Source organism: Lonchura striata, chromosome 5, assembly GCF_050655825.1.
Source record: "Lonchura striata isolate lonStrDom1 chromosome 5, ASM5065582v1, whole genome shotgun sequence".
Lineage (NCBI taxonomy): Eukaryota > Metazoa > Chordata > Aves > Passeriformes > Estrildidae > Lonchura > Lonchura striata.
Window position 1 is genome coordinate 45,080,149 of NC_140707.1, and position 72,089 is coordinate 45,152,237.

The window sequence follows — 72,089 nt, forward strand, 5'->3', positions numbered from 1 at the left end:
ATTTCATATTGTTTGAGCTTGTTTAATATATAGAAGTATTCTTATGTTGCTTTAATGAGCTATTCAGTTCTGGCAGGTAAAATGCAAATGGAAATACATGAATATGCATATTTACTTGTTATGATGCTCTTGAGCAATTAATGATGTTCATGAGCTTTAAGTCAAGATTTTACTTAGTACTTGGATAATTAACTTAAGATTGCTTTTAACAAACAATTTCTACTGTTCCATTCATTACTACTTAGAAAGATGAATTCAAATTCTTGTTTCCTTGTTGAACAGGATGCCGCTGCAATATATAGAATGTCTACACAAGCAGAAAAATGGAGATCTAATTTAATAGATCTAATCTAATTTATAGCCAAACTACATGCTTAGAACTAGAAACTTTCTTCACTACAGAAAGTTCTGCTGGTTCTCCTATAACATGTAGTCTAGTTTGGGAAAATAAAATGGAGAAAGTATAATTTTCCTGAAGCTGACACTCCGGAATCTCCTGTCTATGGTACTCTCAGAATGAACATATAGGATACATATATTTGTTTATAATATAGCATTTTCCAAATGTTTCAGATAAGTCTTTCTAAAACAATGGATTGTTACATATCTCGGTAATTGCACAATTCAAATATCTTAGAAATTAAGATCCCTGAGTCTCATTTCCAGGCATGATTAACAGCTGGGGCTTAAAGAATTATATTATTATTTTATTGAAAGATGCAGACACACGGCTGAGATATGGTACTGATCGTTAGGGATTTTAAGTAGAACCATTAGCAAAGGACTACATGTTCTGTTGACTACACCTGAGGGGCTTTTGGTAAGTGACTAAAACAGTAAATGAGTTCTCATTAAACATAACAAGTAGCAAGTACTGGGAATGAATCAGGTAAAAATAGGTTGGCTATTCTATTTCAGCTAATTGCTCTCCTGACAAACTGTTTATCTGGGCAAAGTCTTGAAAGCTATTGCTGTAGCTCTAGCAAAAAGGTATCAAAGGAATATTCAGTCCTTGATTGCTATACATCAATCCCACTGTGAATTTTAGCATGTAAATTGTCTTCCTTTGTAACCTGTATAGACTGCACATATAATTTCTTCTAAAAATACTTCTGAGAGTAGTGGGATGAAGAGTCACTCTTGCCAGTATGCACTTGCTGGAAAAGTGGGTATGTACCCTATTGGGGTTTCCTTTGTCCTGGGACTTCTCCATCTAATCTAAACAATTTAATTAATGATGTATCTCAATTGTGCTTTTTTCTTAGAATGCTTTCAGTCTACTAAGATATTCTATTATTTCCTACTTTTTTTTATTTCTCTGCAGTAAACATTTTAGGAAAAGAAATAAATAACTTGCTTTAATGCCTTTCTCCACTCTCTCTGGGAATGAAGCAGACTACAATAATGCTGTTGCATTTGTTTATGTTTTATCAGGTTTTTATTGGCAATTACTTATAGCAGTTTGAAGAACTGTAGGATTTTCTTACTATGTCTCATTTACAATTTTAGTTATTTACATGTTTACGAGTCAGTTAATAATAGACTATTTAATATTTATATTTATTCATGGTGGTGTAATGCATACAGAAGATTCACAAATCAATTTTAGCTTCTTCTGATTATAATTCTTAAAAAAAAGGCAAAAAGATATCTTCATTCAATCTGACATATCCAAGTTAAAAATAATTTATCTTGGTTTGAAATAGGTAAATATGGCAAATGAAAAGGAGTGTTGGAAAACATGGCTTTAGAACTTGGTTATGATACACTTTCATAAAGTGTACAAGATGCAAATTTCTTGATTTGAAATCTTTGGAGCTACATAATTCCTTATACATCAATAAGCTGATAAGAGTAGCTAAAGCTTCTTTTTATTTAGTATTGTGTTCTGCTTCTTCTTTTACTCTTTTCATTCTTTGTCTTTCATCTTTAATGGAGTCTGCTGTCGATTATAATCATTACTTTTCATAAAGTTAAAGTAACTAATATAATAGTTTTGGAGTTTTTATGAAATCACAGATTATAAAGTGTGATGGGAAATTCCTGATAATTTGCTCCCATCTTTTGTTCTAGCTTGGTCACAGACATCCCACAGGTAAATTCACATTTGAAAGAAAGCATATGTACAAACACAAACACACACTCATAATAAAAATGTAAATTTTTTTGTTGTAAGAGCTACCTTATCTGACACTTTGTATCATGTCCAAATAATTTATAATATTTATTTGTAATCTGAATTTATCTGGTCTCAACTTCCAGTCTCTTAATAATTAAGTCATGAGCCCTCTATAATCTAGTAAATATTATTTAGTGTTTTAAACTGAGGTAAACTGAAAAAATAAAAAAGAAGTCATTCACAGAAATGTAAAATATATACCATACATAGTTTAATAATTCTCTAAATTAAGTTACTATGGAATGACAAATTTTACAGTAAAAAAAGGGAAACGACAGGAGGAAAATTCTAACTTAAGTATCTCAAGTCAAAGAATTGCATTCATTTAATATTATAAAATATGACCCTGGCATGAAAACATAGTGCTGTCGTCATGTAGGTTTCTGATGACTGAGAGATGGGAATAATTTTATTTTTAAAGTATTAGCAAATTATCATAAACAAGAAAATAATGACAGATATATAGAAAAATTAGGCTTTGCAGGATGAAGTGTTGAGTCATATAGTTAGAGATTAAAAATTATAGAGGTCTTTTTAGAAAGAGAAAGTTCATTAGAGGAGATTAAATTTCCATGTGGTATCTCTTTCTCTGCTAATGGTAATGTGGACATGAAATAAAGAAATGAAATCAATCAATGATCATTCCAGCTGACATAGACAAATATTTTTGTTAGTGTACAAACACTTACAAGACTTCATTAAGAATACCATTCATAATTTTAAACTTCAGTGGTCAAGAAAAGTGGACACAAATGAGTAGAGTTTCAAAGAAAATTTGCAGGATGATATATATACACTAAAGGACCTGTGAAATAAGATATCTAAATGGCTTTGAATTATTTATCTTAGCAAAGTGAACATATTTTTTCCATAAACATACAACTAATATGATTAAAATCCCTGAAGATCTAAAAGTTGGAATTAATAAGCTTGTTCATATATATAGACTGAAAAATGGAAGTTACCTTCTTACCATTAAGACATAAAGTTTTTGAATGACATCAAATTAAAAAAAAATATGCTCTACTAGTTCTGTGACAGAACCAGGTAAATTTATGAAAGTTAACAGGATTGACTATAATAAGGTTGTATGTGTAATAACCCAATCTTTTAATTGCAATAATAATATTTATTTTAAATAGTGTGAAATATCTTCTTGATAAACTTCACTCAGGATTGAGTAGCTACTCCTAGCAAAAACAATATTTTATTTGTGTGGGAGTACACTGATGTGGGAGCACAATGTTTTTGTGACACAATAGTAAAAGTTACTTTTTTAACATTCATATTTAATTTCTCTTACAGTTGATGTGACCCTTTAAAATGCCTAGTATGCCCTGTCTTCTGGTACAATATGGACACAGGAAGCCAATACTACATCACGTTATACTTGATTCTCTTGAATGTGATGTCAGAGACACTTGAAGTCAGTGAATTTGGAAGGACTAATTAAGGTTGCCTGATGTAGACAGCCAGGGGAAATACTTGTCTATAAATCACTTTAGGCCTACTGGCCATGGAAACTGCTTTTGAATAGTGAGACCTTCCCTCTGCACGTGATCTCTTCCGGCCTCAAAATCTCTCCTAATTAGGTTATAATCAGCAATTTGAACATCAGCCAAACCAGCTTTCAGATTCTAACAATACTGGACAGATGAAATGTTTATTCATGAATTAGTAATTTATAATTGCTATACTTTATTACTCAGGCTCCTGGAAATGAGCTCTTATTTGAATATGGTTCTTCTAACTGGTATCTCGTACTTTTAGAAATAAAGTAGCAATATTTAACTCTTCTTCCGTACATGGAGAAATTCATTACTGTTGAACTTCAAGCTCCTGAGCGATCAAGGGCCCAAGATGCCTATGCGTATAGATACACAAATAAAATTGAATTTCAAAAAACAAAGGCCATAGTGTGATTTTTATTAACGGCTTTTAGGTTTCCATTTCCTCTCAGCTCTTCTAGAGCTCATCTTTAGGAAGATTTCAGCACAGTGGGGGCTCAGGGAACCTGGTCACACCTTCCATCAAGACTATAGAATTGATATTGTTGGAAGACACAAATCAGTTAGAAAGACCAGAAAGTACTTTTACACACATCCAGTGAAGAGAAAAGTGTTGTCAAAGTAGTTTTTCATCAAATTCCACAAGACTTCTTTCATACTTTCACAAACTTTCCTTTTATTTAGGATGTCTTCAGAACTGAACAGTGAAGTACCACTAATGTTGAATGTTTTGGTTCTCCTTTACTTTCTCAATAGTGATACACATGAGCAGCTTTTTAAAGTCAAAGCATATGCACCCTGTGCTTTTCCACACTCACTAACTTTCCATACATTTAAAATTCTCATGCTGTATTTAATTTTAACATTCAAATTTACAGTTAATCTGAGTTTCTGGACCTTAGGGTTTACAATTAATTTATATTACAAAACGTTGTCAAAAATGCTTTCTGGAAATTGCTTTTCCATTAGAAAACCTGAAATTGTATTTGGCATGATGTTTTCATTCAATCTTCAAGGTTACATTACCTTCAAAATTAATCAATAGGCACTTCATTCCTCGATGAAGGTTGAAAAGATTTTCTGGCAGCCCTGGCAGAAAATGTTTGGCAATTCAGTTACCTAAAATTGCACTGGATTTTTAAAAGTAATTAGTCAACAGCTAGATCTCTAGGAGTAGATCATTCTTTAGTAAGGGAGCTGGGAATTTCAGTATTTGAAATGGATTTGAACAAGGATATTAGGGGATCTAGATTTTCTATGATTATTTCCTTTAAACCTAAAACTATGTACCTAAATAACTTTTGCAAAAGAAATGGCCCAATTCCTCATGACATTAATAGTTGCATCTCCTGAAGATCTGGCTCACTTCAGTAAGTGATAGTATGCTAGTTGAGAGTTGAAATCAACTAGACATGAATGAAAATGAAATCTTAAAAAATGTTTATTATTTAATATTGTATTATTTTAATAAAAATTGGTAGGAATAGAGGACAGGTTTCAGTATCTTCTAGCTACTTTGAAGGGCAAACAAGGACATATGTCTCAAGAAACATTATTGACATGTGTTTGAAATCATCTGTTAAATTGTGAGAAAATAAGATACCTTAGGGTATAGAAACTGTACATATCTCCACTCATTCAAAATCTTAAAGAAAAATATGTGAAGCTGTTGAAGACCACAGTTTCTTTCCAACTATCAAGATTTTTCACACAGAATAATTGAGATGGGGTTTGTAGTCTCACCACTAAAACAAATTACCAAGAAGAATATGTAAAGAAGACAATTTATATTCTAAAAGTAAAACTCTGAAAACTTGCTAGAGCTTAAAAGTTAGTTGAAAATATTACCATTCACATTTCTTTGAACATGGGAAATGGAAATTTTAATATGAATCACATATCATGGGAAGTAAAGCTGAATATTTGTGATAATCAACTGCATTTTTGCAATCTTGTTTATTTTACAGGTGCTACAAAAACCCTGACCCTTTAAAGACATAAAGAATGTAACTACAAGTGCTCCTTTAAGATACAGGAAGTACCAGATGATTATAAATCAAAATGTAGCAAATCATACTAAATAATGATTAGTAACTAGCAAAATTATTTGTTTAATGAAAGGTAATAACTGTATGGCAAATAATCTGAGAGGATCTGTGGTGATTTAGAAAAAACATAGTCTTGAGAGACTATAGTTTCTCAAGTTTGCAGGTATTGGGGCAGAAAGTCAATAATGAACTTGAAGATTTCAATCCCTTCGGTTTAAGGAAGGTATTTCAGATAATCCCCAAATGACATTTCATTAGAGAAATTGTTCATTATGGAAATCTACTAGAAAATCCAGGAACTGTAGGAGGTTGCATGCCAGGTGACTCATAACTGGCATTTGATCAAGTTCCTCAATAGATTTTGTAAAAAGACAAAAGGGACAGGTTACTTGCCTTGAGGTCAGGCTGTAGAAGTTGTATAATTTCCAAAGTCTGTGTATGCTATTTGTTGAAGAGTGATCTGTGTGAGCAGAGTGCTGAAAATCCATATATTTTGTTGCCTGTCTACCCAGCCTGTCAATCACTACATGGAACATAAGACCTTTCTGGATGACAGCACAAGTATAGTTTGCAATATTTCAGTGTCATGACTTCACTTTAAAAATGTATAAAACAGAATTCTGCAGACAAAAACTGAGCATTCATGATCTTATTAATGTCTAAGCATGAATCTGTCCATTTGGATAAGTATCCAAAGGTATATATTTCTAAATATATATATATAGCAATATGGTTGTGATATGCTGAACAAATACTTTCACAGAAGTATCCATAATGAGTTTTAGTTCCTGATGTAGTTCTAGAGTGAGAAATGTATGTAACACATTTCTTTCTAGTTTGTATTATTTTCTCTTTATGAAGCCTTGAGATTCATCTACCATTTGGTATGCACAGATCTTTCTTTCCCTGTTCCAAGTGCCATTATCTCCATCCACAAATATTCCCTCCATCCCTCCGATAAATAAATACATAATAAATAAATAAATAAATAAATAAATAAATATAAAAGAAACAGAAAAATCTGTATTCTTCTTACATGGAATTAAAAGGCAACATTCTCCTTAAAGTCAGACTACTTGCAAGAGGAATAAGGCAAATTATTTCATTAACTTCCCCTTCAGTATATGAAAGTGATTCTATACTTATTATCTCTGCTTTAAATTTAAGGAATACACCAAAATTATATGATTTCTATATGCTGGCAGGTTCTACCATAAGTATAGAAATCTCATGAGATATTTCAGGAAAGTTGCCTGCATAAACAAACTGGTAACATTATCGAATACAGTTTTTGTATCTTTATTTCAGTTTGGTTGGGCCTTTTTTTTTCCTTGGTGAATGTATGAGAGTATATGCCTACAAAAAAAGCAGACTAGAAAGTGAGTTGAATTAAGACAGATAAATGAGTCTTCACAAAATAATTGTTTTGCTTTCAACCCAATGAGTTAGAGTAAAAAGTGTGTGGGACATTGCATGGTGGACGGTACATGCAGAAATAAAATTAAGAACACAGTGGTTTGTTTCAGCCCATTTTGTAGGAGGCAGTACCACAGACAGCTGGCATAGGCTGCTAGTGCAGAAGATTAAAAAGTTTAAAGATGAATGTATTATATGCTGAAAAAACATTCATTTAAACACTACTGCAAAAGTAAAGAATAGATAGTATGGGTTTTGATTTAAAACTTCTCAGAGTATTTGAACAGATGTTTTTCATTGTTTTTGGGAGATTCCATAAAGACTAAGGTAGAAATTAAGACTGCCAGAAAAGAAGAGATGATGTATAATAAGACTATAGATGGATAGAAAAAGTTTAAATATTTTAACAGATGGAACAGTTCAATTAATATAAATATAAAATAATTATGAATTTGATGGGTATTTATCACACAAGGCCATGTTCATCATAAATTATAAGCTATAAAAAGGATTTCTGCAGTCAAAAGACAAGCCTGTTTGTATCATTAATGAATGATGAACAACAGAGACACAAACCCCAAATCTCAGTGTGAAGAACAATGACAACTTTGATAAGTCCATTACACAGGCTTTCCTAAGCTTTGTAAAATATGTAGAATTAAAAATACAAAAATATTTCTTTTAAATCCCACAAGAAAAGCCTTTATATGTTTAAAATGTAGTGGTTTGCTGTAATAATTTTGAAATGAAATAATGAAATCATTTAAAAGTGGGGAACAAGTAGATCACAGGCTTAGTTAAAACAAATCAGAGTGAAAATGATTTAAACATAAATTTATTTTAGAGTGCACTTATTGACACTTAATGAATAATGTATTATTATTTCAGTGCATAGTGTCATATAGTACACATTGTATACATAGAATATCCTCTCATTATGTTAACTTAATACAGGAATCCTCCAAAATGTTCTGCCTCAGTATCCATTTCTACAGACATAAAGAACCATTAGGGGCAACTATCAAAAGACTGCTTTACATTTACTAAAAACTCCCTCCCTAATAAGATTTTTTTCTTTTAATCGGATATTAGCAAGTAACTCAATTTACAAGTGACAGCATATACTGTGATAGCAGTCCATGTCACATCCAAGTGACTCACTAAAGAATGGGATATCTGTCATCAGTTTGTTGGAATGAAACAGAGAAACATCCTCTAAAGAGATAAAGCTGAACCTTGTTTCTAATCTGGACGTGACAGAATAACAGTATGGGATTATGTCAAATTTAGAGGAACGATAACTGTAATTTACAGATGATAATCTAATTTACACAGTGTCTGTTTAATCTGCTAGGAGAAAGTGAGGCTGACACACATGTGGATTCTGCAGACTCACCTTTCCAGTCTGCCCTTGCCTGATGCCGTGTTTGCCTGTACTCCCACAGATTTTCACAATCCTAACAGCTTCAGTGCAGTGTCATTGGACTGCTTACTTTATAGGAGGTCCTTTCCAAACTGCAAAGGAGTAAAATGACATGTTGTCTTATTCTGGTAAAAAAAAAAGGCTGAATTATGTGGTGTCAAATATAGAACCATTGCTCTTTCATGAAACTGCAGAGAGTGAAGTGTTGCATACAGTGAAGATGGTATTCACCAGCACAGATCTTTAAACTTGAATATTTTCTAAGTCTAAGATAGTCAACCCAGGCTCACTCTGTAGCCAAAGGAGAAAAATAAAGGTGGTTTCCCTTACTTTGAAATGCTTATTAATCTCCAGAGAACATAGCTGTGGCACTATGCTTATTGTACCACATGGTAACACTGGTTAAAACTTCTTTTCAATGCAAAACACCTGCTTCACCTGAGAGTAAAATCAGTTTTCAGTGAAATACCATTTTAATAACAATATCATATTAGTATGTGAAAAAAAATTCCATTTTTTCTTGCTAGAAAAAAAAGAAAAAATTTGAAATTGAAATGTGCCACATGCTTTCCAGATGTATAAATCCCTGGGAACTGTCCTAGTTTTACTTACAAAGGTAGTTTTAGATTAATTTTGATTATGGCTTTTGTATTTTAAATATAAGAGTAGTGAGCTAGTCTATTATGGATTATAATTAAAGCATACTTTGTCTAAAGAATTTTTCATTCATTCGTACAGCTTGGCAAAATCCAAAATAATAGCAAGAAGTTACTCTGGGACTAGGATTGGGTAAATTCTTCAAAGTAAATGAGAGAATGAATTGTCCTTCTATCTTGATAACTTTAGGGAGCTGTTTGTGTATCCTCTGGCCCCAGGAGCTGGACAGCAGCCACATCCCTACAACCTTTGGCTCCAAAGATGGATTCTGTTGTGCTGTGCTCCAAGGTATAAGCAGAAAAATAAGAGCCACTGAATCTGGCACATTGAAGTCTTGAAGCTCTGAAAAGAGCTTGGTAAATACTCAGGGACATTCTGGTCCCCAATTAACCTTTGGAGACCAAGAAATTCTTAGGTGTTTCCACTGCACTCTGAGTCCCAAAGACTTCTGCTTTCTGTGATGTCCTGCCTTCCATGTTGCTATTGTAAACATTAAGTGAATTCACAGATTGCTTGAACCCAAATTTGGCTGAAAGAGGATATATCTCAAGTAATAAAACCCATAAATATTACCATTCCTTTTTTGTGCATGATAAAATCAGACATGATATCAGACTTTTTAAGTTTTAATTATAGGAACGTAATTTAAAAAAAAAGATATATTTTCAGGATTGAATTTTTAAAATATATTTGATTCTTTGATATGGAATTAAAAAATTCTTGATTTATGAAAGCAGAAAGCTGTAGCTGATAAAGTATATGAATCAACTGAGTAAAATATGAAAGATAACAAAAAATAAAAAATGCATTAACCAGTGCACATTATAACCACAATATGTTTTAAAATACTATGCAAAGTTTTAGAATATACTTTCTAGTTGCATGCCTAATAAGGAATGTAACATAATGCATCCTATTTTCTAATCTTTCCCCCAAGAGCTCATCTGTAACAGTTAAAGAGAAAAATGAGATTATAAAAAACAACAAAAAAAAAGGTTTTCACAAATCTAATTGAAAATTTTCATTAGGCTGATGTTATTTTTAGACTATCTCAAGGCTTCATAATTGAGCCTTTACAATTGTACAAACAAATACAAGACCAGTAAGAACCTGAAATTCATTAGGTTTACTAACGAAGTCAGCCTGGAAACCTCTTCATTGAATATTGCAATTTGATTGCCATCATATTCTGATTGGACTCTTGATCTACATTTTAATGAGCATATATTATTTCAAAGGCAAACCAGGGTGTTATCAGGGTATTTCTGACAAGATTAAATGAAAAAACATCTTATGTTCTGTTTTATAAAAATATTAAAAGTGTAAATGCAAGGCAGAAACATTTTAATATATTGGAAGGAGTTTATAATAACTGATGTTAATGAATTAATTTTAGATTCCTGTGAAAGAATGTATTTTAAGCTCCTTATTGAGAAATAAATTTTTCAAGATTATTGTTTTTGCAGTGGACACCCAAATAGCTACTTAGACTTCTTCATTCTCAATGAGATATTTATTGCTTATGAAAAAGAAGAAATATTATAGAAATATATTTTAAAATAATTTTGTCTCTAAGTACATACAAACTGTTTACTCCAGATTAATTTTCCATTTATTACATTATTTATTATTTATTTAATTATTATTTATTTTCTGTCTATTTTACTTAGTGCCTTATTATTTTTATTAATGTATTTTAAAAATAATATTTGGATCTTTGCTACAGTTTTACTGAGTGGTAGCAAATTTTAATGCAAAAAATAATATGGCTTCTTCTAAATTCATTCATCAACAAATTGAAACATGGAGGTAATTACTTTTTGTCCCCTTGCATATTCTTAATTTTATCACTGGATAGAGTAGCTGTGAGAAAAGACTGATGCATCAACATGCTGTTGGACTAAATACAAAAAAACTCCTGAATTGATTGAACTATTCCTATAATGAAAGAAAATTTAAAACCCTCTAATAGCCAATGAAGCAAAACCCCCAAAAGACACAAAAACTCAAAGAGCTAGCAGAAGCCAGAGCTCTTTTCAGTACAGCTGTAGGAAGCTGTCCTGGGCTAGGGCCATTAATCCAAACACTCCTCTAAAGGAGCAAGTTGGCTGCTCTTACTAAATGGCTGGAACTCCACTGCAGTTAGTAAAGCTGCACTGCACTGGACTATTTCCAGTTTGTAACAATTATAAAAATTGTCTCCGAAGTGCTTATGTATTTTCCAGTGCTCCTGAAAATGAGAGAGGAGAGGTATATATGACAGGAGGAAAGGTTATTTGCATGCAAAAAAGTTATAGTTCTTCTTGTATTTTGCTATTTCTGTTTCAGGTTTTTATACAGTTTGTTTCAAACACAAAGCCAGGAAGTGAAGGCATAATTTTACAAGCAGTTGTGGAAACATCTGTTTGGCTTTATCTGTCATAATTTTTTTTTTTTGTTTGCATAATTTACATGGGTTTAACTTATTACTTACTGGGCAATATCTCTTTTTCTGCATAAACTACTTCATGTAAACTTTGACAGCTTTTGGATCCAACTGATAAGATAACCACTATAAAAAGAATGAACTAATCAGCATTTTATGGACTATGCCTCAAATTTAAGGTCCTTAGATTTGTTATTAAAGTCAGTCATTCTTTACTGAAAGGCTTTACTGAAAGACTGAAAAGGAAAGGGTGAAGACACGTAAAGAAAACAAGATGGAGACACTGAGGCCAGTGAAGAAAGAGTCAAATCCCAACCAAGAGAAGAATGAGGAAATGCCTTAATCTTGGGCTAAAATTCTCTTGTAATTCTATAGTAAAGATATAATTGGTACATCAGACTCTTTCCCCTGTAATTTGTAGAATGCACTGGGGGAATGTAGCATTCTAACCCAGCTATGAGGAAAGGCACACGTGTTGAAGCAAACAAGTTGAAGTAGCTGTGATCTGATGAGAAGCTTGAACAGAAAGAAATGAGAGGTGAAAAAACTTCTAAAGATAGAAGACGTCTGTTCTCAGAGATGAAGATAATCCCAAAGTAAGATGAAAAGAACTTTTGCTTTTATACTAGGACAGCTCATCCTTAAAATTGTACCCCACAAGCTGAGATGACCCGTGGTAGTAGTTGTGGGAAGACTACCAAACTGTGGGAGGGTCTTCACAACTGAAGATTTATGGCTGCTGCTATTAATGAAAATTAAAACCATGAGAAAACTGTTTGTTGTGGAAAACTCTCCATGGCATGGCAGGAAAGATTCCTCTCCCTAAGTGAAATGAAGGAAGATTATTTTAAAGATTGTAAAGTGACTGAAAATACCAGGTTTTTTCTCTTTACATGGTAAGTAGTAAAGGAAAGAGGAGTTGAGGAAAAGAGAAGTGTTCTGAAAGTTTATTCTAATTCTTATTCTTCTTTTAGTTCTGTTAATAAAGATTTCTTTGTACCCTTTAAAGTTTGAGCCTGCTTTTGCTCTTCTCCTATCTTTATATCACAGCAAAAAATAAAAATAATTTTAATGGGTGCAGTGGCATTTGGCCAGCACTACATTAATTGGTGCTGTAACTTAGATTAGCAAGCCAAAACTACTACATCCTTCTGCTTAGTCTGTCTTGTCTCTCTGCGCCACCCCCAACATGCCCCCTCCCATTTCTTCCTATCTCTCTATATTTACTGTTAAATAAAATCTGTATTATTGACTTCAGCCTGTGGTTGTTCACACCTTAATTTGGACAGAGGCATCGCTATAAATTGATCATAACAACATCCTCCTGCAAGAGATTTTGGGAAGCATTAATGCAGTTGCATTTTGGCTTCGGGATTTTGGTTTTGGGGAGGTGAAGGATAACCACACTGAGTAGATACATCTGCAGCTAATAACCCCCAAAGTGTTTGAATGTAGAGCTCAAATTTGCTGAAAAAATAACATTAAAAAAAATCTTTTGCAATGAAATAAATTTGGCATGCTATAAGTGTCTTTTTAGTCTTCTGTTTCCTTGTACAAGAGACTTTTTTTCTGGTTCAGCACTATTCCAGCAATCTATCACTTTCTTTGTTACAATAGTCTGGCAGAGTCTCCTCTAGATATCAGGAAAATAAAAAAAAGTCTTTGTCATCTCTTTTCCCATCTTTGAAAGGAATTTTTTTTATTTCTCCTGAATTACTCTTAGAACTATTCTAATTTTAAGGGTGCCTGATACATGATGAGATAATCAATATTTTAAATTAATTTCCAGAATGCTGGCTTTTTATCCCTGGAAAAAACACAGCTTTGGTGTATCTTCATTTGTTCAGGTAAGAGGTACATCTTGTTCTCAATTTATTTTGGTGTTTCTGAGAAATACTGCAATCCAACAAATAGAAAGATGAAAACTTGTGAGATATTGTTTCATTAAATTGTAGATTTAATTTGACTCAAAACATGGATCAAAACTTAAAGAATTTTCATTGCTTCACTTTTCAGTACAAAAACCTTACAATAGAGCAAAAATATACCAAAAATAGGGAACTGAAAACATTTGATTATTAAGGCTATGTGCAACCATGATCAGGAGTGCTAATGAAACAAAGGCTGATCACTTAAAAATTTGCTTGCAGTAAATCTGAAATAATCCTTGTAAAGTCACCCCAGATTATTTTGTGTAATTTGTCTATCATTTTCAAGTTAGATTTGATTTCAGCTATAGAAGCTGCTTGCTTAAGGACAATGATATTTTTTTCTTTTGCCTGAAACTGTACCTTAGGCTGCAAGTTCTTTGGAGCCATTACCTACTTTGCAACATATTTGTTGATTAGACTTTTATGAAACACTATGATATGCCAGTCAGAAACCATGACACTACTCACAAGCAGTTTCATAAAAATATAACACAATTTTTCATATTTTTAAAGAAGAAATTTTCATACATACAGCTCTAAATTTTTAAGGATGCTAATTTATTCATGCATTCATCACTGTCAAACAGACAACATTTTTGCAAATGTATTATCTTTTCTTCAGTTACAGAATTTTCCATGAAAATTGCCATATATTTTACCATTTTTCTGTTATCTGCAAATAATTTTCAAGTATTTACTTAAAGCTTTTGACTAAATCAAAGAAGAAGAATCAAAGAAGAACAGTGATTCTATTCAGTTTCAGTTTTTTCATTTTAACACCTAAATACTCATGGTTGTTAAGAGTTTAAGTTGTGTGAGACTTTTTCTAATCCTTTACAGGGTGAAGTAAGTGCTTAACATCTATCTGTTGTAGAAAAGGAATGCCAGGAGAAAAAGACAATTCCTGGATGAATAACAACATATGTTTCTATTGTAATTTTATTTTATTGGTATTCATAAAAAGTTTCATAAGTAACCAGCTGTTGTTTCAGTTCTCACAATTAACTCAATCCTCAGAAACACAAGCCAAATGTTTTTACTGAAATAGGGAATTTGTCAATAGGTGTGGTACAATAATAGCATAATCAATAATTATAAAAAGCATATGTATACTAAGCCCTGGCAAAAGGAAAAATCTTGCAAAAGTAGTAAATTTTATCACTATCTTTATATATTCTGATCACAGCCTAAATTCTATGCCTTCAGGAGACACCTTCACTTATGACTTGGCACAGTGTGACTCAACAGATGGACAGAAGTAGCCAAAAGCCAGTGCTCTATGTACATTGAGGGTGTTTGCCAGTGACAGGATTCTCAAACAGTAATTTTTAAATAGCTGTCAATCCTAAAATGATAACCTTATGTTTAAACTGATACAATACTACTAATTCAGCTTTGAGCTATTTCTACTTCAAAAACTAGTAACTGCCAAAGTGTGCAAGGAAAGTTTTCATTTTGGCTTCATTTGGGTTTGTATGTGTTTTTATTCTGTGGGGTGTATGAGCTGCAACATGAAAACACACGACTTGAGTCTTTGGATGCTGTGTCCTGGATATCATCTCCTGTTTGATCCTGTGAAAATATCCCTTAGTAAATGCAGCTGAAAGCTGAAGTGCTGGGACATGTTTGGAAGCCAGGCCAAGTTGAATGGTATCATTTCACCACAGACATATTCATTTAGCAGACAAAGGCAGTTTAAATTTCACCATCCACTGAGGACATCAACCCTTATGAACTGTCATATTTGACAGGATCAGGATAGATAAAATGTTAGGATAATTCCAAATTTCCTGAAGATACTACAAAAAAAATCTAGCTGTTCCTCCCAAATCCTTTTTGTCTTAAGAGTCAAAGGATTGTGTACTGAGCCTGTTTGATTCTGTTAAGAAGACCAGGAGTTTTTTATTCTCTTTTAACACATGTGATAAGTATTTGATCCATGACATTCTGGTTCTGGGGAATAATACCTACAGGGATGCTAAAAAAATATTTTGATTGTAAGCAGAGTGCTGCTTAGCATTTTTAGAAGCAGAGGAAGATGCTTTTCAAAGACGCACAGCTTCCACAGAAGGTAATAAACTAAGATGATCGTAGAATGCTGTGACATTTGTGTCCTGTATTCTCATCTTGTTCCTGCCTCCTGTGCTTAGTGACACTTGTCCTGTCACCTATTCTCTTTCTACTCTGATATAATCACTTATGAAATATTGCAATAATTTTAATTACCCTTTAAAGGAACTTGTTGAGAATTCACTCTCATTTATACATGTTTTGGAGTTCTAGCTGGAAAATGCTAGCAAAATAGTGTATAGTATTTAATAAGAGTGAATTAATAATTCTATTTTCATGGAATGTTTGTCATAACAGTCTTTATCTATGAGGACTACTGAAAAATATGTAGGCCGCCACCTATACTAAGCTTACAACATAGAATATTTCAATAAAAATTATAAACATTTGATAACCTGGAAGTTATTAATACTGAATGTATACTTTTATTATGCATTTTTAGTTCTAAGCAACTATTATTCTTCTAGTTATGCCTTTTTACATTGCTTTAAATTTCTTTGAAAATCTTTGTGAAATGTTAGGTCTCTATGAAACAGCTGAAAGTAAGAAAGTACTTAGAAACAAAAATTGAAATGCTATTTCTTTTGGAGTTTTGGGGATGGTGGTGGCATTATTTGTTTGATTTTTGTTTATTTGGGTTTTTTTCCACAGTAGCTTCTTTTTACTTCATAATGTTTACTGTACAGCGGCCATCTGCAAATACAGACAGCCATGGGATCTAGGTAATTGTACAACAACCAGTATGAGAGAGATTTTGTATATTTTGGGGTCCCTAAACATTTCCAAATTTGCTTGCATAGGGTCTAGACAAGCAGTACTGAAAACAAATTCAAGCAAATTAGTCCACCAATATGCTCTGCTGCTGCTTTGCATTCTGCTTTGCTCTCTGCTACCAGCTGGGGTCTGCTATTCTAAACTTACTACAAATGCTTTGAGCTTGAGCTGTGGCTTGTCTATTAGATGATTATGGCTGAGAGGAAGCTGATCATGGGATCTGGCAAGCATAAGCCTTCTCACAGACATGTCCTTATCTCTGTTGCATGGATCTGCACTGAAGAAAAGGGCAAAACCAGAAAAATGTGCATCTGGCCTTGTGCATAGGCTTTCTTGAGAAAGCTTAATAAGATGGAAATATCCCTAATTCCTACCATCTATAGAAAACAGAGTCTGATAAAAAATGGGGCAGCAAAACCAGTAAATGTGGATGCCTGTTACAAAGAATATCTTAACACAGTTTTAAAAGAGAAATACAAGATTGTTAAAATTTTCATTAGGATAAATAATGCCTTATCTCACTAGGGATCATTTTGAGCACATTATAATAAAAAGTACTTCTTTTTCACTCACTTAAAGTTGTTAGTTTTATACATAGTGATTTAAAGCAGCTTCCTTTTCCAGGATACTCCTGTGCATGGAAAAAAATAGTACAAGATGTTCCATCTTACATTTTTGGCAAGCTATTTAACTGCTTTTGCTGAATCACATTTTAAAACCTTGACAGTGACTTAAATGGCCATGGATTTCAGCTTTGCTCCTAACATACCATAATGTCATAACTCTCCTCAGCAAGGCAGTGATGAGCAATTTTAAGCAGTGCAATGCACTCTCTGTGTGCATGTAGTCCCTCATCCCTCCTTAATAAGCATGCAGAGACATATATTTTACAAGACACAGCAAGCCAGAGGAGAAACACCCCATTAATCTCCAGCAACTGGAGCAATTTGTTTTGTAATGAAATTTTGTTCTGTCCTTCTAATACAAACTGGTGCCTGTTTACTGTTACATTTTAGGTCCAAAAGAAGAGCTCTTTGACAGAAAATTTCACTGCGGGTCATGCATTTTCTCCATAAAAATAATGCTGAAATACTTTTCCTGCAGAAAGATACTCAAGAAGGAAACAGCATGCTCTAAATTCATATATTTTTGTCTACTTTACTTCCCTTGACCAAAAAAGGGCAAAAAAGTTACTTGTGCAATAAATCATGCAATAAATGCATGAAATTATTATTATGGTTTATTATTAACCCTGTTCCATATTCACATTGATAGAGGCAGAACACCTTAAGCCAGCTATTCTGGGTTTCTTTTATTTCTTTCCAACCACAATAACATTACTGATTGATTAACAATAATAACTGTAATTGTGGATCTGCTTTGATTTTCAGCTTTTATACAAGTAAATTTTGTGCACCTTGACACCATGAAGTGGCATTTTTCTCTAGCTATGAATAAATCAAATCATGGATTACTACCATAAAAAACTGTTAAATAAATATTTTACTGCTGGCTTGAATATGATGTGTTGTCAAGTTGGTTCTACAGGCATTTCTACATAAATAAAATATCCTTTAATTCATACAGAAAATCTCTTTAATTCATAAATTAATTACCTCACACCTTTCCTTAGGAAGCTGTCGTCTGCAGATTTTTGTAGTGGAAGGCAGTTCCATATGTACAATTCTACCAGGCCAAGGCTCTGCATCTATTTATAAACATTTAGTTTCCCTTTTCTATAGAAAGCACAAAGATTTTCTATAGGTCTTTACCAGCCAGGACTTTGCAAAAAATTTCTGACAAATATGGTAGTGTTTAATATTTAATAATTGTACAATACTTACTGTATAATTACTGTTCAAGGAGCTGCTATTGTACATATTTTAAAAACAGTTTCTGAGGGAAGGGGTGAAACAGGGAAGTGAAAGCTGCAGCTGATGCAATGTTTTGGATGGCCTTGTGCTAGAGATACATAATATTTAAAAGAAAAACAAAAGCAAAAGTAATACAATACAACCTCTCATGTTAAAAGCAGCAGAATGCTCAAGGATTTTAGGGAGTCATTAAAATGTTAGGCTTTTATACAACACAGCAAAATTCAGTAAATATGTTAGGCCATACAAGACAGCACAATTCAGTAAATAATATAATTAATTCTTAAATACAGCAGAATTTGTTTTGTTTATAATGCTGAACCTGAGTATTTATTGTTTGAGAGAATACTGATGGTACAAAGAATTTTTTCAGAGTATCAGAAATTTACAAACTTCATAAATATTAGTGCAAATGATTGTTTGAATATTTCCTAACACAGGGCATACACTTTTGTTGATTAATTTTCTCCAATCTGAAATTATTTTTATGCTCAAGGTATACAAACACTGTGGTATACCTTGTGGTATACACAAAGTATACCAACACTGAAAATTATTGAGACTATATTATTCATGTTGTGCAGTTCACACAGTTTGTGAACTGTACAACATGAATAATATATTCTGAGTAATTTTCAAATAATCCACGTCCAAAAAGCTTTTCTTCTAGTCAATTCAGCTGTTGAATTTAAAGAAAAATCAAAGGAAATCAGGATCAGTGGCATGCCACTAGCTGGCCGAAACTACAAACATGATTGCAATTATTATTGTTCTTTTAGATAATTAAGCATATAAAAAAATGGACAAAGAGCGCAAGATTAATATACCTCTTAATATATAAGAAGAAACCAAAGCCAGCATATTAATAATTAATAAAATTCTGCATAATTTATAGTATTTATTTCTGTGAAGGTAAAATATGGCTTTTTTCATACTTAGATTGATTTCAAAATTGTCCCTCAATTTTTAAAGCCTTGCACATGGAGGCTTTTGGCATGAAATGTAATAGAATTACATTTATTCCATAGTGATAATTCTGGATTAATGTTTTCATTTTTGCAGTGCATAAATGCATCTAAATTCAAGTTAACTGAAGCTTTGCAGATGATTTACAATGGAACATTAAGAAAGCGGACTCAAGTGTCATTCTGGATTAATTAAACCCTAATATAAAGAGAATTTAGTGAATATCTACCATCCTCATTTTGCTTGGAATCAAAACTGAGGAAAAAACATCATGAATATGAGAATATTTTTTTCTCTCAAGTATTCCTTTCTAATCCTGTTTAGTCTCTTTAGAATCCCATTAATTCCATCAGAGGCACAGAATTCTGCAGCTGTGTAGGCGTTTGAAGAAAAAATAGTGGTCAATCTACATTTTGACATGTTAAAAACAGAATTCATACATCTTCAGAGGTTTGAGCTAATGAGATTAAATCTGTTTTGGAAGCATTTCTGTCACTGTCCAGCAGGTTTTTGAAATTCAAAATGTTTTTTTTTTTTTTTCATGAAGAGTGTAAGACAGTTCTCCTTAAAATATGAAAATCAGTCTTTTATCCAAAACATTTTATCCAAATTCTGTACAAGATGCTGCCCTTTTATCTATGTTGCAATAATGTGTACAGGTCTTGTGGAAATAACTGGTGTGATATAAAATGTTTATTTAGCTCTTACGGTTATTTTACTGCAAGTAGTCGTTATTGAGTAAGAAACAATACAGACTTACAAGAATGCTGGCTTGCACAGCAGCAGTTTAATATGAAAATTCTCTTTTTATAGACTGTTCTGATACATATAGACTAGATTGGTCAATTAATTAATACATTTCACCTGATTAGCTAATTAACAAAAACACTTTTCTTATAAACAATCTCTAAGAAAAACGAGAAAACAGAGAGTAAGAAAAACACTACTTACAGGTTATTTACAATAACAAACTATCATTATTTCTCTACAACTCTCTAGAGTCTCACAAACTGTGAGAAAATTTACCTAGTTTTCTCACTCTGTAACCAAACTATCACATCCACAGTAAGTGAATACCATCACTCCAGAGAAAAGCTTGGTTAAAAATTGTCAGAATGACCAATAGAAAAAGTAGTATCTTATAAAAATATAGGCATAGGAACCAAGTTACCATAATGAAAATAAACTTTGTATTTCCTGAACTCAGTGCTGCCTATTCTGTCAGACCATCATGACAGCTGGGTGTTTGAATCATTGAATTGTTTGGGTTGGAAGGGACCCTAAAAATCACCTAAAGGTCCAAGTCCCCTGTTTCCCTGCTGCCTGCCACCTTGCATCAAACCAGGCTGCTCAGAGCCCCATCCAGACAGTCCTTGAATGCATCCAGAGCTGGGGCATTCACAACTTTTCCAGACAACCTGTTCCAGCACCTCACCACCCTCACAGTAAAGATTTTTTTCCTAACATCTAATCTAAATCTACCCTCCTTCAGCTTAAGGCCTTGCCCCCCTTGTCCTACATTACCCTGGTGAAAAGTCCCCCTCCAACTCTTGTAGCCACTTTAGGTACTGAAAGGCTGCTATAATGTCTCTCTAAAGCTTTCTGCTCTCCAGGCTTATCAGCCCCAATCTCCAAGCCTGGCTCCACAGGAGAGGTGCTCCAGGTCTCCAATCATCTCTTTGGCCCTTCTCTGGAGTTGCTCCCTCAGGTCCACAACCTTTTGTTGGGAACTCCAGAGCTGGATGCAGTTGTCCCAGTGGATCGTCATGAGAGGGGCAGAATCCCTGCTGGCCACACTGCGTTGGATGCAGCCCACAGTATGGTTGACTTTCAGGGGGACAAGTGCAGATTGCCAGCTCATGTGCAGCTTTTCATCCACCAATACCTCCAAGTCTTTCTCTTCAGGGATGCTCTCAAAAGGTATCTCACATCGGGAACTCATTTGTGAAGCTCAAACATATTTAGATACAAAAGACTGTCAAGCTGAAAGATTTTTTGATATATCCAGTTAACTGTAATAAAACTGTCTAAATTAATTTTCGGCTCAAAAGATACAAAACTACACCTTCCCCTAAGCGGGTAAAAACTAATACCTGGCTGCCCTTTCATATAGTCTGCATGAGCTTTTCTGATCCTAGCTGATGATGTAGCATTGCTCACACTGGGATAATTTTGGGTTTATCCATAAATTTTCCAGATTAAATAGGAAGTGTTTACTGCTACTTGGGAGTGCAGGAGTTATTTTTGACTATATTATAGGCATATGTTCCTGAAGTTTACCTGAGTTTAGGCAAGTTTGCCTTTGTCTTGGCTCTGAGTAACTCAATTACATGCACGTAAAAGCCTGATTTTATCAAATGTCTTGCACTGGCTGCCAGTAAACCAGAAATTATACCTGGAGGCACTGCAATTAGGACTGATGATTGCACTTGTGTAAAGACATTGGCACTACATGATTATTCAAGTTTTCATACAGCCATACTGCTTCAGAATTTGATTTTATATAGACTGCACAGAAAAAAACCCAAACTGGGTTATATTTAAAATATAAGAAGCAGGTAAATAAAAGAAGAGGAAGAATTCAAAATTCGTTTTCCTTTTACTGAGAATTCCCTTTGGGATTATTTGAGAAGTATTTTAGCCTAGCAGACCAATCAGTACACAATCCTTGAGTTTAGTTTACATCATCACCCTGGCGAGATGCTGGCCTTAGCCAAGAACCTACTGACTTAACAGCAGAAATCAAGTCAGCCAAACCATATTACAGATGATTAAAAGGAAAATATTTGTTCAAAGTTCATTTGCATTTATTAAAATGCTAGTGTAGTTACCCATTCAAGGAAAGAATGCATTCAGGACAAATAAGTTGAATTTCAGAAATTAATAAGTAAAAGTAATTATACTTATTTTTGAAAGTAATGAACTTCAGGCACATCTGAACCAAAAGTCTACATTAGTTTCTCTCTAAAAATATTTATTTGAAGAATATTAGAAAATCATAACCTTGAGACAGTAGGTCAAATTCAAATACATTTATTTTGAATAAAAAGAAAGTGAAAATTGAATTACATGGTGCTTATTTTTTTGGCTACTAGCTTTCCAGAAAGGTGATCAAGATAATATTCAATGTAGTGAAGCATCATCTGTAATCTCATGTAGAAACGTGATTCCTCATATTTAAGAAAGGAAATTGTAAACAATAAAAATTGAATGATCAAGGAAAGTATCTTAGAGGTGTTTTATACCAAAGGAGACTAAAATAGTTTTGTCTGTTTGCCCCATAGTATTATGGTACTTTTTTATAAAAAATACGTCAGTTGTATAATCACCATAGAGGGAAAAAATGCTTAAGCAAAAGTAAAGAAGCAGAGACCAAAATAAAAGCAGAGAGATTATATATAAAGTAGAAAATGTATTATGGTGATATATTCTTGTGCAGTTTCCTGTAAACTGGGATTTAAGTTCACTGATTCCATTGACTTTCACATATTTTCCCTCTATGTCATTGGTAGCTGGTTTGACAGAGTAGAAAGCTCATGACCCCTTGTGCTAAACTAAACTCCCTCTATGCTTAGTTTTTATAAATCCCATTTTAGAGAATGTAGATACACAACTGAGGTCTCATCTGAGTTTTCTCTGGAGTTTATGAGAGTCACCACTTCTGTAAATAAATGATATTATGGAAGATATGATCCCAGGAATGACATTTATATCTCCAGAGTAAGATGCAGAAGGACTATTTTACAAGGAAGGTACTTAATGTACTACTGTCAAAGAGTAAAAAATCAGTGTATTTTCTTCCTGAAATACAAAGTTATTCCCCAATGCACCAATTTAGTGTAAGACAGCACTGATCCTACAGTCATATTATAGACAGTGGAAACTCAGAACTGTTACTAAAAGCAGCAGATTCCTTTATATTTTCCCATATTATTCTTTGCTACTTAGATAATTCCCAAAATGTAAGATTACATTGTTGTGTCAGATAGAACAGAATACTTAAATTAGCAAATGGCTTGTATGTTGATAACAGAACGGCTCTAAATCCAAAATTATGCTGTGATTCTGTGGAGGTGGTGGAGCCAACCATTCCTGGAGGTGTTCAATAAACAATTAGATGTGGCACTCAGTGCCATGTTGGTAATCATTCAAAGGTTGGACTCATTGACCTTAGAGGTCTTTTCAACCTAAGTGATTCTGTTATTCTGTAATATTATTTACTATTACATAAAGCCTCTAAAATGTCCTATACAAGAAGATAAAGCCTTTTGTATTAATATTTGTATTTTTTGGTATCTCGTACAGGTCAGGTCATCAGCCATTTAGCTCACTGCTCTTCCATCGGCTGGCTCTCCTGGCCTTTAACAAGGTAAGTTATGCTTACCTGCAGAAGGGTGTTCAGCTGCTGCTTGGCACAGCAATACAAGACAGCAGGTGGTGGTGCTGAGTTTTAGTAATCACAGTGGAAGCCCAGAGTTGAAGTTCTGAGGAAGTTTATTGCTTTACTTATTGAAATAGTTTAGTGACTAACGCTACTTAAGATAAAAGAAGAGGTAGAGGTGGTTTAGACAAGGGTCTCATCACTGTGTTATGTCTCTGAGTGACCTCTCACTATTCTTATCAGACGTCCATGCAGGGGACAAAGCAGCAGCTCTTGGCACTGCTGCAGAAGCTGTTCATCAGCCCTGTAAACAGTTTGTAACACACCTCCACAAAAGTCAAGCCGGTGATCTGTCTCTCCAGATTTCATCTGAAAGGCCTAATCATGGCTGAAACCTAAATATCATTAATATTGTCAGTGCCATCTGCAGGTGCTAGTAATATGCTTGAGCCCTTTCTATATTGTAGCAGAATAAGAGGAAAGATTTGTAGAATAACTTCACCTTGCAGACTGGTTCAACTGCCTCTTACTATTATAGATATAATAACTTTAAAAAATATTTTCAGCTATATGATTATATATGGCTGGTTAGTTTTGCAAAAACAGCATAATCATTATCTGAGAAGTGAAAAAGGAGTTCCTGCTGCATACCTTATCTGATAACTCAAATTCCAAGCCTACCTGAGCCTTTTTTATTAGGTTACATCTGGATTATCATTTGTGTGTTTTTTTTTAATTTAATAAATTTCTATATGATATTTCTGTGTTCAACAAAAATAATCAACTGGCACAAATTGAAAGGCCTAATTTCCAGTTAGCACCTATATGTATATGTATGTATGCATGCATATATGTTACATGCTATACTATCTCAAGATTACATTTTTCTAGAATTAGACCAGATGCACAAATTTCATTTTATGTTCTAGTTTACACATTTTATCTGTTTTTGAAAAATTTTGCAAAATATAGAATCCCCGCAGGCTCTTTAAAGCTAAATTTCACAGAGTAAAAGGAGGAAATGTAACTTTCTAACTAGCTTATTTTGGTTCAGGGTTTTTTTTGAGGCAGATGTTACAAATGATGAGCTTTGTCTGTTCTGGGCCTCGGTGTAGAAATTATTCACCACAGCAGACAGAAACCTTTCAATTTTACTGCCAGTTATGAGCTTGTGAGTAACACGCCACAGTGCCCTGATTAGTTTTTGTTTTCACTCCCTCATGATTATTCGTAGGACTGGAACAGAATGATAAGGATATTCTTTCTGATAAATCTGATTTTGAAAGACAGCTCACTCTCTAGTTCTTTGTTCACTTGGTTTTGCTAAATTAATCTAGCTATTAGCTCTATCAGTCCTTATAAGAACTCATCTGCCTCACCCCTTATTGTCTTCAGGATGCTTTATTTTTCACAGGTCTTTTGTAACACTGTCTTGCCTGAGGAATGAAATACATGAGGAAAACTCAGTGTTGTTGAGGGAGGAATTAATCTGTATAAATAGATTGGTCTTCCCTTTCTGTGCACCTTGTGTACCTTTTAAACCTGAATATGGGTATGTTTTGAAGAATTTTTTTTCCTTCAATTTAGTTGGGAGCCCAAAATCCAGTTCTTGAATTTTCTTTTTTTTTGACATATATTTTTAAGTATACTGAGTCTGTATCCTGTATTCTACTGAAAACTGTAGAATTTACTGCATATAAACAAGCCAGTTTCCTCTTAGAGCCTCTTAGTTCTTCGTGATTTCTAGATGTGATTGCATATAAAATGCCCAGTAATCAAGAATTTTTAACAATATGACCTTGAAAATCTCCCTGTGACTCTGGGCAAAGAGGTGGGGGATTGGAGTTATTATTTAATGTGTAGCAATTTTAATTTGCCTAAGATCATGTGACAGAGAAAATGGCTGAGCTTGTGGATACAGTTCTGGTCTCATCTAAGGTGATAAAATTTGATTTATCTAATCTACTCCAGTGCAACCAAGGCTTCAGCCCTGACTGATGGCATGGTAGATTAATTACAGGAGTGCCCAGTGAACTAGTGTGTGATGGTGTTTCAATAATTTTCCTCAATCAGAAAATTTATATATCATGCCCTAATACTATTTGAAGAAAGATATAGCAATCACCATGGTGCTCATTATAATAACCCAGATTGCCAGTTTGGTATTCTAACACTTTCATGAACAAGATGTTCCACACTGAGTTTGTGCCCTTATATCCCTCAAAATAAAATGTCTTTAAAAATTATTACTGTGTCAATGATGTCTCTACATGGTTTAGACTACTAAATTCTTTAGACTTTTGCAGAATACTCCCTTTCTGCATTACTGTTATTTAAATAATATATAATTAGCATAAATTAAAATTCTGTATGCTTCAGGATGAACTTTTTTTAAGGTTTAGAATGAGTTTTCAGGACTGAACACATTTAAATATGAGAAAATTAAAAATTGTTCTGTTTAATCATCTTAATGTCTCAATTTTCCTTCGAAATGAAAAGTGAATGAAATTGTTTTATAAACAGTCCTGACATTCCTGTTTGTATTGTGAAATGCCCATTTTATTGTACATTTGATGCAATGAAAGGGAACATGCCATCAGCGACTCCAGAATATTTTTTTTGAAGAGCAGCTACCACTATACTTTCTATCATTATCTTGAGAATCACAGGGGTTTTTGTGGTCTTAGAAACTGTAGATATAAAATAAAAAGATTGTGTGCAAAAGCACCAAATTTAGAAAAATCTGATGTAATTTCATTCTCTCCTCCTGTAGAAAAAAGAAAATGCTTTATGAGTGATATCTTTTTAGCTATTTTCCAAACTGAGTCTCTCTGTGGTATTTTTTTTGGAAATTAATTTTTTACTGCTTTCAGGCCTTCTTCATCTTGATCCAATATTGAGAAAGTTAGTATTGTCTAATGGTCTTGATTCCTTTAACTAGATCATTACATTCTGATAAAAAGACTTTGTTACGGAAACCTAAGTTTTGGGAATATCAGAATTTCCTGAAGAACAGCAATAGAATGGACACTTTTAGTGTCTGTTAAAAAATCCCAAGAGAAGGATTTTTCAGTTCAGGGAATATCCAGGTTTTGTGTAGAAGTAACTCTGAGGCTTAGGAAGGCACATAGAAATTATTTTGTTGCTACATCTTGAAGAAAAGACAGTATCTCTTAATTCTTAAAATTTTAAGGAAGCTGAGCATATATTTTTAAGTATTAAAAGATGCCTTTCTCAATGTGTCTTTTCTTGAATGGTTGTGTTGCAATTTGCTGTATTTTTACCATGGAGAAATCTGCAGTGTTTGCCAGCTCACTGTATGTTTGCTCCCATTCTTGTTTGCTAAATACTGATGATGAACAAAAATTAATTCTGAAATCCCAAATGTTAAGTGATGGGCAAAAAGCTAAACAAAATGGTGCCTTATTTTCCCTAGCAACAGTCATGCATGATAATAAATGTCACAATGGTTTTTAGAAAAGATGGTTCATGTTTAGGTTTAGTTATCAAAATCCACAGCATATAGGCTGACAGCTTTTGAAATACATAAACTATTTCTGTCTTTTTTGTTTCCATAGCAACTGAGTGCTCAAAGCCTTAGTTTTGCACTTGTGGAAGAGAAAAAACACCCTCTCAGAGTAGGATCTGGAATAGTCTGGAACAAAAGAAGAATGAGTGAAATGGAAAATTAAGCAACTACATTGACATCACCACCCTCTCCCTCAAAATAACCCAAAAACCAACCAATCCCAAACAAGCCTAGCACAAAGCATTTATCCTTCAGTTTGATGTTATGGGGTTTTTTTTAGTTGATGGGTGCTTTGCCTTGGACATTTATGTAATCAAAGGCTGGCTCATTTCACTGTGCAGTGCTTCAGGAGAGTAAAATGTTCACAGTGACATTTATTTAGATGATCACTTTGTTCACCTTGAAATGAAATTTCACTATAAACATGAGCTTAATAGAACTCTATATCTTCTTTCATAAAGAATATTGCTATTCAGAAATGTGTCATTGAGATTGTCACTGTTTCTAGTTTTGATTTGTTTTGCTTAAAAACCTGTTTTAAGGAGCAATCCTGTTTGTTTCAAAATATTTTAGTAAGATTTGCCACATGAGGGAGACTACTTTCCAGTTGGAAAGGGATATTTATGCATATGTAGAAGTATATTTATTTTGGGAAAGAATTGAAGGAGAAAAAACGTAAGGGGTGTTGTAGCATATAATATATGACTAGGAAGATGCTAAAGTTAAAAGGATTTTGTGGCATATTCAATTTTGCTGTTTATTTCCTGAAAAAAAAAGTAAAGTTAAGAGAATGTCCCTGTTCTATTCATCCCCAGCAAGAACAAATGAGGAAAGTTGACTGCTTTCAGGGATTCATGAGAATGGATTCAATATTTTCCATCTATACAAATATGCAGATTTCACCTTAGTCTTACTGGATAATTAATCAAGCACATATAGTATTTATGAGAGAAGTTATTACCCCTACATAAAATATACAAATATTTTAAGTGCAGTGAAATTTGTTTGATCATACTATTCTGTACCATTTCTCTTATAAAATTAACTTGCTTGTAATAATCCTTCCTTCTGTGACAAGAGGTGCAACTGGAATAGATCTATTGTCAAAAGACAACATACTGGTTTCAAACTGAACTGTTCTTGAGTTATATTAGGCATATTTGAGACAATAAAGATATATATAACATGTGATTTTAAATTCCAAAAATTTCACTTGTCAAAAGCATAGCCTTTAGAACTAGAATTAAACTTGAACTAGCTGTAAAAAACACTGTGTACAGTATGTAAAAAGTCAATTTAAAATATGCTACAGTGGCAGTACATTTCCTTTAGAATATTACCACAGAGTTCTATCAATGAGTCATTATCCCTAATGCATTATGTCCTGATTAACCAAAACAGCTCCTAAAGACCCATTCCAGTCCAATGTCTAAAGGCCATATAAAATGGCATATGAATGAATACAGTCTGGAATGGCTTCCTGGTGTCTGTTTTGCTTTGTCAAATAAATACATAAAATATTCCTTTTAATAGCTGAAATGCATACTGGTTTGGTAGACCATGAAGACATCCTATAGCATACATAATATGTGCCCTTAAAGGACAGTAAGCCTTCTGAAGTATTCACTACTCTGGTTTGAATGAAGCACTCATGCCTTTTATATATATAACAGCCATTTGTAGATATGTCTTTGTGATAAATTTCAACCTTCCATCCTATTTATTCTAGTGTTATGATCAGTAAACCTTAGCCTTGGTTTAGATCCATGTGAAAGCTGTGACTACTTCTATTGTCTTTTTAGCTCCTCTAGATTTGCAGCTGAGAAAGGAATGGTGTCAATCAAAAACTGCAGATTTGGTAAGAAGAAAAATGAAAATTTCATGCACTATATGAAAATTTTGGAAAGAAATACAGTTCAACTGGTTAATATACCATTAAAAGCTATGATGCAGAACAAGTTGAATATATTGTGAGCTTTCTAAACTTTTTTGCTATCCACTCAGAAATACAACTTGAAAAATCCATTATTTACTGTATATTTGAAAAATAAAACTGTTATTTGAGTTGTAGAATCATAAAATGGTTTGGGTTCAAAGGGGTCTTGAAAATTTACCTACTTCCAACTCCACTGCTATGTGCAGGGACATCTTCAACTAGACCAGGTTGCTCAAATCCCCATCCAACTTAGTCTTGAACACCTCCATGGATGGATCTTTTAACAACCTTACTGGGCAACCTGTGTTACTGCTTCACCAGCCTCACAGGAAAGAATTTTCTCCTAATATCCAATTTAAAACCACATTCTTTCAATTTGAACCCATTCTCCCTGTCCTCTCATTACACGCTCATGAAAACAGTATCTCTCTGTATTTGCTGCAAGTTTCATCTAGGTTCTGGATGGCCACGATTAGATCACCCTGAAGCCTCCTCTCTTCCAGGCTGAACAACACAATTTCTCTCAGCCTTTTCTCTCAGGAGAGGTTCTCCATCCCTCTGATCATCTTGGTGGCCTCCTCTGGAGTCACTCCAGCAGCTCCATGTCCTTCCTGTGCTGGCCCCCCAGAGCTGGTGCAGCCCTGCAGGTGGGCTCTCAGCAGAGCAGAGCAGAGGGGCAGAATCCCCTCCCTGGCCCTGCTGCCCACGCTGCTTTGGATGCAGCTCAGGAGATGATTTAGCAATGCTACTGGATGTTACAGCTTCTCTGTAATACTGTCAAATTTTCTCAGATACATATTCTACTGTTTTACAGGCTAGTATTTCAGGTACAGATACTTATGACAAAATTTACAGAATCTTAAGTTCCAAGTTACAAAATCTGCTTCTGAAGTAGATCCAAGGATGAAGATTCTACAACAACTCTTGGCAACCTCTTTCAGTGATCGAAATTAGTGAGCTGATGAGCGTCGTAAATTGTGTTTGAAAGAGCTGAAGGCACCCAAATATCCAAGTCTTATTTTAATGCAATGTTCTGTTGTATTTTATTTGTTTGGAGAGCTCTCATGAATTCAGATCCACTCAGGGTCTGATAATTTAAACAGTATTTCTTTTATGGTTCTGTTTTACTAATTAAGCTTTTCAATCAACATCCTTCTTCTATTATGTGAGATTAGTATAGAAAGAAAAGCTGGAAGACATACTGGAGAATTGCTTCCCATGTCTCACTGAAACATGTCATGGTGTGTAGACCGCACTTGAAGGTTACAGACAGTGTTCTCAAACTTGGTAGTTCATAAGTACTTCCTGAGAAAGAGTGCTGCTTCTAATATTATGCAACAGCACTGATTCCAGTCACGTATGGATGACATAATTTTGTGTCAGGAATGTGATTTACCTCTTGAATTGATGATTTTTTATGACTTTTAAGAGAATTCTGGATTTTCCAAAATTTTGCTTTTATTAAATTGGTTAAATTTTATTTTTCATTGCCTTAGGCATTTTCTTAGGAAAATAAAAGCCAAAGAAATTTTTGTGCCATAAATAGATTTCAGAAGCATTGACAATGAGTAAGTTCTGATTTATTCTGAAAAAGAAAGAATGCTGCAGTCAGGAATGTTTGCTAACCCACCTAGATTTAAACAACTGGATTTTCAAATGGCTTTTCATTTTCAGTAAACACAGGAGAACAGAGAAAATATGAGAAGGGACAGATGGTTAGTTTATTCTTGTAAAAGATAGAGAAGTTATATTTATTGAGAGAGAGTACACTGTTCAGATTCACAGAGAGAGTATGCCCTCAATTTCACTGCACACACCAGTGTTCATTCAACTGATGAAGTTTGCAACTCAAAGGGCAGTGTACACTTTGTTCTAAGTTCCTGCTGGAATGGAAAAGCTGACAGGGGGAAACTTGCACAAAGGATATTGTGCTGTTAAAGTTTGTTCAAAGCGACAGTTGTCAGATCTCTTTGAAATGAAATTGAAAAGGAAAAACCAATTTTCTTTGAGGACAAAGTTCAGCTCATTTGTTGTTCCTTACCTGTCTAATTTCCTTCTCCGTAAAAGAAATTTTGACTAGGTCTATTTGAAAATGTAGTTCAACCTAGTGCAGGTTTGGCCCAGAAAGTTTAATTTCAGTTAACATGTTTGTAGACAGTAAGTAAAAATTAATTTCTGTTTAGGATAATATAAATGCCAAATTTTGCTGAAAGAATTGGATTTTTTAAGATAGGCAACATGATTTTTAGTGGATTTTCATTCACTTCTTCACTAGTGTAAAAATAGTGGGATTTGAGATATTTCAGGAACAAGCTGAGCTCCTAGAAAATAAGCTATTTTGGAAAAATATGACTACCAAACCCAGATAACTAGTAAATTCAAATCCACTAAATATTTTAAAAGATTTTCAATATACATTCTCAATATATATTAATTTTATTTTGGGTAAGGCTACAATAAAATATAAATATATAATAAAAAAGCCCAAATGTTTATTAATTATAAAATTCTACAGTGTATATGATTATAATTATTGAAATAAAAGCTAATAAACCCACCACCTGCTTTATGAAAGAACGGAATGTTTGGATACAGCAGATATTTGGATATATTGAAAATTAATTCAAAATGTATAGTGTTTATATTTCAGACTGTGTTGGAGGAGTTGGCTAACTGACAGTCTGCAAAATATTTCTATTTGTCCCTGTTTTTCATGGAAAGGGGTTTATCTGCTGTGGTACTTGTAAACACATAGTATACAAATATAAAAATGTCAAATTTGATCTAAGGACCAAATTATTAACATTTATTTATTACCTACCTCAAGAGCAACATGTCTGTCACTTTGTATGTATCACAGCCCATTATCCCACTTCTATGTTAATTTGATGCCTATACTCAAGAAAGACTAACTCAATCCATATATCCATTGACAAAATGTTTTGAAAGGGCAGTGACTAAATAGGTTTGGAAAAATCCCTCTTTAGGTAATGGTTCTGCAAGCCAATATTCCTTCTCCATTATGGCCAGGTTAACCACATATTTTATCATAATATTTAATATTTATTAAATATTATTAAATATTAGTTTAAATATTATTCTTCAGCCCTATTCTGAGCCAATCTGCTCTGAGCTGTTTCAGTCAATACCTGATCAGCACAACCAGCTAGTGGATCTAGGGAGTTGTCTAAGCTACAGCTTAGATTATAATTAATAATGTTATAAAAAATGAAATCTAATTATCTAACGGAAATGAAAGTTGTTGTTACGGGACTAATTTAGCAAGGTCTAAGCTGTGGAGATAAAAGAATAATGGAATTATGTCTGTGAGTGGATAAACTTGCTTTTCTGTCTCAGCATAGTTTGTTGACATGCAGACAATTGTTTTATAGCACCTGTATCTAAAGGTAAAAACTTGATTCAGATGTATTTTGGCCCAACCTTTAGGATTAATGACTTTATATTGGTATTTCTTCTAAGAGACTAATCCCTAAATTGTGTACTGCAACTCATCTCCCACAGCTGAAGTGTGATGCAATTGCCAGTTTACAGATAGATATCTGAAGCACAGAAGTAAATGTTGGTTTGTCTAAAATCAAACACAAGTGTTACTCAGTGTGACACAAGGGAGCACACTTGAAACTGGACTTCCCCCTTTCCTTTTCTTCCTTTTTTTTTTTTTTTTTAATACATAACACAAAAGGAGAGTAAATAATCTTTGAAGATTTATTCTTTACAGCCTAAGATAAGCAGACTGGTCGTAAATACAGATAAAGTGAACGTATATGTTGGAATGTTCACATTATGTGCAACATACATATTGATAACATGGCCACAGGGATGACAAAACAAGCTTTTCATCTGTGTGAAGTAGTTGAACTTGAGTCAAGAGTCAAGTGCTGCATTCAGAAACTGTGGTTATTCAGGAATAAGAATATGCAACATTGGATTGCCACCAGTTTTCAAAACAAGTGCATTTTCCTTCAGCCCTGGAAAACTATGTACAGAATCATTGCCTAGAGGAATTCTGTTGCTCGGTTTTCTGATAATGATAATGGTCTGGCACCATCAGGACAGAAAACTGTGTCCTTTAAAGGGTAATAATATATCCTGGAGGGATAACAGAAAGCATATATTCATCCCAAAATTTTAGGATGTTGGTTCCATCTGCGCCTGGGAGAGGGATGTGTTGAGTCATATGCATTGATGGACAAACACATTTTAATTTTTATTAAATATACATTTTATTTTGGTAACATGCTGCTGAGATCTGAGGATTTTGGTTTTTGTTCATTTTTTTCTAGCCTTTTCTGAAGCTAAGTGTATTGAAATCCTGTTTTGCTGCCAGAAGCAGAAAGTGATGTTTGGCTCAACCTCTTTCCAGGGAGGGAATCACAGCCAGTTCATATCATGGTTTGCATTGCTGGAAAAACATCAGCAGACTGGCATAACAGAAGTAGGTTAAGCTTCTGTTTAGTTTGCAGATTGGCAAACAGATGAGGATCACTGGTATTTCAATTATCAGTGAGCCAATGGCCTCTTCTGGGTACTAAACAAACTGAAATAAGTTCGGTCCTGGAAAACCTCAACAGTAGTGTAACATTTGCTCTCAATTACTCCTTGTATGACAGGATTTCTGATGGAAACGGAGCTCAGAAAATATCCACATACTGATTATGTTACTGTAATCTGTCAGTCAGTCATAAGGCTGGAAAAACTAACACTATTTCAACCACAAAACAATTTTCTGCTTGTTAGAAACAATACGTACTTTTAGAGAGGAGAGATGTGTACATCTATGATGGGCACTTTGAAGAGATGCATTTTTGTGGCCAATTTTGTGCAATTAAATTTCAGACAAGGATGTAGTTTGAACCCGAGTTTGCCAGAATGAGTCTGCTACCCTGAGAATAGAGGTAAACAAAAGTAAACCAGCAAACTCCTTGCTTGATCTACATATCTAATTTAGGGTTCATGTGTATGGGGGAAAAAATGCTATCCAGAGGTTAAATAGGAAAACATTATTTAATATGATAGGCTTAACTTATTGCTTATGATAGGCCTACCTGTTTTCAAGTGACAGAAATAGCTCCTGCATTGCTCCATCCATGTCAAATATTTTAAACATTAATTTGTTTCAAGTATAAATCAGCTAATAGGTAACCTTCTTGTCAAGGAACGGATGACACAGGGCTATGATGTGATGAAGCTGAAGAGAGCTTGCCTTGGAAGAAAGGAGGGGAGTAACCTAGCGAGGTAAACATTGAGTTTGAGCGTACCTGTGGCATTTCAGGATGATGCTGATTTGATAACAAGCTGAAAAGGTACATCTATGTTTGCATTTACAGGTGATTATGTTAACAATGTTCAGAAGAAGGTTGGGGGATGAAATGAAATTTATTGTTGGCATGTATATCCTGGATAAAACAAAAAAAGTAACTTATATTTCTATTAATCTCAAATTTCAGTGAAGTACCAAAGTTTACTTGGGCTTTTTTTTTTTTTGCAAGGGTGGGGTTATATTTTTCAGCCTTCGTTAAATAGTAATTAATAAAAAAGTGTTTTATCACCCTTATCACACTTTTATCACTGAATGATATCACCTTATGGCATAATTTAATACTTCTACATGTTAAGCAAATTAATATTTTAAATTTAAGCTTAAACACACCTTTTTCATTGTCATTTTCTATTCAAAAATAACAGCCTTCTGGAATTTGTTTTATTTCATGCTATTTTATTTCATGCTTTTGCCCAAAATACTTCTCTAGGTTTAAATCTAAGATCTTTTATACAATGTTTTCTTAACTAGCAGAATTTCCATTGGAGAATTTCTCTTTACAAATCACAGCAGCCATTCAGCATGACAAGTTTCAAAGAATTACAAGTATTAGGGAATAAATTTGCTGAACTATATAAATGATATTTAGTTCTGAAGACTTCAGGATAGCTAAGAAAGTATTATAAGGGCCAAGGGAAGCAAGTGCTCCACTTTTTCACAGTAAGTATTGTATGATGGATTTTTTTGTAAAGCTATCTTTTACTGCTAAAATAATAGAAAAAAGTTAAAAAATGAAGAGCTAATAAAAAAACCTGGAATATTTTTCCTGGATATTTGTTTAGCTTACAGGTAGTCTGTCAATAATAGTACTAGTACTGGCAAGGCAAATCCAAAAAAAAACGTGAGTAAAGCATGAAAAGACCTTGTCAGTCACCCAGAATTTTAAATTAAAAAGCTATTATATGACAGAAAACAGTTCCAGATAAGTGAAGATCTAGACATACATCTGGATTTCAGATGCCAATTTTCTCTGATTTTTTAGTGTGAAAATATTACAGAGAATACTATAAAGGTTAAAAAGTTGAAGAAGCCCCAGTATTAAATTTCAAGAAATGTATTTAGTGGGACACAGAAGAGAGTTAAATTAGGACATTTTTAAATGGATTAAAGTTGTGGAAGAGAAAATACATTAATTACATCATAACTTCATGATAAATTGAGGAGAGAGAAAGATAGCAAAATAGGATTCAGAGACAGTCTAAAATGTAAAGAAAAAGCTGTGTTTACAAATAGAGAAACTCCCAAGGAATTAATACACTAATTCAGTCTCCATCATGCATCATGATTGCTTAGGAATATAAACACCACAACTCTGAGCATGCCCCCTTTCTTATTTTTTCCTGCAGCTGTTATTACTGAGCAGAATCTCCTATGGTCTGGGAGTCCCTCTAGGCAGCTGGGGGTCTGCTTTCTTGTCTGTGTCCCCTTTCATCTCCTTGTGAACTCTCAGCCTACTCACTGGTGGGGCCATATGAGAAGCAGACAAACCTTGACCTTGTGCAAGCAATGTTCAGCAACCAATAACACACCACTGTCTTGTCAACACCATTTTCATCAACAATCCAAACCACAGCAGCCTACCAACAACTGTGAAGGAATTTATCTGTATGCCAGCTGAAAACTGTACATCAAGTTAGCATTTTGAGAAACTCTATAGGATTTAAAACAAATGACATAAAACAAGCAAGCAAACAATTAAATCAGCTACTATTATTACAAATAATAATAATTTAAAAACCCTAGTGATTGGTTTTTATAAGGATTGTTTTTAAATTGATGCTGTACACATGAAATATTTTAGCTTCCTCTTACAATGACTAGAACTGGAGTTGAAAAAACAGGTGGGTAAAAGAGGTAATGGCTTTAGCAGAAACCTTTAAAAAGCTAACTATCACTGTACTCGTCTTGTCTGGGGTAGAGTTAATTTCTTTCATAGTGACTAGAAAAGGTCCATGTATTGAATTTGTGCTGAACACAGTGATAATAATATAAAGATGTTTTAATTATTGCTGGGCAGGACTTACATGGAGCCAAGGTTTTGTCTGTTTTTCATACTGCCATGCTGGCATGGAAGTTGGAGATACATGTCAGACTGGGAGGAGAGACAGCCATGACAGCTGATCCCAACTGACCAAAAGGATATTCCAGACCTTATGACATCATGCTCAGTATATAAAGTGGGGGAACAAGAAGGGGGGAGGGTTGGAGTGGTAACATCTGTCTTCCCAAGTTGCAGTTATGTATAATAGGTTCATGCTCTCTTGGAGGTGGCTGAACACCTGTCTGCTCATAGGAAGCACTGAATTTATTCCTTGTTTTACTTTGCTTACATGGGCAGCTTTTTATTTATCTATTAAACTGTCTTTATCTCAACCCATAAATTTTCTAGATTTCACATTTCCTTTCTCTCTAATCCCACTGGTGGGGGAGTGAGTGAACAGCTGCACAGTGCTTGGTTGCTGGCTGGAGTTAAACCACATCAAAAACCAAAGTTACTAACACAATATATTTTCATGGCACCAAAGTAGACAATTAATTACTGTAAAGCAGAAAAAATCCCTATAAGGAAATAAAACCTGAAATGTTTGTTTTCCCACATATGTAATGCAGACTATTCCTGTCATTTATTCAGACATCAAAAACATCTATATAGAAAAACCTTCATATGTTAATGCAAATTGGTCTTGTGTTTTAATGAGGAATGAAGAATGAAATGCTACCATTCCTTTACCCCTCTATACTTAAAAACTTTTCCCATTGCTTTCACTTTTTAACATTTGCATTGAGGAATTTGGCAAGAGATATCAAAACCCAAGTAGTGTAACAAAAAGCCAACTGCACAAAACAATCAGGGTCTAGCGGGATGTGTAATAAAATATGCCATTATAATGCAATTTTAGAAGAATTATACATATTCGGTCTTCTAATTTAGCAGCTGGATGACAGCAAGCAGGTGAGAACATCTATATGATACATCAAGCAAGACAGTTGCCATTATGAACAAAACATAAAAGTGTGACAGAGCTGAAAAATGGAAGGAATGTTCTGTTCATACCTTGCAGGCATTGTTATTCTTTGATGGTGAAATGAAGCTTGCTGTGGAGAGGGGTATGTCTTGTTGTCATTGTAGGTAACATTTCTGTGACAAATTGCAAGTATGTATTTCTTAATAAAATTCTCAATAAGTTATTTAAATGTATTCTTAGTTTAAGGAAACTGCTGGGTTCTTCTCATTTCTATTGCTATATACACAATTTTTTTTTCTTTCTTTCTGTCAAATGAAGGCTAGATTCACTAATGAACTCCAAAAACATTACTTTCTTTTGTAATAACAAAAAATAAATTATACCATGACATTTCTGAATGACAAAATAATCAACTCCCTTCCCTATTTCTACAACGTTTTTGGATTGCAAAATGCTTCTTTGTGTCTGAAAAACAAATAACTAAAGGGTCCTTTTTGGACTTTGATTTTTCCCTTTCTCTCCAAAGTTTTTCAATGTAATACTGACAAATTGCTGTTTCTTGTCCTTCAAGCCACAGTCATTCCCTGACAAATTTTATTGAAACAGATTTGCCTCTAAAGAATTAAGAGTTTTTGCTTTGTAACAAGACTATATTAAAAAACATGAACTTCCAAAGGTATGTCAAATACTCTAGAAAAAGCAAAAATGCTATTGATGTTTTGGTGGTCAGGGCCATATTTTAAATCAAAGATATTCTGGAATAAGGAAGTGCTTATACAGTTGAAATGACGAGACAACATCTAGACCACTGTTTTATTTGGATGCTGAATTATAAACTTAGTTTAATCTTTTTTCTTTACAATATTAAAAATAATTTGGTATGAGTTTATACATTAAAGTATTTCTTAAATTTCAACACCATTACCAAACTAGTAACTTTGAAAGACTGTGAAAGACTTTCATGGACATTTAGTGGAAGAGGTATAAAAAGTAAAATACCTTTTTGTTTGGTATCAAACATCATTGACCACATCTTTTCAAAAGAAAAGAATGTGGTTGGATCCATCCTTCTGTAGGTTTTAAAACCTATAGAAGTAGGACTATAATTTTTTTGAAAATTGAATAATGTCTGAAAAGAAATAATACTTTAAGATATTCTCTATTCTTGACATTGTCACCTAAGATTTCTTCTTTCAGTAAAAGTCAAATATTTTTCTCTCTTGATCTACAATTAATTTTCTTTGGATAGAAACATTTGCATTTGTTTTCATCTCATTTCTTATCTTCCTGAATCATAAGTGCAGATAAGTAAAATTTCCCCTTCATGTTTGTTGCGCCTTTAATTTTGGCATTCTTTATATTAATGACAGACAATCTTAAGCATCAAATCTGATTGCATACTGACTGTGTTTGGTCTTTAGGCTTAAATGGCAATTATAAGATCTGCAAACAGCAGATGGGTAGAAGAGTTTGAATTGTTTTACCATACCAGAGATGTGCTGAGAATACTGGCAAGCATAAGAACTTTTTGAATGGGTAATGAAAACAGTGGGCACGGGACATATGAAACAAAATACTGTGAGATAAAACAAGCTACTCAGCCTACTCAGTATGTATGTCTGTGGTGAAGGAAAACAAAAGCAGTACGATAGTAATTGCATAGAATACAGTCTCCTGAAAGGACTCAGTTTATATTTCAGCCCAATGTTTGTGGTGGAATTTCCAGACAGTAAAGTAAATCATAGATTTTATGATAAAACTTATCATAGCTTTACAGGATCATTTAGGTTGGAAAATATCCTTAAGATTAAGACCAAAAGTAAACCTAACACTGCCATGTCTACCACTAATAACTACATAGAGAATGATTGACATATATCATGTCCCATGTAACTGTTCATAAGTAATGGTGCACATCAATATGTAATGGAAGTCTGTGGGTAACAAAAATTAGTTTCAAATGGAAATATCTATCATAATTTATTTCTGTTCATCATACTAGTCATAATCTCATTATGCAGAAAAAAATTACTTATGGTTTTGAGTTGAGAACAACAGTGTAACATCTATCTGTAAGTTGCTTCAGGGCATTAAAGAAGTCAGGAACATCAATAAAACTTATATTTTTAACTTATGTGAAGTCTATTTTTGGTTACTTTGCTGAGAAGCAGCTCACATCTTCCTAGCCTATAATATGAAATTTGTCTGACTGCTAATTAGTTTTTTCCATCATTGAACTTATATTTGTTTTAAGGGAACAAATTATCATACACCAGTCCTGACTAATCAACAAGATACACCCATATTCTGAAATGGAAGATAAAATAATGCAAAGATATGAATCACACTGAAGATGAAATTAAAGTGCTGTAAAACAAATAATTTACATTTAAATAACTTGTTTCCTTTTCACCTAATTTAAAGTAATCTTTACTCTTTCTCAACTGATACCTAAATTTATGAGCTACTTTGATCATATTTGGGTATGATCATACTTTGATCAAATTTTGGGTATGGTAGGTAATCAGTTTTAGTCTCCTCATCTGTGTTTCCAATCTCATTACGGATTGCAATTTTCAGTGCAGATTACATGATGACCCATCAATGGCTTTGTTGTTTCTGAATTACTGATTCCTCAACTATTGCCAGATAAGAACAAAGACTATGCATCAGTCTGACAGCTTGCAAACAGAAAATGGGCTTGTAGGATTGGATTTAAATCCCAGGTGTAGGGGATAATTACCACATCAGTCATGCAGTAACTGAAAAATGGTATTTCAACAAGAAAAATTGCATTCCTTTTATAGTGCCAACAGAAATCATTTTTTGAGGCTTCATACTGATTCAGTGCATCATTACTTGTGCACTGTACTCATTAAACATAATGTTTGTTACAACCTTAAAAACTTATTGTTTCAGATACTTTTGTGGCTGAGTTAGCTCAAATCAAGGTTTGTGAAACCCTGACAATGCTGAGGTCATTCAAAGTTACAATATACATTATACAAGTGAAACAACAGCAGAGTCCAAAACATCGAAAACCTTTAAAGCTTCAGGGGAAAAAAAAAGAGACTAAAGGACTAAAGTAGAAAAGCATAAATCCTACTTTAGAAAGTCCTCTGGGGTTAAACCCTTTGATGCAGGCCTTTCATTAAAACTAAAAGGGATGGTAATAAGAGGCTGTCATCATTTGTGTGGGCTTCTTTACTCAATACTTTTCAGTAAACAAGATATTGTTATCAATTAATTATTTTCTAGGCCAACAAATCAAAAGCATGATAAAAATAAACCAGAAGCAAACAAAATCTTTAATTTCTCACTACTGAAGCAGAGATTTACTATATCATTTATTTTATAGGTTGACTATGGTAAATTTTACTTTATTATTAAACAGTTATGCAATAAGAAGGTTTGACGGAGTACTCTGTGGGTCAAGAAAATTAGCAATTGGCAATTTGAAGGAGGAGAAGGAAGATAGACTAGTTTGTTATCTCATATGGAAGTACTTTCCTTTGTATCAACACTGAATGTCTGAATTTTGCCAGCTGGGCCATCCGTGCTCTGGATTTCCCATGGATAACTTTGGATATACCCAGCTGAGTCTTGTAAAGGAAAATGTCTTCTGCAGCATATTTGTCTAAGCTTATAAATTGAGGAGATAAGGCATTTCATAAGAACCACTTCTGGCTTTAGGAAGCAAGCAGGAATACTTGGATTATTTAAGGAAACCTAGGAGGAAGACTCAAACAGTTCCAGGCTATTTGAAAAGGTCTTCTCAATGAGACAAAACATGAACATGCCATCCCCAGATCTTTTAATGTAGCTTTCCATGTCTATTGTTTCATGTAGTTTGCCTGGTTTATCTTTGGCACTCTTACAATTAATACGTCAGGTACACATTAACTACTGGAGAAGCTGTGAGCCAAGGCAACAGTTTAATAATGTTATATAGTGAAAATGGCACCACTACCAGTAGATTTGTAGGAAGTCAGCCTGGGTCCAACTTCCCTTTACTACAAAAAGAAACCACTTGCTTTTATCCACCTTAAATTTGTCTTCCTCACTGATTTGGGCTTTTCAAGCACAGGGGAAATGAACCCTTGGCCTACAGAAGGTTTCAGACTGAATGTTTCTACCTCAAATGAGTTTCATGCAAAAGGGTTAATATGCCTCCAAGGTACTTTTTGTATTCAACACTGTTATTCTCACAGAGGGCCTCTGCTAAATTGTCTCCAAAACTGGCTTCTACATATGTTCAGGAAAAGTACAAAATGCTGCAAAAAGCAATCAGGAAATTTGCAAAACACTGGCAAGACATTTAGGCTAAGGGAAAATTTTGGATGCTTTTTTCTCGTGTATTACATTCTTTAATAGATAAGTCCATAACATTTTGCTCATTTTGTTCTTGTAGAAATTGAGCAAGTTAAAACTTCCTTTTATTGTTTGGTACTGGTAACTGAGCATTTTTCATTATGCCACTTAATTCAGTTTTGTGGGGAGGGGGGAGAACTGTGTCAGGTATTTTGTCTGAACCTTTAGAGAGGCTATAAAAGACCCCTTGACATAAATCTCTTGGTATTTTCAGTGGGAGTACTTCAAGAGACTTTAAGAGAAGTAAACAGAGACTGTCTCTACTTCAATTAATTCAGTGTCCTGAATGTATAGAATGAAGATTGACAGGTAATAATACTGCCATGTAATTCAACAGGAAAAACACAATATGAACACAGTTGATTTCCAACATATTATTTGTCTTTTTAACTTGCATTCAGTTGCGCTGTCTTCTGAGGACTAGAACAGTTGCACATAAAGGGAATTAGTTACAGAGTAGTTGTTTCAAAGGATACTAGGAAAACTTGAAATGGTAGTGCTGTGATCCTAAGAATAGTAATGTATAGTTACTTTCAGATCGGTGGAAGCATTACTGCATTGCTCTCTCACCGAGAGTGAAACTAAGAATTACTATTTTGTTCTGGTCTGGAAATGCCAGCTCCTGTAATGCTGTGGCGAATGGAATTTAACTACATGACTGCTATAAGTTACTTATGTGTCATAGGTAAATTGTAGGGTTAATACAAAGCAGATTTATGGATTATAAAATATTTGGCAATTGTACAGCATTTTGAAGACAAATGAGTTTTATATCTGATTTTCTTTTTTAGTGTTCATTAATTTTTTTAATCTCAAGCATGGTAACTATTTTCAGTTCTCGTTATTCTAAATGAAATATATTTTAAAAATTTAGCATTAAAATGACACTCATGTTCCTATTGCAATTTTTAGTTATTTTAACTGTGCAACAAACTGCATCAATCTTCATGCATATGTTCTGAAGCATTGGCTGTTCTGGAGAATAGCACTAACACTGTATGATTTTAATATATCTTACAAATATGTTTTGCAGATATTAAGTGACATGAACATTACATCTCTAGTATAGGAATGAAAAATATTTTCATTTTTATTTCTTCTCAAGATTAATATTGGCATTTTTCCCTTCAGTCTTTTGTTTGTATCCTAAGACGCAAATTATCAGACAGTCAGTTAGCTTGAAAACAACAAATATAAGGACAGCAAACAGGTAAATGGGCATGCAAAACACTAATTTACACTTGCAAAACAGGTAATTTCACGCGCTGGTGGTAGCCTGCACATGCAATTATTCATCTTGTTCATGCATATGCATGGATTCAGTACAATTACCTTTTTACATATGTGCATATAATTCACTGGCATATTTTAGTCAATGATATTTAGTCATTATGATTTGTGGGCATGTTTAAACCCTTCTGTGTTCATTCAGAATAGAATATAGGTTCATGATACTTTTGCATCAGGTAGCTATATCATTTCGGTAAATACTGGTCTGTCAAGAAAAAAGGCTTCCACAAACCTTAAGGTTCAGTGCATTCCACACTACTCAATCTCTTTTTTTCAGTAGCAAATCTCACTTTCACAAAACATGCACCTCCATCTTCTTTACACATTAGACTTTCAGTATTTTCAAGAAAAAGATATGAAACAAAAGCACAAGATGTGATAGGGTAACAAATATAATATTTAAAATGTGTTATACTGCCATTTTCACTATATAACATTATTAAAAAGAAGAGCTACAGTCTAGTTATAATAATGGCAAATTCTTAAAATTTCAAGTGTATCCATTTTATATTGCAAAATGAGAAATGCCAAAGAAGTCATATCAGACCCATTTTGACAAAAATGGTCATAGATAACTCTTATAGTGGAAATTGTGTTACTTTTATTCTGACTCCTTCCACATAGTAGACGTGGAAAGGCCTGAGGTCTCCCTCTGAAATGTGCCTGAAATAGAGTTCAGACTATGTCACAGTCATGCACCCTTTTGATCTGGACCTTGAACTTCACACAGGGAATGAACCCCCCAGCTCGAATGTGAATGTGCCTGTAGACTTGCCCAGAAATTGTGATGTTGTGTCTGACCCTCATTGAGGTCCAGGACTGGTTCTAACCTGGACCCACTGACGTAATTTTCCAACTTCTCCTCAGACAGAGCTCATCACTAAGGAATTTTCTTAACAATCTCTCTGTCCTAATTTGTCCCCACCTACCCTGTTCATGGCTGGGACAATGGGACAGGCCTTGGGTACAGGACACATATGGGGAATCCATATGGTTTGTAATACCCAGACTGTAGGGAGACCCCTGAGTCTGCATAATTCAGCAGTCATGGGCTAGTAGCATTCTCTGTGCCTGTCTCAAATACAAGGTTAGTGAAAAAACAAAGGTTTAGGGAATAGGTAATAGGTGTTGCAACTCAACAATTATGACAGCACTCTCCTCAGCTAGAGACACTGTTTTTAGATTAGAAAGAGGCCTACCTTATACACAAAGAATATGTTCTATCTTTTACTATGCCTAAATTCAGACCCAAGAAGAATACACTGAAGATGACTTAATTATTGCAGAGATCAGTCCATCCACAGACTGTGAACCTATAAAGTTTGAATGACATACCTGATCCTTTAAACATGGGTCTATTTATGAAAACAGCAGAACATTTCATATTTTGAAATGGGAAACTGGGATTAAGCCCTCTCCCTATTTTTCTCTGTTCCCATCAAATTGTATTGGTTAATATCTAGCCACATATTTGTTTCCAAGACTCAAACAATTACTTCTGGGCCATTGCAAGAATGGTAGCTTTCAGCTTGAAAAATAACTGCTTTGAAAAAAAAAAAAAAAAAATGAAAAAAACTGACAGAATAGTTCAAATAATTTTTTCATCAATTTACAGAGGAAGAAAAAGGCAAATCTACTGCCATATTTTGTTTAAACAGCTTCAGATATACAAAAATTGGTAAAAAATAAAGTTACTCTATAGTTATGGGATACAGTAAGGATTTTGAAAGTTGTCAAATATTTCCACCACCCAAGAATCATTGTATGTCAATAAAACTTGTGCCCTTCATTCTTTTCTGTGAATGAAAACTGACTAATTGCATCTGAGCTAAAGGAATGTTAATTTAGTGGCCTCTCAGTATTTTAAGGGGGACTACAAGAGCACTGGAGAGAGATTATTTATCAGGGAGTGTAATGATAGGACAAGAGGTAATATTTTTAAACTGATGGAGGGTAGATTTAAATTCTGGTTAGATATTAGGAAGGTATTTTTTACTCTGAAGGTGGAGGAGAGAGTGGAACAGATTTCCCAGAGAAGTAATGGATGCCTCATCTCTGCAGAGATTCAAAGCCAGGTTAGATGGGGTTTTAAGGAATCAGGTATAGCAGATATCCTTGACCATGGCAGGACATGGGAAAAATGGTTTTTAAGGTCCTTTCCAAGACAAACAATTCCATGATGAAAACTATGTTCTACTTAAAACTCATATTGAAAATAATCACTGTATTTTTTAAATAAGGCCAGATCTGTTCATGCCAAAATAAGTTTTGTAAAAAAGAACCCAGGTAAAGGCCTTCTAGTTCTTTCTTATTTTATGAGTCCATGAAAAATTAATTTTAAAAATTTGAGTTCCTGAGACTTCTTTTTTTCCACCCCCCGGACTAAACTATGCCCCAGAAGACCAATTGAAAGAAGAGGAAGAAGAAAAGAAATCTTTGGCTTTAAGCAGTATGCACACTCTTGTCTGCTTGCCCTTGTCTTAACTTTAGCTATAACTAGGAGAAATATTACACCATTAAAAATTGTAGCAGAAGTTCTTGGTGCCAATCAATACCTGATCTCTTCCTGTATTTGGGGGTGTATAGCATAAAGCAATAAACTAGGCAGATATATATACATTCCAAACACTAATCCCAAACCCTAACCTTGTTTTATGGTTAGAAAACTCATCAGTAGAACAATAGGGAATATAAGTCCTTGACTTCAGCTGACAAGAACATTCTTTCACTTATAAGCCAATATCTTTTGTCATTTATTTTGTATAGATGGGGCTTTTAATTTTATCTATGTGTTAGGATTACATTTGGTGTTACAGTTATGGATTGGAAATCCAGCACTTCAAATGACCAGTTTATTCTGGATACTGCCATGACTTCAAAGGAATGGAAAACAAAATATCTTTTGAAATGGAAATGGAAAGTGTTGTAAGAGTAGCTTGTACCAGAGCCTGCAGCCCTGAGAAAAAGCTGATGACAATGCAGACAACTTTGTTCTTCTTTTTTCTAATTGGAGTGGGTTTCTTCTGTCGGATTAATGTTAGGGTTTATTTGGAGGTTAACTTTCAGTTTTAGAAACGAAAGCATTAAAACCTCTATTTCCTTTCAGTGTCCCCAAGACCAGTAACATTTTAAAGAAATCTAAGATATCAACAACCCAAGCCCTTTCTTACTAAATTAATAATAAGAAGGCTTTGCCACAGCCTGTCAGTTTGGGTGTTACAGCATGACCTCAAGAGCATATGTTACATGCTTTTGGGATGTAGTATGAAAATACAAGAGAGTTTTAATGGATACAAAAGAATCAAAACTAAAATACATATTCTGGAAAAAAAAAGGCTAGCTCTTGAATACAATTAAGCTAGATAACCTGAGCATTAAAGGTGGCCTTGAAATTCACATTTTATGGTTTTATAAAGCAAACTTGGAATGCAGTGGAAGGTAGGGTTTATATTTGCTGCATCTTAACATGATGTTTCCTTCTCCTTCAGATTAAATCACAACCATAAGACACTAAGTTATGGAGGAGTGACATCTGGCTTCTTGACAGACACCTCAGGCAACTGTGGTAATAGCTTTGGAGATGGCTGTGTATCTGTAATAGAGTTAAGTTTGTTGTCTGGATTGTATTACCCTTTTACTCCCTTAGACATTTTGTCCTATAGCTCATATTGGAATTACTGAACCACTCATAACCGTGCTTTATAAGCCTTTTCTTGTGTTTCTATCTGTTGCTGCTGTGTTGTTTTATTGTTTGGGTTTTTGCCCCTCAGGAAACTGTAAGCATACTTTGAAAAAACTTCTAAAGGAAGGTTTTGTCAATTAGAAAAAAAAGGAATTATTCTAATAATAAAAGCTACAGAGCAAACAAAAATAAATATTTCTTACAAGATGAGGGTATATGAAAGTAAAAGGGGAATCATAGCAGGTGGTATTTTTAACTCAGAGCTAAAATATTCATGAATGCTATCAGTTCAAAATAGTTGCCAATTTGATGAGGAAAATATACTTTCTTCACTATGTTTTGTTTTGGTTTGCTTTGGATTTTTTTGTCTTTATTTTGTTTTTTGTTGTTTGTTTGTTTGTTTTTTGAGGCATATAATAAAATCTGTTAAAATCTGATCTATTAAAATGCCAGTTGGAAATCCTGTATTTTGAAACAAAATCACTTTTTAGCGCTCTATCTTATATTGTAGCTGACTGATCTATGTGATATATGAAACCTAGAAAGACTGATTTGATCCATTTATTTCCTGTGGCAAAATTGTATCTACCTCAGGCAGATCTCCTCAGTGTATGAGAGTCATCTATATGGCATATAAGACTACTATTTTCATATTTGCAGCCATCAGATCTGGAGCACTTCAACTTTTCCTTGCTGGTATATTTATAAATTTATGCTTCAAATGTTGTCAGCTGGTAAAAAATAATTTAACCCTTAGCAATAGTACCATCTTCTGTGCTGGTTATGGGGTAATTTGCCTTCAGAAGGAACCTGAACTCAGTGGAGAGAGACACAGCCCAGCACTGATACAGTCAGACAGCAACAGATCCAGTGTGATTCCTGATTTCCTGTGGGACACAAGACCATGAGGGGATATCCCTTTCTTTTGATCTTAAAAGCACTTTAAAGTTTGAAACCTATCTGCTCTGTGATTCTATCTGCTATAAATTATGTGATGGCACTATGCTTCATACCCTTTTGTGTCTGAACGTAAACATGAACTGTATTTCTATATGAACTATATAAACATGCCATTTCTGTGGTGGCAGAAATGACATGCAACTGGTAATGTGGCTTTCATGTCATCTTATGACTTATACCATCTAGAATATCAACTTCACCAAAAAAATAGCTATAAATAATAGTAAATCCAGCAATTCAGTTGCATTAATGAGACAAATATAAACAAATTTAAGTTCTGACCCTTAGACAGAATGATTACACATCTTGTCTGAAATGTATTGAATTATAGGGAGCCTACCATTTGTAGTCTGTGCTGCATATGCATTATTTTGCCCCCTTTGGAACAATTAAAATAATAAAAACAAATTAATAAAATAAAGTATTTGTCTTTCTAACCACTGGGAAGTTAGACATAAATTTCTAAGCTAGAAGAAACTTGTTACAGAATTCAAGACACTTAATGTTGAAGATACACATTTTCATTTACCAGAGTCTCAACAATTTGTACACAGATCCCAAAACATAATAAAAATGTCTTTAATAAAACTTGTGAAAATTTTGATAACTAGAAAATTGTTTTCCTATTTTTTCAAGTCAAAAGAAGCACCATATAGATATTATTGCCAATGTGAAATGCTTTTCAGTTATGCGTTATTCTCAGAAACGTGAAATCTTTTCAAAAGTTGTCAGTCTCTTGTGTCTTCCTCAATACAAACTTCAACCTTATTAAAAAATCAGGACTGCTAGTAAAGGTGTGAACAGATGTTTTATCTCCACATTTTGTGCATAAATGCAAGTACTTGGATGTAAATTGATCAAACTGTTGAAACAAATCATTTAAGATTTGTGCAGTGATTAATAATAGATGCCAGTAATCAAATCTCCCTGCCACTAGCACATCTGTTGCAGAGAATTTCTGGTTTGCCCTATTATGCAAATGTGCAATAAAACAAATAAATTACTTGATTTAACAGCTGGTTGAAAAACATTATTTTAGGTGATTTTTTAATGTATTGTTTTTACCATTGATAGCCATTTGATGTAGACTAATCCAATTACGCTTTGTAGTGTCACAGAATGGGGGAGGGAACCTACCAAGTCTGCTCAGAAACTACTGCAGAATTTTAAATTTATTTTGAATTTCTCAGACACTCATGGCTTCTGAAAGAACCAAGTACACAGGAGAAAAGATTTTTCCTTGAATTTAATACTTTAAAAATACCTGTATATAATTTGCCTCTTTAGTACTAGAAGTATCACTTACATAAGTAAACCTTTGTGGGACCTTGAAAAGACCAGCATTTGATTCATTTCTGTGCACTGACATTAATATGTTCTCAAAAATCTGTTTCTGGACATTTTGGTTGATAGGCTTCTGAATTGAAAAGTGGGAAATATCAGCAAAGAACTACCCTTGATTTAAGATATAGTTACACTACATTGTTTAACTATGGATACTGCAGATTTCAGCAACTTTTAGCACCAGGAACACAATCATAGGATTGTAGAGGTTGGAAGAGACCTTTAAGATCACCAAGTCCAACCATTAACCTGACACTGCCAAATCCACCACTAGACTCTTTCCCTAGGTGCCCCATCTGTGTGTTGAATGTTTACAGGGATGGATGAACATCCCTGGGCACCTTGTTCCAAAGCATGGCATCCCTTTCATGAAGACATTTTTTCTTATATACACTCTAACTCTGTCCTGGTGTAACTTGAGGACATTTCTCATTGTTTTATCATTTATTAAAAGGGATACTTGAGGGAACTTTCAATTTTTTAAAGCAACATAGTTTTCTCCCTTTTTTGTGTCAGGGATGTATGACAGGTTGTGTGAGACGTCTTATTTTTTTCTGCTGTTCCCCAGGCATATATTGGAAGAATTAAGATTACTTTTACTTCTGTACCAAAGAAGGGAAAAACAGAAATAGTAAAATGTCTACCTAAGAGAGAACTTTGCTCTGAAAATGTTTGTTCCCTTTATTTTTTTTGCAACCAAACATATTTCTCCCAAAATTTTATATGCTGAATTGCATATTTTATAGAGTAGTGCTATAAAATCAGACAAACATTAATTTCAAAAAAACATCATCTTTCAGCTCCCTGGGTTACCAATAACCAGCTGTGTCAGCAACATATATTGCCCTAGAGGGACTCATTTTAATATAGTCATCTCAGAGCAGAATATGCTGCTTTATAAACCAAGTTTGAAAATAGCCAAACAGATAGACAGAGATAGACAGATAGAGCTCACCCATTAAAGGAAGATGAAATATAAATATTTTTGTGATTCTCAATGACTACCCAAAAAAACTTTTGAAAAAACTTTCATGTCGATTTAATCTGTATGAAAAAGGTATAGGTATACAGGAAGCATAGAAGAATATGATACACAGTCCTTATTCAATTTTTTCTGGAACTAGAAATTCAATTTGTGTAGTACAATGTATCTTTCTCTCTTGAAAAGGTGATTATCAGAATATGTTAATAAACATTTTGATCCAAATGTCAAAGTATTTTTTTTTTATTTTCTACTTATTTTTATATGTGTTGCAGAAAAGGCAACTGACTGAGAAGAGATCTTTGAGGGAAGGCATTACAATTAGCATAAAAGAAAAAATTTAAAATACTGTCAAATATTCACTAAGAAAAAAGCCTGTTTGAATTCCAATAGATCTCCTCATCTGAGAAACCAGGTTTTAGAAATAAAAGGAGAGGAAGTCCTTTAACCCCTTATCTCAACTGTTGTGATTTTGGGAATTCAAAACACTCAAGTAAAACTTCCCAGCAATATTCTTTGTAGAGTTCTAAATGAAAATTAAGAGTATAAAAAAAGGTTAAACATTTTAAGCAACCACTAAATATGTGTATGTGTGTTTCCATTTAGTATTTTTGACATAGTGTGTAAAGCAATGGTACTTATTTTTATCAAAAGAGGTTGGCAAAGCAAGGATATAAAATTTCTTTCTGAAAAACACAGAATTGATCATGGTCTCTGTAGACCTATTGAGTGTCAAAATGTAGGTAGTTAGTAGTATTTCAGAAGCCTTTATGTATTCAATAACATTGGATTGTGAAAATATGGCACTGGCAAAAATCAGTCTTCCTCTGTTCTGGAAAGTCAGCTGAAAAGCAGACATCAGACCTAAAATAGTATTAGATACTTGTGTTACCTGATTTTTTCCCTAGTAATCTCATGCTTGATACAAAGAAAACATCAAATTACTATGAAGTGTCTTTTCTGCATTCTTTCTCCTAGGGACTCATTTTCCAGATTACTGAGCTGATTCCAGCTTTCAGACAGTCTTTGCCCTGAAAAGAATGCTGAGGAAGTACTACACAAGCAAATAGAGTTTTACATTATTTATGTAAAATTCAATGGATTTTCTAGGGAAAAAGTACATTGTCCAGATCTCCTCAATCAACTCTATCACTCCTGCCAGTAAATAAAATGACAGAATTTAAGATTAGTATTTAAAGTTGCAAATGTAATCAATTATGTTATCTTGTAATTATTCAGTGAATTTTAAGACAGTTGTGTGACTTTGAGAATTTAACATTGCTTTTCATCTCTCAATTTGTAGCTGTGCAAACAAAAAAAAAAATTACCTATAATAGCAAACCTTTGGTAAAAGCAGTTTTTAGGAGAATTTATGAACATCAAGATCCAGAGTACAAATGTGTTTGATCTGCTCTAACAAGGACAGTGTTATTGTATTCTAGGACAGGACAATGGAGAGGAAGACATGTGACCTGAGCACTCATGTCCTTACAGTTTTGCCTCTACTGTGGTGTAGAGAGGTCATTTAAAACAGTTTTGGAAGCTTGGACAGTCTTCAAGGGAATCTTATGTGAACCAGTGAGTTATCCAACATAGTAGTACGTAGTTAATAAATATTTAACAAGTAGCATAAGTAACTAGCAGGTTGAAAATAATAATTCTTGCTAACACATAAGATCTGTTAAAAACAAAACAAACATTTGTAATTTGGTCAGTTAGCAGGAATTGAATAACAGGAGCTATAAAATGAAATCAACATCTTTGTGGATTTGCACCAAAACAAAATGAAAAAGTAGGTGCACTTGTAGTGAATGTACAGCAGAAACAATTATATAGTAAGAGGAAGAGAAATCAATCAGAAATTGACTGATCAGAAAACAGAATTACTTTTATAGGATCAATGGAATTACAAGAAATGGATGAATGAACTAAAGTTATGAATAAAACAAAAATTGTGTATGTATGCAAAAGACACCTGTTGTGTAACTGCAGAGGGCACTGATTTAATAAAAATGGACACAAAAGCCTGTGATAATAGAAATTGTAAAGAAATAAAAATGAAATCTTTTTAAATAAAAATACAATGAAATCTGTAAATCAGAGACAGTTGAATACTGTTGAAATGTACTCAACAAACCATCCCCCTTCTAGCCTCAGCTGTTCACAGATGTCATTCAGCTTCTCTATATGCCCTCCATAAAACACATTAAAAAAGCCATACGGATTTGATGTTTTTTCTCTGTTAACAAAGCAGTAATACAGAGGTGTTGCTCAGCTAAAACTCTCATGAACTGATTGTATCTTGTTCACCTTAAATACCTCTTGATTTGAGCACTGTATCTTGTCTTGTTTCTTGTTCTTCTGACTACTCTCCTTCACTGATATCTGCAGATTTGCAAGGGAAAAAGCAGTTACCATGTCCTTAGAAGCATTCATTAAAAACTGCAAGGTCAATCTTACCCTACTACCTAAGTGCAGATCAGTATATGAAATGTAATCAGATGATTAATGCTCTTTTCTCATGGAAGAAATTATCAGGCTCTCATTCTTTTCTGTTTTCTATATAAATTTTAGTGACAATTTAAACCACCTATCACCATAAAACAACCTATTGTAAAACAGGCTGCATTTGGCTAGAGAAGCTGTATATCGATCTGATGCTAACCATCACACAGCTTTTGATGGTGGAGAGGATATCATGTTTGTAGATCCTCCCCAGCATTTGGCATAATAAAGCAGGGGTGGCTGCTAGCCATAACACATAGCAAGGCCAAATACTACTCTGTGGTAAGACTGACATAGCCTCTGTGAGAATAATCAATTTCTTTCAGTGATCTGTACAGAAATCCAACTGGTGGCAGAAACATTGAAATAGACTGCCATAAAGAGAGCACCTGTGTGTATATTTTGTAACATCATTACAAGAAGCCAAATAATCCTCTTCAGCACAAATAATATTATCTATGCAGCTGACATGCACCACTGCCCAAAACAAAACCTGTACTTAAGCTGAATCAGATTATCACTGTTTTCCCTGTGCTCTGAGTGGTATATAATTAAAATAAAAATAGCTTTTCTTCAGTTTCATATTGTAGGAGATTTTCTTTCACCAAAAACAATGACACCAGTAAGCCTCTTAGAACAAGTCCAAAATTTTCAACACAGTGCACCTCTTAGAAAATTCAGTTTAATAGTTCTACTGATAGCTTCCTTTAAAGAAAAATATCAAAAATGGCAAATATACAAAAATGGCAGAACTATATACTGCAGAATATAAGTGTTGTACTGCAGAATGTCATTGATTCCAAAATGAGGCATTGGAAACAGTATTTAAAACCACTGATTTCCTACTGAGTTCTGGCATCATTGCACTTGATTGGAAATGGATACTTCACACAGAGAAGTTGCACTCTATATTGAACAAAAGTTACCAGTGAATTACATGATGCCCTTGATCATGTAATGAAAACAATCACTAGTCTATTAGGGACAATCCTAGAAGACATCAAGAAGGCAGTCACTGTTAAGACAGAAAGCACACAACTGAAGAAGTAAGACTGAAGTAAGATGAAGTAAGATGATATTTTATGGACACATGAACGACTTGGCTGACTGAAACAATGAAAAAAATCTTTCTTATTATAATGGAATAATTTAGAAAGCATCAAACACACAATTGCAGAAGTTAAACTTGTTGCTTAGGTAATGATTTGAAGGAATGAGCACTTCTGATATTGCTGAAAACTTTCTGTAGTAGCTTACACTGACAACAGAAGTGTTTAACCATCTGTCAATAAGAAATGACAGGTCACAGTACAATATGTGGAAATTGACTGCTCCAAGGATAGATTTAGGACAACTGTGAGAACCAGTAGAAGTATGATATACTAATTAGAAAGAAAGATGATGCCACTGATCTAATTAGGAGTATAGAACAACCTAAAACATTAACTCACTTATTGAAAATATTATACATTATCACTTGGAGGGACAATACCGCAGAGCATAAACAATGCAGGAGGTTCCTGGACTGTGCTGATGATAACTTCCAAGTGGTAGGGTAGAGGTGTAGTGTGAGACCTTGTTCTCACCAGCAAGGAGAGGTGTAGTGTGAGACTTTGTTCTCACCAGCAAGGAGGGACTGGGTAGGGAATGTGAAACATAAAGACAACTTTGGCTGCAATGACTGTGAAATATTGAAGTTCAAGACCTTTAGGGCAGTAAGAAGGGTGTACAGCAAATGAATCCTGGAGTTCAGGAGAGCAGGCTTTGTCCTCTTCTGGGATCTGCTTGATTCACAGGAAAAGCCTGTGAGAACAGAGTCCAAGAAAAATTGTTGATATTCAAGGATCATTTCATCCAAGCTCAGAAGTGATGCCTCTCAGGAAAGAGGAATAAAGCAAAAATGCTGTGAGGCCTGCATGGATGACCAAGGAGCTCCTGGAAAAACTCAAGCAGAAGAAGGAAGCCTAGAGAGGGTGGAAGCAGGGACAGATAGCCTGGGAGCAACACAAAGAAATTGCCTGAGCAGCCAGGGATCAGATTGGTAAAGCTAAAGCCCTGATAGAATTAAGCCTGGCCAGGGACGTCAAGGGCAATAAGAAAAGCTTCTATAGGTACATTGGTTATAAAACAAACACTAAGAAAAATGTCGACCTGCTCTGGAAGGAAATGGGAAATCTGGGTAATTGAGTCAGGAAGAAGGCTGAAGTACTTAATGACTTTTTTGCCTCAGTCTTCAATGACATGTGCTCCAGACACACTAGATAAATCACAGGAGGCAAAGGCAGGGACTGAGCACAGCCTCAGCAAGTCTGCCTGTGACACCATGCTGTGTGCTGGTGCTGGAGAGGCGATGCTGTCCAGAGAGATCTTAACAAGTTTGAGAGATGGATCCATGAAACCCTTATAAAGTTCAACAAGGTGAAGTGCAAGGTCCTGCAGCCAGGCCAGGCTGCAAAAATGGATACAGGCTGTTTGCAGGATAGATTAAAAGCCCTGGGGAGAAAGACCTGGGGGAGTGTTGGTTGATGTGAAGCTCAACACAATGCAGCACTGTGAACTTGCAGCCCAGAAAGCTAGCCCCTATCCTAGGCCGTATCAAAAGCAGAGTGGCCAGCAAGCCATGAGAGGTTATTCTTCCCCTCCACTCTGCTCTTGTGGCACCCCATCTTGAGTACTGCATGCAGCTCTGTGGCATCTTTCCAAAGAAAGCTATGAAGAATTTTCTAAAGGAGGTGTTTTCCTATTATATGAGGACTTAAGAGATTTATTTCTCGGAGGCATTTTGCACTATTTTTGGGTACTGAATATATTATTTCATAGTGATTTCATTCCACAAACTTGGCTTCTGGAGAACATGCAAGGTGTCTCACCTGTAAAAGGTCCTTTGGCTTATTCTGGTTTAAAAATGAAAGAATATTGATCATTCATTAAGTAAATTTAGTGCATGTAATACCATCCTCAAGGTGGAGATAAGGCAATATGCAATGTGGGAACAATAAGACTTACTTAATATTCTAATCTTAATCACTTATCTACTGCCTGTCCTGAACTATCACTCAGGGGTGTTTTATTGTAATTCACTGGAGACTATTCGGTTGCTTTAGTTTCCTACTGGAATTTGGTACAGATTAATAAAATTTTACAACTGAGATTACAGAAAGCATTATTACTGTTTATACAAATCTGAAATTGATGTTAGATTGACAAAGTGACCTTTGTCCCATACATTGGTTTGGCAAAAAGATAAATGCAACTGTATCTCATTTCAACAACAACTCTTTCAATGTTGCATTATTTCATTGGCACATCTGTGGTTTAGTTTTTATCTGTTCATACTGAATGAGATCCTGTGAATGGAATTATGGGTCGCACGTCTGGAATTAGAAGTCAGAGATAAAGGAATTAATTTCTTATTTTTCCTTCCCTGGGGGTAGAAATTGTATGTTACCATTCACTGAAACACCCTGCAACCTTGACAGTGAACAAAGCAGTTGTAGTTGCACTCCATTAGGCATAAGAAAATCAGATTCACACAAAAACACTTGTCCATAAAAAGCACAGGACATTTATGAACAGAACAAATATTTACAGAAATTTTCAGTGATTGAGCGTCACCTAATTATCAATGCTCAGTTAAACTGAGATCTCTAATATATATGCTATATCTTCTGGAATTTAAATTTTATTCTACCATAACAGTAATTTTCAATTAACTTTTACATTTAAATCAGTAACACTTGCAGAAATTTTGATATTATTTCCTTATTTTCATTAGGAAATAATTTCTCTTATTCTAAAATCATGACCTCATTTTTTTCCACAGTTCATTTTCAAATTTTATAGGATATGTAAATGTCATCAGATCTGACTCGCAGTGAATTAAGGCTAATAAAACCTGTATGTGGATGAAGCATTTCTTAACAACCATTATGGAGTTCAGTGAGTACATGAAGAGATGGGGCACTTAATTCAAGAATCCATTTGGAATGAGAATATGGTAGATTGTGTAGACATCACTAGGGGGAGTCATGACCACACAAACCAGATGGGCGTGTTTCATAAACGCTACTAAGCAGAAATCTGGGCCCAGAGTATAAAATCAATCCCATATTACACAACAGTCACCTGTGAAACCTTTTTTTTTCTTATTTTTTTGAGGAAGGGACACAGACAATTTTTTGAAACAAATATTAAAGGGTTTAGGAGAATTTACCCATTTCATAAATAACTCAAAGATTTTTCAGGGGACGACTCAGTGTCTTTCAAGGATGAAGACTCCATAACCTGTGGACAACAGGTGCCTGTGCTCAGTCAGTCTTTCAGTGAAATATTCTCATTATATTTAGACAGAATCTTATCCCTTTCAGTTTTCAGCCCTTTGCCTCTTGTCCTGTCACTGGACACCACCAAAAAGAGGATATCTCAGCCTTGTTTACATACTTCCTCCAGGTAAGTACATCAACAAGGCCTCTTGAACCTTCTTGTCTCCAGGCTAAACTGCCCCATCTCCCTCAGCCTTTCCTCACAGGGGAGATGCTCCAGTCCCTAAATCACTTTCTTGGTCTTCCGCTGGAGTCCCTCCAGTGGATTGATATATCTCCTGTACTGGGGAGGCCAGAACTGGACACAGCACTATAAATATGGCCTCACCCACGTCGTTGTAACCAAGATGTGTTCTCATCAGAGCTAGGCTCTGTTCCATTCAGACAATGGAACAGCTCTAACCAATGGGACTGGTTAGAGCTGACAGCTGCACGGTATCCTCTTGTCTTTGGCTTGAAATGGCTGCTGACTGAACTACTGCTCTTGTCTGGTCCCATACAGGTGCCTATGTGGATGCCTAAAGAATCTGAGGTGATACCTTGCCTTTAAAATAGCTTTAAGAGTAAACTAGGAGGAAAAAACCTTAAAAACCCCAAGTAGAGACACTGTATAAATGCAACTAATAAATTTGACCCATATATTGTTAATAGGTATTCACTCAAAGTGAATATTATGTTTCTCCTAAACCTGCTTCAGTAACTTAGATTTTCTAGTAGTAAGATGTCAAATAGTTCTGAAATGAAGGAAAATAAGTGAAGCAGTTAAAACAAGTATTTTAGAATGCTCTTACAAATCCTTATGAAACAGGCATGTGCCACTCTCCCTAAATTAATGAAAAGTACAGTGCCTTTATGTAACACTTTGCCAGTTGCCAATGTTCATACAGTAAACCAACAACACAATTTGAGGTCTCTGACAATTTATTGAAATGATAATGAAAACTAAACACAGTCAAAGGTATCAAACAAACAATTGCAAGCAATTCGCAAGCTAGAATTTATTAAAAAAAATCTGAATTTCTCATAAAGTAAAGTTATCTCGAAAACAAACTATGAAGAGACAAATAGAAATATGTAAATCTAATTAATAACAGAATTCAGCCATTTGGCTCCATAATATTTCTTCATCCAGTTGTCCTTTTCAAACCACCTTGATTGGACTCCACTGGAGACTACAAAGAAAGTTGCTCTGTGTCCTCATAAAGATTTTTTAATTGAGGACTTAAATAAATATTTTTGTTTGTTTTAACATACCTTTCCCTTTCCTGCATATATCTTCCCTTGCACTTCTAGATGCTCTTCATACAGTAATAAATTCAATGTCTCTCTCCTCTTTCAAATGCATTTCTTTCCCTCCCTACTATTTCAAAGTTTAACAGGATGGTTTTAATGTGCCCTTACAGAGGACCCTCAACCAGCATCTCTGTAGAACTGTGTTTGAATAATTCATCAGACTCAATCTTACAGAGTAACTAATGTGCTAATTATGCAGAAGAATAATTTATAAGGTTGGGTTGGGAGCTCAATGCTAAACATCACTATAAAATATTCGTATGGTATTTGGGAATTTTCTGAAAAATTAAAATTATCCATCTTCATGGTAGACATCCATGAAGATGGATAATTTCCTTAGTATTATGGTCTCGCTACATAGAAATGATTTATCAAGAATCCAGCATCAAATCCTGCTTCTTGAAGAGGTAAAATCTATTATGACTGTATTAGAAATATGCTACCTATGCATACTACAAAGATATTTAAAAATAGCTGATGAATTTAGATGACTCCTGTATTCACAATGGATCCTTTAATTTATAGCAAAATCTGAATCATATATGGACTATCTTTCAGGAGGTATTGTTAAAACTGCTAATAAATTTCTGTGCAAGGCATAAAATTTGGATATATGTTTTGGCCAGTAGTTTACCAGGAACTGTACCTTTGGGTTACATTTTAAAGGGAAGAAATAGGAAACTTTTTAATTATTAGAGAAAGTGGAGCTCAATGAAAAAATAAAAAATGGTATTTCTTACAGTAATAGGTAAATTTCTTCTTTCAGGTAACACAGAAAGCAATAATGACCAAAAGCCTACACCAGCAGTACAAAAGCCAGGAAGGCTACAGATAGAGAGGTTAGATCTACAGCACTACTGTAGCTAAATGAAATATGGTTCCCTTTAAAGTATATACTTCATATTTTTAGGAATATTTTTTTCTGTCAATGTAGTATGCCAAACTTATTTTCATAGGCAACAGAAAAAAACTATTTTCTGGTTTAATTTTAAAATCTCTAGTTAGGAAAACTCATTAGACTAAGGCATAGTGCCTCCAGTGGTGAAATAGTATAATTCCACAGACTTTAGGCAAAGCAACTGGCTCATTCTGGCCGTTATTTTCGTCAGCTCAAACCAACAAAAATAATTTAGAATAACTGACCTAGAAGAACCTCTAGGTTCCAAGCCAGCCATGGCCAGTACATTCACGATGTGAAAGCAGATTGCTGGACACAAAAAAATTACTCCTTTTAAATGTTTCTTGCAGTTCCCATGTAAAAGGGAACTAAATTAACACCTTATCTTTTCCTTACAAAAGCTGCTAAATTTTTGGCATTCCATGGTCCTTTCTGTATAGAACAAATATGTTTGCATACTTATTGTCGTGGTTCTTTGTCTCACAGTCCCCTTCCACAGGTCAGTGCTTCTTCGAGTGCATGAAAATATCTGTGGCTAAATATCTGTGGTTTGCAGAAAGACTTTGACTTCTGATGCCTTTAGGCTACAACTCCACACCCAGCAGGATCTCTTCTGTCAGACTGAATGCTTCAAAGCCTTCATGAGACTTTGCACATCTTGCTGCCCACACAATTTTTGAGCTCTGCTGTTATCATACCATCTTAGTCATGGTTTAAAACAGCCTCGAATAACAAAGCTAAAGTGCCTTGTTTGCAATGTACCTCTCTCTCATACTATGTCTCAATTTACTTACTCCTGAATGGTTTAGAGATTCAAAAGTTTATGTGAATTGCAAATAGGCTTAGGTAGAAAATATCTGCCAGTACTAAAACCAGCATAAGTTTCTCATGGACATATATGGACACCAAAAAAGTGAATGTTTGTATGAAACAGTTTTAGGAGATGAGGGAGTGAGCTGGTGATGATGAGTGCTGTGACAATTTTATGTTTGGAAGCATAAGGTTAACTGACAAAAACTAAGCTCAGTGAAGATAGTCCTAAATCTAACTGGAAAACAGAGAAAAGCAGGTGTACAACCCGTGGTAAGGATGATTTTTCAGTGATGAGTTTCACCTATGATTTCTAAGGGATTCTTTTGCAAGGAGCCAAGGGAAAACTAGCTATTATAAACAAATGTTCATGAAAAAGTTTAATCTGTTTTTACTGACTTTGAGAATGGAAAATGATAGCAGGCAGTAAACAATAAATAATTTCAAATACCACAGAAGTAGAAGGCATTTTGTTTAATACTTTTTCTCAAAAAAGGAAGTTAAAAGACACCTAGGTTAATAGTACAGTTTGAGATTGTCTATGAGGAGGAAATTGTAATAGCTAATTGGGAGATTCTGACTTTAAAAGCAAAGAGTATGTGTATATTAATTTCAGAGATAAGAGAAAGAAGAGTCCTCATCTCAGCAAGAATGTATCTTTAGCTTTATTTATTTGTGTAGAAGAGAAACAGAACTGTGTGGTTGCTATGGAAGAGAGACTTCCATGTTCTGGGAAACATATTACATACACAGCCATCCTGAAGACCTCACAAGTGAAACTGAGCCTTACTTCCTCTTTGGAAGAACCTGTAGCATTCTTGCAACTTAGAGTTCATGTATTTAAACTCAAATATCTCTGTGTAGATTGTCTAGAATACTGATAGCAACTTACAGACTGAACATCTTTGGATAGCATGGATTAGTTTGTGGGGTTTGTTTACACAACATATCTATGAATACGTTTTGCATTAATACTTCCTTGCTAGTGAATTGCCAACTTCATTCTGCAGTTAATGCAGTGCAGCCAGCCCTTGAAAGTGGGCACATGAATGAATGATTGTGCAGTGTTCGTTAGAAAATCAGACATTCTGGAATGTGTTTAAAAACTCCATTTTTTTCTTTGTCTGGTTTAACTAAATCTTTGATTATGCAGATAACTGTATATGAATATACCATTGAGTTCAGTTCAAGCCCTTTTCATATATGACTATACAAATGAGATAAATTTAGATTCCAGTATAATCAACCGTCTGCTTCTGGAATTATTCTCTATATTCTGTCTTCATGAGCCATAAAGATTGTTCACTATAATGAGCATTTATATAAACACAGAGTCACAGAATGTGATACACCAGATGGTTGCACTGCTATTCAGAGAGACCTTGACAGACTAGAGAAAGAGGCAGACAGAAACCTCTTGAAGCTCACCAAAGGGAAAGGCAAAGTCCTCCTTCTCAGAAAGAATAACCTCAGAAACCTCTAAACAATGGGGGACAATGAGCAGGGAAGCAGCTTTACAGAAAAAAGTCTCAGGGTACAGATAAACAACTATCTTACCATGATTCAGCCACACACCTTCACAGCAAAAAAGGCCAAAAACATCCTAGTGATGTGAGCAAGAGTGTTGCCAGCAGACCAAGAGAGGTGATCCTTCCCTATTCCTCAGCATGGATGAGGCTTCATCTGGAGTCCCAAGACTATCCTGACAATCAGACCTCTGCACTGAAAGCACTGAATCACAGGTACATGGGATATCTGAGGTTTGAAAACATATCTAGAGATCATCTATTCCAGCCCCACTGCTCCAAGCAGGGCCACCAAAGCCACTTTCTCAGACCATAAATTTGGCTACTACCTCAAATTTGCTTTTACATTCCTTAATAGAAAGGCTTTATGAAGAAGGGGCAAATGACATGATTTCCCTTTAGCTGGCCTGGCATGTACATGTTTATACTGCATTTAAGCAGCTGAAGCTAGCTGATGCAATCTTTTTTTCCATCTAGAAGAGCTAAACAAATTTGAATTGTTATTGAGTGTCAATTTCTCTTGGGGATCCTAAGGTCTGGGTGACCCCAAGAGATTGAAAAGAGTCATTGTTTCGCGAGCCTGACACAATCAAAGAAGGAGACTGGAATGCTTCCAATTGTGCTTTCAAGGTTGTTTATTTTTTATTATCTATACATTCTTTCTCTGGCCTGCCAAGCTCTGTCTAGCAAGGAAGCCGTGGCCATCTGCCCACTTGGGCAGTTCCCACCTTATATACTCAAAACTATGTGTCTATGTTTGCAATATTTTTTACCAATTCCTATCATTTATGTTAGACTGTAAATCTCTACTTTAAACCAACAGAAAAGTACCACCACCACCAAGACATGGAGGACAAGACAGAGGAGAAAAAGGCTAGGACATGCCCAAATTCCTCCATCTTGTACCCCCTTGAATTCCATTCTAAAAATCCCAAAATTCTACTTTTCCACCCTGTGTTAGTTCAAATATCACACTACTAAAACCCTTGTGGTTTGTAATTCCTCACACAGAATTGGCAGTTTTCCATGGGCTAAAATCAAAGCCACAGCTGTTTTTGAATTCACGCCAGGGTCTCTGAAACGCCTGCCAGGTCTCGAGATAGCCAGGGCAGCCTGGATGGGATGTCCTGGAGGGATGTCCTGGACTCCGACAATTGAGCAAGGATAGACAAAAAAACATTTACAATTTTGTATCGACTGAGGATCTATATGAAATTGTATACATGAACATGCACACATATGCAAATGTGCTCAGAACATTAATATATTACAACAGGAATTGCAGTCTTTTAAAGCATTAAAAGGCAGAAAAAAGGGGTGGTTTTTTTCTATTAATGATTATAGGAAAATATGGAAAATTCATTTGATTGTTTGTGTACATCCACATAGTATTGATAAAAAGAGCCTGCAGTGTGTAACATGGCATTGATTGGAAGGTATTACAATCCAGGAAGATTCTCCTTGTCTATTCTTAATTAATTGATTAAAAAATTCAGAAAAAAACCCCAGTGCATGTAAAAAACAAATCAAAACAAAAACAAAGAACAAAATCAACCCCACAAGAAATTAATTCCCAAATATTCAGGGCTTTGAAAAATGCAGGATAATTTGATAGTTCTGGTAATTTTCGAAACTGCAAAATCAGTGAATTTAAAATGCACTTCACTTAATTCACAAATATGCAACTTAGCTAATACTTAATACTTGAATAATTGGAAGACTAATTTTTTTGCTGTGTCTAGCTGCACAACACATGAAACTGATTAACCTAGAAGACTTGATTTTTTTTTTTTTGTTTAATGTAGTAATGCAAGGATAGTAAAACTAGCAATTCTACCATGTTTTTTTATTTTTTTATCTTCCAGTGATGTTTGTTGCAAGAGCCTACTTTGCAGCAAGTGTCTGTGATAAAGTAGTCACCATCTGTGAATACACCTAGGGAATGGCCCAGCAAATGTACTACTGTGACAGCCTTGTGCCCTCAAGTGAACAGCCAGCCCCAATTTAGGAAGAATTTTAAGAAGAATCTAAAATTTTGGTAAATGACTTGCTTATTTCTGAGAATTCAGAGGGATTTGCAAGGAGAAAGCAAATCTTCACAGTGGAATTGTTCCGTATTTTGCTGCTTTCAGGGTCTTTGTATAGGAACTCCTTATGAAATGCAAGGGTCTCACCATATAGCACCAGCCAATGCACCTCAGAAAATAATTTATTCACTTATTCCAACTGTGAAAATGAGTGAGAGTAAAATTATATGTTAGTGAAGAATCTGCAGATGAGTGGTAAATCCTGAGGAAAGCTTTAAAACAAAAAGTGATTATGTACTTAGCAAATATAGCTCTGCCTTTCGCTAGCTCTGTTCAATGCTACCATCCAATTTCCTCTAATAGAATCAATGTGCTATTTTTTTTTTACATATGTATATTGTGTGTAGCTTCTCTGTGCTGTAAACCCTGCATTTGGGAGATTATACAATCCTGCAGACTGGTGTCATTTGTAGCTGTGAGGTAAGGTCAGCAGAGTTCTCTGAGGGTTATTAATTTCTTTCATTCATTTTAGGCTCATTCTTCCTCACCTACCTTAATTTTTCTTACAGTAAAAAGAATTACATTTTTTTCTGAAGAAAACTAATACAAAAAAATAAACTGTCACCACAGAATTTTGTGTTTCTTTTTTTGTTTGTTTTTTTTTTTCTTTTAATATCATATCACTTATGGAAGGAAAATATTCTTTTGCATCCCCTTTGTAACTGAAGACTCTTCCTAGTTATTATCAGGGTCCAACAAAAACTGTTGGATTAAAACCACTGTTTTGCATTGCTTGTCAATTTATGCTTTATAGCAGATATATTACCTTACTTGTGTAATAACAAATACACACTTTTCTTGTTACAAACTCATATTATATTTATATCCTACTCTTGTTGTATTTGGTTTTAATTGTTCCGCCATGTACAAAGCTGGCATATGTCTCTCCATATTATAAATTCTACAAAGCTGTTAGCATTTTGTGGAGTATCATAATGTACTCTTGACTGATCTTTTATTACCAAAGGCCTCAGTCAGCCATTGAAGACTAAAACTGGCAGGCAATTCAGCGTGCCCTAAGTGTAACTTTGAGACAGCAGGAGCTAGAGCTCTCTGTAACTATACTCCCTGATTGTGGAATCTGCTCCCTATTGAGACTGGAAGAGCAGCATCTGTTGAGACATTTGGGTTAAATTTAAAGAGGTACACAAGTTTGTTGATGTGTTTAACTGTGGGGAATCCTCTTAAATATTGTTTTTAAACTCTTTTTTTTGTGTTAAAAAAACCAAAAAAACCTATACAAATGAATCTATGGACTTCATGTTGCTGTGCTAAAAGATGTTTCAAAATGTTAGCTATTATTTGTCCACAAATGAAAGGAAAAGAAGAGGTAATCAACACCATGAACACAGAACAAAACACTCAATCTGGATTCTGAAAAAAATAGTTATTACTAGCTTATTAGTTCATTTATGCATTCCCTCACCTCCAACCTATTTGTCAGTACTTTAAGAATACCCTCATGTTATACAGACCTGGAGAAGAAATAAAAAATATAGTAGAAAAACACCTAGTAATTTACTTTCGCTGCTTGGAAACACATTGATCTTTCATTCACATAAAACTGCTTATAGAGTTTCAGGTTTTGTGACAAGTTTCCATGACAAGTTTCAAGTCTCGAGAAAGCTGAAGCTCTCAAAAATCTTTCATTTAAGAGAAAGAAACAAGGCATATTGAAAACATCCACTCTTTTTGTCAGCAATATCAATCATCATCACTGATGAGGATGTCAGTCTGAAGTACCTGCTGGGCAAATAGTCACAAGTATGCAGATAAGTTCATTCTTCAATAATATCCATAAAGCCATATTTCCCACTGGTATGCATAAACAAATTTATCAAAGTGCATTTATTTATTAATTTTAAATAGAAAAAAATATCCTTTATGTGCTTACATAAAATAAATTCCTTTCAATAGACCACCACATATCAGAGAATCTGCAGTGCCTACTTTGGTGGCTCATGCTTTTGACCACCAGACAGAAAACTATAAGGTGTAGTGGAAAGTCTTGGTTTGAAAACACAGGAAAATTGTCTTTCCTATCATTCATCCAGGACAGGAGAGCAAGCCTGTGGAAAGAAACCAAAAGGACTGAGAGATGGCTGCCTCATAAACCATCAGTAAAGGGAAGACTGAGAAAGTTCCAGAGAGATCAATGGAATGCTGTCAATGGCTGGTGACTTGGTAGATGGCAAATCCCTGAAAGTAGAATAATCACAGAGTTTTTTAGGCCTAAGAAAGCCTAGTACTAGGAAACTGCTAAAAAGCTGAAAACCGTAACAAGTAGTTAAATGAGATAAAAAGTCTTCATTATATAATAAAGGTCCAGCATGATGTTGATATCTGGAGGTTCTTAGATTTTCCAGCTCATCTGGATTACATTGTATTTAATGCTTGCTGAATTTATTACATACTGATGCAACTGGGGAGTAGGATTCTACATTGAGAGACAACTAAAATGAAATCTTTACTCAGACTTTTGATTTTTCACTCCAGCCTTGGGTGCTCCATGTTGTACACAGCTTCCATTCCCTATACTGATATGTAGGAATGTACAGTGGGAAGAATTGCATCTGTGGAAGATGGAGGATCAAAGTGACTTTAATAGGTCTATGGTAAGTGCATAAACTTGGTAAAGAGGTGTGGTTCTGCTAGGCAGTAGCAACAAGCTACACCAAGGGAAGAATAAGTCAAACAAATTATTGCTTCCTCTGTCACTCTCCTGTCAATCAATTATAATGTGGATTTCCTAAATCTAATGCAACTTCTTTAACTTCTTTGCATCTCTTTTCTTTATAGTCACAGATATTTTTATGTGCACAATAACTGATGGTAAGAAATTCAAAAGGTCTGTTATTTTTCCTGTTAAGAAATATGTTCTTCTTTTTGGTTTGAGCTTGGCTTTTACTGTCCATGTAATAGTCTCTTACTTTTGTAATAGGAATGACAGTGCACAATAATTTCCTATACACACCCTCCATGACAATTTTTTAGATATTTTCTATATGTGGTGTCCTATCCAGGCTGTAGAGAATTTTTTCTCAACTGTTATATGTAGGATCTTTTACGCATTTAAACACTTTTTTCTTTGCCTGAACCTTTCTCAGTTCTATTGACTACATTTTGGGGATAAGAAGACCAGTCCTGCACATGGTACTCCTGCACATGGTATTCAATGTTGGGGAAAAACACAGATTTACACAGTGATTTCACTGTTTTTCTTTCTCTCCTTTTATTTCCTATTATTTTCAAATATCTAGTCTATTTTTGTTCCACTACCAAGCCCTGAGACTTTATTTTCATGGAAATATGCATCATAATCCCAAGGTTTTACGTCTGTTGTTACAAAGTCAGATCCTTGTACTTTACAGATTAACTGGTTTCTTTTGGTATGATGTTATGACTTTCTATACAGAACTTTTTTTTACTGTTTCATAGCTATGCCACCTAGTCTTGTAAGGCTTCTGTTCATTCTTTACAGGTAGCTGTCATCTTTACCATTTTGACCAATTCTTACCATTCTACAGAACTTTCTTTAAAGCTAACACAGAGAAAGTTTGCCAATTTTGGCTGTCTAGTAAATGACTGACATAGATGAAGTGCACTCCCAAGGCAGCCATAGGTAAACCATTGTCTCTTAGAAGCTGATTTCTTTCAGCCACTGTTGTTGTTCAAGCTCAGCTGGAGATGAAACATCACATAGTAGATAAACTCCCTCTCTCTCTTCATCCTCCCACGGTGGAATGGGAAGGAGAATCAAAGTAAAAATTGTGTGTTCAGATAAGAATCGTTCAATAATTGAAAATAAAGTTATACAGTAATAAGGGTACATAGTAATAATAATAATAATGATCAAGTGATGCACAATACAATTTTTTTGGTACAGATTTGGTGTAAGGAAAATAATGACAAGCACTATAATGCAGCAGCAGCTTTAAGACTGTATCCTCCAAAGTAACTCAGAAAAGATGGATACCTTCAATGTATTGTTAGATTATCTCAAAATGAGCAGAGATCATTAAAAACCTGGAAATATGAAAACTGAGAAATCTCTCTTTTCTCCAGATAAGAAGGGAAAAGTAATGTTCTTTTAAGGAGTATCTATTAGTCTGTAACCCTTAAACCTGGCAGGTCAGAAGTACTGAAATTAATATAAGAAATTGGGCTTTTGTCACTCAGTTTAAGCACGCAATTTTGCCTAATAACTAAAAAGATTATGGCAAAAAAAAAAAATATCAATGAATTAGCAGTAAGAAAAATAAGATGCTTGTAAAATCTTTACTCAGCAGTTTTAACTTGCAGGGATACAAGATCATATTATCTTCTTTTCCAGTACTACTGGCTTTACTGTCTACATAATTTTCTTCTACAATTTCAGGTATAGCTAACACTTAGAGAACACAGCAAAGGAAAGTACTACATTTGAAATACTTGTTTTTTCCTGATTTTGAAATTAAATCATATGAAGTTAAAAATATTCTATTTCATACATATAGATGACTAATTTAAAAATTAAAAGTTTATAGTCTGTAGAGAATTTTTTTATTTATTTAAACCAATACAATTTAATCAATTCAACCTGGAAAACTATGTGTCTTTTCAGGTCTCAAGTATACACATCTATTAGATTACAACTACCAATATCAACAAGAACTTTTAAAAACTTTCAAAAATAATAAAAAGGAAATTGACATTTTCTTACGATTGAATTATAAAGATGCAAGTTAGTGATAAGAGAAGAAACAGCTTTAATCATAGACTGTGCACCTTTCTTAACATGGAATTAAGCTGTATCAAGTAAACTGCCTTTAAAACATTCATAACCACTAGTATCTCTGTGCAAACAGTAAAGTGTGTTACTGAAAAAACATGAAAATACTGCCTAATAAGACAGATATTTTGCTGTTGTTTGTATAGACTAAAGGGTGTTTATTTGGTTTGCTTACTGCTGCTTATACATTTTGTCATGGAAAAGTGTGTTTTCCTACAAAATATATAGTGTCAGCCATAATAGTGTCAGCTGTTTTCCATCATATAGTTTACTCAGTTTATTGCAAACCATGCCTTTATGCAAATTGAGCAGTTAATTTGGATATTTTTGTTTGATTTCTTTTTCATTTTCCTCCTGAAAATAATTTTTCTGTCTACTTTTTAGTAGCTGTCTGACTTGCAAGCTCCCCCATGAGCAGATAGTGAATGAAGAACTGGTCACTGCTCTTCCATGTGGTGAAAGGCCAGGAGTGCTTCTGCAGGGAAAGGTCCACCTTGAGACTTAGAGTAGATGTCATAACTTCCTGTTGGCTGTTTTGTAGGGAAGTTGCTACTGCATTTGGAGGTTAGCTACAGTTCTTGGCATTCCATCACCGATACACCTTTATGACTCTTATATCACACCCGTTAAGAAAATCATTTGCCTGGTGTCAGCAGTCCCTGTAGGGAAAACACCTGAGTAAAAAAATTGTTTTTCAGACCTGCTTCAGTGTCCTTATTATCTTTGAAAGTCCTGAAATTGAAGAAATTGAAATTGAAGAAGTCCTGAAATTGAAAAAAGCTTTAATTGCTTGATTGTTTAATCCATATCTTCAATCTCTACTTTTTAGCCATTCTACATGGATGTTATTTCTAATTGGTGTAAGACTGTATCAGAAGAACCTCCAAAATGAAGACCAAAATGAAGACTAATAATGACAACAGCAACACACAAGCTTGTCCTGACTCTTTGCTCAGTAGCAGCTTAAGTGGAGATTGTAGGAAAGACAGGTTTTTTTCCCTAAGAAATCAGTGTTTATATTGAGTAGTCAATGGAAGGATTAAGCAGAGATTGCTGAGACATAGTGAGAATTTAGTGGAAAATTTAGATTCAGAATAGGGGAAAGTGAGGAATAATGTAGGCAAACTATAGATATCAGGGATGATACCAGCTAATGCAGAGTCAGGCTCAGGAAGTAAAGAGAAACAGGAGTCAAATAGATGATAGTGAGGTGGACTTCATTAGGAAAGATGGCATTATCTGTTTACAAAAGGTGCTGTAAACTCAGACTGCAATAAAACAGTCTCTTCTCCAGTATTACCTACAAAATGAGGCTCTTCCTTGGGAGAGAAGTAATGTGATAGACATGACTTTTTTCATAGGCTTTCAGTGCCTTTCCTTTCAGTATAATTTTTAGTCCATAGAGAGCTGTCTGGTGTTTGATGACGTTTTTGTTATAAGCACAGCTGTGAAATGAAAAGAAAATAAGAACCCTGATAATCACTTTGCAGTAGACCTGTGTGTGACAGTTACATGAAGCAGTCAGTGAAGAACTCTGAAAATATGGATGAAGGAAAATGAGACTTGCTGACCTCTTTCAGTCTTGTAAAGACTTTTCCTGTGAAAAGGAATAATTCTTCACATAAGCATCTGAGAATGAAATTATTTCAGATAAGGCCTATGCTTTTTGACATATTGAAGTATCCCTAATTCCATAAAAGGTGAATTAGAAAATCATATTTGAGTAGCCAACTGAATTGAGATAAAATGCAGTTTAAATGAAATGCAATTGTCCATAATGAGAAAAGTGGTTGCCCTAACTGCAGATGACTACTTTAAGTCAAATGACTAACAAATTGTATTAGTTAAAGTGTAGGACTAAAATGCTTTTTGGGGAGTATCAAAATCCCTTGAAATGTTTCTTAATAGCATATGCCTTGCTCTTGTTCACATCCTACAAGAGATTATAGGAAAGACAGAAATGATAACATTTCTTAGTATAACTTTTAATTGAAATACTATTACTCAATCCTACTAGGATTGACTTGTCAAGTCGATAAAACTGAGATATGAGTAAGGAGTTATACCGCCGCATATTGCTTCAGTCTCTAATGTGCTTCAGAAGAAAATAACCTATAGCATTACTGTTATTCTTGTCATAGTGTACACAAAAAAAATACTTACCTGAGGACATGAGTAAAGTAGAAAATAAGTCAAATTAAATATTGAAGTGCCTGTGCTTTTTAATCCTTCTTATTGATCCAGGAATATAAGGATACTGTTAGAGTAAAAAAAAAAAAAAAAAAAAAAAAGAAAAAAATAGTAGATAAAATTAATCACAACTGGCTAGATATTTCTTTTCCTAAAAGCAAAAAGTTTGTAGTAGAATTACACTGAAATCATATTAAACCTTAAAAAATTATACCCCAGCTTTGCCTCTTAAAAGCACTAACTTTCAGTTTTATTCTGGTTTTTGTTGTGGGTTTTTTGTTTGTTTTCCTTTTGGTTTTGGAGTTGCCTAGGCATCCCTCTCAGTTAATATTTTACCACAGCAAACTTAGCCTTGGGAGGGAGTTAAGCCTGACCTTTCAGAAGTCTCTACAGATTCTGCCTCTCAATGTCAAATTCTGGCATCATCTACACATTTCGTAGTCACTTTTATGTTTCTCTTTTTTAATACTTTATTTTCTCTTTACAGGTTTTTCTTCTCTCTTCTCCTGCTGCTTGTATTATCTCTAGTCCAACAGGTTCTCAGCTGCAGTTTTCTTTGTTTCCTCTCTTTGTCTAGTAGCTCTTTTGAATCCATCCCAATATTTCTGGACTGTACTGATGGTATTTGGTCTCCTTTTAATCAATGCCTTTCTTATTTAAAAGCAATGTATTCTTAGAATTGACCTGAAGAGTACTTTTCTCCTACTGTGACCAAACAGCTAAGTAATTTTCCACCTTTTCTGGACATCTATATTCCTGCTGTCTATCATTCCAGTGATGATCTAATAGACTCAGAATGTCAAAGAGAACAAAGACAGACAGAATGTAGCCATTCTATCAAAGACTTAAAGAAAACATAGTAAAATATTATTTGTTTAACCATTTTGGAACTTAGAGAATGTATAATTGATTTTGACTTAAGGTAAAAGCTTTTTTCCCTTCATTAACATAAATTAGTAATTCTAATATATGCATAGTATTTGTCTCAGAAACTCATATGGACATAGACCAGCTCTGAAAGACCTTATTTCATTCATCTACTACTGAGATGGGAAGTAACCTGTAAACAACTTTTATGTCAAATGTTCAAAACTACGCTTTACAAAGGAATCTTATAAATTGGTTTAAACTCAGAATTGTCCTACATCTATATTCCTTTCACTTCCTTTCAAATAAAAAGAGGTTGCATAACTAGATATTTAAATGTGATTTGATTTGAATATCAGATTATTGAGTTAGGAAACAAAAGACCACATGCAGACAGTATCCTGCTGCTGGTCTGCTTACTAGCTAAGTGTAAAAAGGAATCCTGTAAAATTATAAATATACATGTCTTCCTAATACAAAATGTTCTAAAGATATTTTAAAAATATTTTCTTAAATCTTCTATTCTGTATTAGCTCTAATTTGTTTTAACTCTACAGGAAATTTCAAACTTCATTTAATAATCTTTTGACTTTATCACTTCTAGTTTATTCAGAGTTTTCTCAGACTGTTTTAACTTTAATATTTCAAATTATCTCCTCTGCCTGGAGAAAAGTATCAACCTGTTAGGTAACTAGACCTGATGCATTCATGAATGGGCAGATTAGCCTTAACACATTAAGTTGCAGTTGTGAACTACCTGCGAACAG

General features: G+C 34.4%; 1 protein-coding gene across 17 annotated transcripts; it reads left to right on the forward strand.

Moving 5' to 3' along the window:
• Positions 1-7,012: 7,012 nt before the first annotated feature.
• On the forward strand, positions 7,013-50,278 carry LOC110475258 (uncharacterized). Of its 17 annotated transcripts, XR_014955613.1 has the most exons (7): positions 7,013-12,252; positions 13,446-13,503; positions 20,870-21,191; positions 23,577-23,640; positions 28,984-29,039; positions 34,294-34,373; positions 46,574-50,278. XR_014955613.1 is itself a non-coding variant. In XM_085580414.1 (6 exons), exons 1-6 carry the CDS (start codon positions 12,550-12,552, stop codon positions 46,764-46,766), a joined length of 720 nt encoding a protein of 239 aa, XP_085436540.1. In that variant the 5' UTR covers positions 7,013-12,549; the 3' UTR covers positions 46,767-50,278. The 17 variants fall into 17 exon arrangements, 8 of the variants coding, with proteins under 8 accessions (XP_085436540.1, XP_085436544.1, XP_085436546.1 ...); XM_085580414.1 differs by lacking the exon at positions 28,984-29,039 and having other exon boundaries at positions 7,013-12,552; XM_085580418.1 differs by lacking the exon at positions 28,984-29,039 and having other exon boundaries at positions 7,013-12,552; positions 20,980-21,191.
• The last annotated feature ends 21,811 nt before the right edge of the window (positions 50,279-72,089 follow it).

What these genes read in the sequence shown, in the direction of transcription:
- LOC110475258 (XM_085580414.1), top strand. An exon ending in TTCAGGGATGCTCTCAAAAG is followed by an intron (nt 21,192 to 23,576) that starts GTATCTCACATC and finishes TATCTCGTACAG; the next exon opens with GTCAGGTCATCAGCCATTTA. An exon ending in GAGGGGAGTAACCTAGCGAG is followed by an intron (nt 34,374 to 46,573) that starts GTAAACATTGAG and finishes CTTCTCCTTCAG; the next exon opens with ATTAAATCACAACCATAAGA.